Source organism: Notothenia rossii (assembly GCF_949606895.1).
Source record: "Notothenia rossii genome assembly, chromosome: 2".
Taxonomy (NCBI): domain Eukaryota; kingdom Metazoa; phylum Chordata; class Actinopteri; order Perciformes; family Nototheniidae; genus Notothenia; species Notothenia rossii.
Genome location: NC_136904.1, coordinates 17375834 through 17447659, shown reverse-complemented (window position 1 = coordinate 17447659; position 71826 = coordinate 17375834). Strand labels below are relative to the sequence as shown.

Below are 71826 nucleotides of genomic sequence, written 5' to 3'. Positions count from 1 at the left end.
AACAGATAAATACAATTGCAAAATATAAAATCCACGCTTGCACTGTTGGTGAGTTTCAGAGCCGGTGTGGATACTAATATAAAATATTCCCCTTGTGACCCCAGAGTCCCCCTGGCATCATGTGCATCCTGGACGATGTGTGTGCCACCATGCACGCGGTGGGCGAGGGAGCGGACCAGACCATGCTGCAGAAGCTCCGAATGCAGATCAACACACATGAACACTTCAACAGCTGGAACCAGGGCTTCATCATCCACCACTATGCTGGCAAGGTCAGTCTGAGCAGGAAATATATTTTCAGGGGGGGAGGGTATGTCTGTTTGTCCACTCACCCTGACAACTCACACTACTGGTTTTTGAAAAGCAACCCTCATAAAGGTTTGGACAAAAACATTGGTGAAATGTGGTGAAAGATTCTCTTACAAACTTGCAAGAGAAAAATGTTGATTCACAAAACAGAAAGATTACGGCACTCAGAATAAGGTTTAAAGAAAACTCCATGCACTTGTCTTCGCCATCGTATAACTGTAATATGTTAAGCACACAGTCCTGACAGCAAATTCTGGAAATAGAGAGTTATTAAAATGCCATTTTTATGGTGTTGTATGATCTGTCATAAATATCAGTTAAGCAGCTGGTAATTTAATCCTGAAGCCGGTGTCGTCATCTTCGACCTTCTACTTTTTTACCATCTAAGCTAACACCACCTTTTCTCTCCTCTCTTACCAATTATGTCTGTACACTCTTATGTAACATTGTCTAACACAACTTACATGTTAACCGGCCTTATTCACCCCATACATAACAGCTCACCAGGGGTTTTTCGGCATATATTTTTGATTCTGGTGGTCTGGGCCGAGGTTGTCTCGTGTCATTCTCCAGATGTGTGATGGCCTCAGCCTGGCACACATGCCGCAGGCTTAATGAGCCGTGCCATAAAGACTTGAGGGGCTCCCATGACCGGGCTCAAAACATTCCTCCAGTCTCCGGCTACAGTACAGCAGAAATAACACCGTTTAATTTATACACTTTTAAAACTGCTGCTGGTTTTATAAGGAAGCTTATCCTAGGGAGGTGTAAAGCTTGGAGCGGCAGCCCTTCATTTTCTTCTCCCATAAAATTCAAGCCGTTAATTTCAGCCAGAATATTAGTTACAATATTTTATTTCACACAGGTGTCATCTTTCATTTAGTCTGAGGGTTTAACCTTGTCTTCTTTGATGGTTTAACTCTTCAGAAATGCCTCTGTGTCTCTCCTCCAGGTGTCCTACGATGCAGAGGGTTTCTGCGAGAGGAACCGAGACGTCCTTTTTAATGACCTCATTGAACTGATGCAGAGCAGCGAAATGTAAGTAGCTCTGCTTTGCACATTGCCCCGACATGTGGTGAGGATTCATTTTGAGTGCTCCCTTCTATTGTGATGCACATGGTTATAATTCAATACATCTGAAAGAGGGTTTCGCAGAAGTGTGCTGGCCGGGTTGTGTTGTGCCCTCTGCCCTGAGTCACGTCTGGCTGTGTTCCAGATATGTGGCTTCTAGGGTCTTCCCAGTCTGGCCTCCCAAGTGCAGTCTCTCTGCGGGACTCTATAGGGGAGTCTGATCCCCCCTGTGTTTTGGTTTCTTGGGCTTTCTTTGTGTCAAAGTAGCCATCTGTGCATGTAGCCCGCATTGTCTGTGTAACCCCTGCAGGCCTCAGACGCTCGCTCCCTTTGTGTGCACATTGTGTGAGGCACGAAAGGAGGTTATATGAAATCCTATTCAGACACGTGCTGGAAAATATATATTCATGCACTTTACAACACTTGCAGGCACACAAATATATAGTACACACACACATAGATAAAAGGCTTTGGCTAAGTCACACATAAAGGAAAAAGGAAGGAAGCAGTCTTCATTCCTTAGAGCAGCAGGAGTGAGGAGAGAAGAAAGGAGTGACCAGTATTGTCAGCTGCACGGCATTAGCAGACCTCTCTTTGTACTCACAACCTTCAGATCCTTTTCTTCTGAGACAGAAGTTTAAAACCAAACAAATACCAGTGTTGCAGAAAGCCAGAAAGAGGATGGAATTCAAAAAATTACTAACATGAAAAAATCACACTGTGAGAATACTGTATTAATAAACATCAAAGGCGGCAACATACAGTAAGCACTTTGAAATAAATCAGATGTTTAGCAGCAGTGTGTGTCACTGTTAGGTCAGGCCTGACAGTCGCCACATTGAGCTTTGAGTTTTCAAAGGAAAAAAAACTGTCAGAGTTAAAAAAGCAGCCAAATATTCGGTGCCTGAATGACAGATGTGCGGATCACAAAAGGATCAGTGTCTATGATCATAACTTCACATCATCTTTCAGTTATCAGATAATCAAGGCAAGCCTTTTCAATGTGTAGCCTTTACATAAGTCGTTAAAAGTGTTGGTTTTACTGACTAACTGCCTAGAAAAACTACAAGATGTCATGGTTAATTTTTAATAGCTCTTGAGTGAAACATTGTTGTCATTCATTCTCAACAGGGAGTAGCTCTTTTCCATAATGAAGACACGTGCTTACACACAAGCATATGAGCCAATCAAAATGGATAAGAAATGCAAATAAATTCATGAATGGCAACAATGTGGCTCAGTTCATAGCTGCAGGGTTTTAAATGCACCTTTTTCTCAGGAAAAGCACATTCCTTTCTTTTACAGCTGTATATCTATAGTTCAATGAAAAATGACAAATGACCTTGTCTTCAGTTTAGAGAAACCTGAGGAGATGGAAACTTCACAAATATCCTCTACATTCTGACCAGCAGCAACACGTCATAGTGTAGTCATGATGTTATAAAACACCACAGCTGTAGTGTGAATTTAGGATAAACCAAAATGTTATTAGTTGAAATCCAAATAAACCGGGACCCTCAGGAAACACAAACTCATATTGGCCCCTTTTTGAAAAAATGTTTTTGTTTTTGTTTAAGTCCTATTTCAATCAGAATTAACCAATCATAAATTCTGCCCAGCCTCAGATAATAGCTTACATTCCTCTAAGGAGAAGTGGCCTTGGTGGGATTTGCTCCACAGAGAGGTGTTTGTACAGATGCACCACAGTTTGCGAACACACACACACACACACACACACACACACACACACACACACACACACACACACACACACACACACACACACACACACCGCTTGTTTTCCCACCCGCCCCCTTCTCAGACCTTCCCAAGTGGTTGAGGAATTTAAACTAGCGACCTTCGTTAAAGGTCCTTGGTTCTTTAATCATTAACTGCATATTTTGTTTTCGGAAAGGAGTGAAACTCAACATTACTTTCAGTTCTACAACACTTAGCTATAAGGATGATACCGACCTTCCTGTGTCAGTCCTAACTCCTCACCTTTGTCCTCTAACAGAGCCTTCATCAGAGCACGGTTTCCAGAAAACCTCAACGCTGAAAAGAAGGGTCGACCCACAACTGCAGGCAGCAAAATAAAGGTGTGTGTGTTCACCAGAGTGTGTGTGTACTGTATGTACCTGTCCCTCTTATTAATCATAATCGCTGGTGGGAAAAGCCTTTGAAAAGGTATCATGTGTATTTGGTGTCCTTCAGCAGTTATTCAAAGCACTTTATGTTTTCATGACTTTGACATCAATACGGTTATTAACTTCCTTGATCTTTGCTCTTACTCATTTCTTTTTTTTAGAAACAAGCCAATGATTTGGTGAGCACACTTATGAAATGTACTCCACACTACATCCGCTGCATCAAACCAAATGAAACCAAGAAGCCCAGAGACTGGGAAGAGAGCCGGTAAGTGAAACACTCCCCGAATCTTCACAGCGCCTAATGCATCTTACCATCCAGTGCCTGCAAGCCCTGTATTTCAATTGATAAACGCAGACCTAGGTCACTTACTATATTCTCACACATAAAGATAAACACTAGATCATTGCGATCCATTCTTCCTCCACCGGTTTGTGCTTTTTTGCTCTTTTTTGGATATTACTGACGAGGTCATGTGAGACGTGTTTCAGGCATTCCCCTCTCCTTATCCCTTTGTCTCAGTTTCCCCGCTCTTTCTTCGCTGCCTACAGGCTTTTGGGACTACATGTTCAGATGCGGGGTGCTGCGGTATTGTTCCGAGCCGATGACCTTCCTGTTGTGAGTCAGGCGCAGGGTGGCTCATTAATTAGCGCCGGAAGTGCTGTTTTCACAGGAAGTCTGAGTGGACTAAGTAGTGCTGAAGGTCTTTGTTTGAGGGAAAAGTCAGTAAAAAGCAGCTGTTTTGAATACAATGAATTCTGGTCATCCTTTCCGCTAATGGAGCGGGAGATTCATGCCGTAGACCTGGTAGAAGATGTTTGATATTCAAATTTAAGCCAGTTGTGGAAATAAAATCAAAGTCTTCTAAAGTATTTTTGTTTCTAGATTTAAATGTATTATATTTTTAAAGCTGAAGTGCAGAACTTCTTTCTCCTCCCTCTGGCAGTGAGAATAATTTTGTATCAAACTTTCCACGGTTTGGCACTTTTTGCCAAGATATCCTTGTTCGTGCTCTCACACGTTATTCTTTTACTTTAATCTTGACTCTGAAAGCACAGTTTATTTTTTATCTTCAGCATCCACACCAGAAACGTTTCATACATACTGTATTTCTTAAGATTTAACGCCATGCTGCCACTAGTTAAAAAGTGGCACCAGACATCCCAACTCGATACGCTGAATCAGCATTGTATGAACTAGTTTGGCAAGGGTGTGAATACAACGGGTGTATATATTTAAAGCACTCCACCTTTAAATGCTTTATTCTCATCCTTCATAATTACATACAACACAAACATGTCACAATGTAAAAAGTAAATAACAAAACATTATAAAATTATGTTGGAAAGCAGGCAAGGAGAAAAACTAATGGTTAACTATCTGAATGTTATAAACGTCAATACCACCTTGAGCTGGCCCAGGGTCAGTTTTGTGAATATATTGCAGGTTTAACTCCAATCAAAGTTTAAACAAAAAGTTGGTTATTGTTTTTTTTTCCATTTTTGTTTTGTTTTCATCTTATCCTAATGTCGATCCTTTTTTGTATTCAGAGCAAAGCACCAAGTGGAGTACCTGGGTCTGAAAGAAAACATCAGGGTGAGGCGTGCTGGCTACGCCTACCGCAGAGTCTTCAAAAAGTTCCTCAACAGGTAACGACTCACTGTGAGGTCACACCTTTCTGTCATTTGGTTCTTAAAAAGAGGTGTGAGTGATGTGTATTCATGCTGATATTGTCTTTATTAAACAACAAGCTATTATGTAACATATGATCCACAATTTTTCTGTCAATTTCTTTACAACATGTTCATTAATTTAGTCATGATTGTAGTCCTTATGTAACCTGCCCCACAGTGAGCTACACAGATTTGTAATGTTGTTAAAAAGGTTATCATAATGGAAAATAGCCTAAGTTTAGGAAATAGAATTCTGCAAATACATATTGTATACAACATTAACATTAAAGTTTTCAGCCACTGTAATGTAGACAACCCTCCATCTAAACCCACACTACAGCAAATGTAAAATACTTAATCTTCTTTTCTTCCTGGTCTTCAGGTACGCCATCCTGACCAAAGAGTCCTGGCCGACGTGGCAAGGAGACGAGAAACAAGGCGTCCTTCACGTCCTACGGTCTGTCAACATGGACCAGGATCAGTTCCAGCTTGGTCGCACCAAGGTCTTCATTAAGGCCCCCGAGTCGGTACGTTTTGCCTCCACTTCGGCTTCACATCCTGTTCTGTTGCTTAGTCTCTGCCCTTTTTAACACCACATCTTAGAACAAATATACAGGGAAATACACCACCCAGCAAATTACACCATCAGAATGTCTGCTGTCATGCAAAAAGGCCTTTTTGTTAGCAGGGAAAAAACAAAACAACCATTTTAAACGAAACACCATAAAAGGGCACTCTTGTCCCAAATCATGCTCGAATCCCTGATGCAGGGGAGGAGATTGAACCCGACCCTTGTACCACGTCAGCACTGAGTCAACACCGCGCTGCAACCACAGCCTGTACTTGTGTTTTAGTTTCAGAGTTTGGGGGGGATATCGTAAAGGCTTGTCTTTTTCCACCATAACTACTTTTTTCATGATTCCTATGAAAGCAGCACTTGTGCAAAGCCTGTGCTCTCACTTTGGTACACAGTGTGCACGAAGGAGCATGCACTTGCACACACACACATGTATATTGAGGAGCTAATACACAGACATCTCAGTTTTAATTCAGGCCTTACAGCTGATTCCTCAATGCCTTTACTTATTCATTGCAGCGGGGCATGCCAAAAGTTCCCCATCCCCCACGCTGCTAGACTGAGAGTCCGAGTCATTGAGGTGTGCATGTGAAACGCAAATATCACACAGGGCGGACCGCTGAAAAGAGCTGCCAGGCTTCTCAAAACAAGCCTCTCTGTCTGATAAGACACTGACACCAGCTAATTAGTTGAATGACTGAAGCGTTTTTTCTCTCTAATGGATGTAATAAGTAAAGTTTGTTTGACGCCACGCCAGATGTTGGAGAAGAGCCCCCCCCGCCGCCTCAAAGTGGTGATGGATGAGGGGGGGTGAATTAATTTAGTGAATGATTATAATGTATTTTGCCATTTACAACTCTGAGGTACCTTATTTGACATTTTACGCGTTTGTCAATTAGTGGATCATAAATTCTGGTATTTTGTTAAACATTTGATCTCCTGCTTCCCAAAATGTGTAGCAGCTTTTTCCAGTTTTGTCTCGTTAAGCATTCATACTTTTAGACAAAATAAATAATTTAAAGATTTTATTGATTGAATGGTCACATTTTATGTGCCCCTAATTAACCAGTATCAGCAGCATACAAACATTTATTATTGCCTCATAACACATTATAATTTAGTTTTAAGAACATTTATTTTCAAACCCTTTTTACATTTCCAGTATTTTTTTACATTTATGTCTTCTTTCATCATTAATCCTAATCTAGTTAAACTGCAGAATTTACCTAAGGGTGCCAATAGTAGGAGTTAGAAATATTGAACATTTACAAATAAACACATTAAAGAACACTGTATTTGCTCTCAACTACATTAGCATATAGCTTTCAATAAATGACGGTATTGTGATTATAAATGAATGGCTCAAAAATAAAACTGTTGTAAATAACCGTAATTAATTTATAATAAAAACAATCACGCAGTTGACATTTTTGATAATAATCACCTTGCGATAAACTCATCACCTAGAAACATCAACAAAATCCCTATCAGCTGTTTGATTTAGGATTTGTCACCTGGACAGCTAAATCTATTCTCAGGTGTAAATCGTTGAAGCCTCAGTAATACCTCAGTGTCATTGTCTCAGTCAAAGAGTACAACATTTAGTTTGTGGTTTGTTCCTGTCTCGCCACACTGCGCCCCGCGGCCTCGATGCCAGCCTGTTGCAGCAGTGGGCAGTATGTTAGGATGTTTAGTCTGCAGGGAGCGGGCAGAGAGAGATTGCGTGTCTAAAAGCCCGTCAGGAAATGACATAAAGTGGTGAGACGGTGGTCTGTTGGCACAGCGTCAGCTCCTGCGCGGGAAGTGGTGAAATTACTTAAGAGCCCCAAAATCAAATAATATACTTGTAGGTTACTGGTAAGAGTTTTTCAGTCAGTTTTAAAATATTTCTATAATTCCTTCTGGCCTGTAAAATAAATCCCTTCCTAATTCAAAATAAGGTCGGAAACACACATTGGATTGTACTTTGTTGTCTTCAGTTTAAAAGAGGTCTTCTGACAATGAAGAGCCATTAAAAGCTAAACGTTATCAGTGACAGCAGAGGTTTGTGTTTGTGCAGCTCTACAGAGGCAGGTATGTTCAGTATGTGCGTGCCATCATTCCTTTTATTCAGTGTGTTTGGGTTTGCCGTCATAAGTATTCTTTACCTGAGGAACTAAAAACTAAAGTCCTCTCTCTCAAGACTCACCTTAACCGTTTGCCTTCATTATTTTATCCATTACTCTTTTTTTTGTTCATTAGTGTACACAATTTTACTTTAATTTTGCTGTTTTGTGTGTCTTTTTTATTTGTTGATGTTTTTTTTGTGTGTGATTGCTCGCTTTCTTTCTTTTATTCGTTTGTGAAGCACTTTGTATAAGAGGTATTACAGAGTATAAATGATGTTTCTATTATGAATTATAATGTTGGCAGGTAATCATGTCTCTAATGTAATGTTTCCTTCTCTCTGTTTGATATACAGCTCTTTCTGCTGGAGGAGACAAGGGAGCGCAAGTTTGACGGCTACGCCAGGACCATCCAGAAAGCCTGGAGGAAGTACATGGCCCGCAAGAAGTACGTCCAGATGAGGGAAGAAGGTAAGTGGAGAAACATCTCACAGTTTTATCAGTGTCTCCAAGATCCTCTGTGTCCAAATCTCACTGTCTTTCTCTGGGTTTATCTAGCTTCTGACCTGCTGCTGAACCGGAAGGAGAGGCGGCGACACAGCCTCAACAGAAACTTTGTAGGCGACTACATCGGTATGGACGACAGGCCCGAACTCCGACAGTTCCTCGGCAAGAGAGAAAAGATCGACTTTGCAGACAAAGTCACAAAATATGACCGCCGCTTCAAGGTAGGTCCCCTTCAGTCTGCTGCTTGTTCCTGTTTATAAAACTGACCAAACATTTGTTGAGATTCTCTGTTTCTGCTTTTTTTAGGGCATTAAGAGGGACTTGATCCTGACGCCAAAGTCTGTGTACCTGATTGGAAGAGAAAAAGTGAAACAGGGTCCAGAGAAAGGACAGGTGAAGGAGGTGATGAAGAGGAGGATTGATGTGGAGAAGATCCTGGCAGTGTCTCTCAGGTACATTCCCCTGAAAACTGGGTCAAACTGGGTTGTGATATGTTAAGAATTTTTTCTCCAGTGTTAGATATCATCTCCCTGGCTACAGTTGGAAAACAGGTTCTTCAAGCTTTTCACTTTCAGAAGTATTTATGCCTTGAAGTCGTTTTAATGAATGGCTCAAGCAGGCACTAAAGAAATGTTTACTCACAAGTTCCCAATACCAAACACAATCTGTAGACATAAACAGATTTGTTGCTCATTTTAGCTACGAAAGTCAACTTTAAGCACTACATCCTCACCAATTGGGATTTATGTGTAAATATCCATCCATTCATCCACCAATTTTCCACCGCTTATCCGGAGTGGGGTCGTGGTGGAGGCAGTTCCAGCAGAGGGCCCCAAACTTCCCTTTCCCTGACTGAGACTAATATTAAATCACCTTATTGTCATACACTTTCTTGTAACTGAGCCATTTGTAATTGGATTTCTTTGAATATCTCTCCAACAGGGTTTAGATAAAAGTGAACTACATTCTCAAACTCAATCCTACTCTTACTCTGCTGTACAGTGAAACTTGCCTATGCTTTTATTGTATACCTGCTGTCTTAATGCAAACAGTCCATGTGCATTATGGGTACTGATTATCAAACCAAAACATGCTACCATTCATTTTTAAACCACTTGAGTGTTGTAACTTCATACACAGGGCACAGCATTAATACAAAAAGTTCTGAGAGCATGTTGAGAAAATGTTACAGTACAGTACATGATACCAGTAGCTCATTAGTTGTTTCCAAAACAATGGCTTCCCATCATGCAGCAGGAGGGATGCAGGGCCCCGCCATGTAATCTGTACACATTGCGCTGCAGAAAGTCATGAATCTACTTCAAAGCCACAGTCTGGATTTCCAATCACACAAGTTCCCATGTTCCTGTAAATGTCACACATGGGACATTGAAAACATGTGGGGTCTATAAACCTGCCTCTTGTGTATACGTCTGTCTGTGTGTCCCTTTGTGTGCTGACTGATCAACCACATCTCAGAGATGTTACTGCAATGCATTCACAAACATGCTCATGAAGAATGTTGACTAGTGACTACAAGGAAAAGTAACAATAAGGAATGGAGAGACCTGTGGGACCTTGTTGATGGGAACGCTGTATGACTAGTTTTAGAGGTATTTTAGAAATTGCAGAGATGTTGGTGCGAGCATGTGGCTTTTGAGTCAGTGGGGTAATGTGGACCAGGTGCTGAAATGAGCGAAAGCAGGAGCAGTAAAAAGGTCATCAGAGAAAAGCTCCTCCTCGCTGAGGGTAACAAAGTGTCCTTGTGTGGGTTACGGGCACAAGCTGTCTTCCCTCTTCAGATGTGAGACGCTTTGTGAGCTCCCTTTTGTTTCCATGCAAATGTGAAATATGAGTCTGACCCTCCATCTTAACCTCCATCAAAGCAGAACGGTTTAGGTGCTGAGTGTCTTTAAAATACTCAATCGAGGGAAGATCTCCCCCAGGTGTGTCTCCCTCTCCACTCCCAGACAAAGAAGAAAGTCAATTGTCCCTTCCTGCTCCAATGCAGTAAAGATAACAAAACAGGGATTTGTTTAACTCGTAGGGTGTATAATTGTAGTGGATGAAAACATATCGAGTATGGCTAATTAGCAGATGCTCTTTTTCAAGATGTGACGAATATTTATGTCTATGGAGGTCAGTTTTTGAGTCAAGAGCCAACATCAGCCTTCAAAAGAGGCTTGTTTTTAGCCGAGCAGGCAGATTGACAGATGTACACACAGTCACAACCGTAAACATGATCTTGTAAAATCACGAGTGATATGATCTTTTTATGTCACAGCTGATACTATGATTTTAAGTTTTGTATTTAAATAACTGTGTTCATGTTTTTCAGCAATATGCAGGATGATTTCATTGTCCTGCACGAGCAGGAGTACGACAGCCTGCTGGACTGTGTCTTCAAAACCGAGTTCATCAGCTTACTGTCGCGCAGGTTTGAGGAGAAAACCCAGAGGAAGCTACCACTCAAGTTTAATAACACGTAAGTAAATACAAGCATAGATAAAATAAATGTCAACTAAAGAGGGATTCTACAGTAGGAACTGAATGGGACACATCTTCTTTGTGTTTGTTTATTCACACCTCTTGAGTCTGAGTTTAACTTAATTATTTAGACTTTAAATCAGACTAGTGCTGAATCTTACTTGTGAATAAGTCAGTGTTTCACTTAAATCTTGAACCAGGGTTAGACTCAAAACTCAGAAAATAAACTCTGACATTCAACACCCTTTCTGGGAGGTAAAAGTATTTTTGTACAAATCTGTGGTGTGTCATCATCAATCAGTGATCCACTAGTAGTCTTTCTTTTATATATTGTATCCTGATGTGCCTCAATGTTCAGAACAAGCCTGCATCAGAAAAGAATAATCACACAAACATTTTTAAGAATTTAAATAATGTAGTCACTGAAAATTGAAGGGAGGGCAATTGTAGCTTAAACTTTTCACAACTGTATTGTTTGACCCTCAGACTGGAGATGAAGTTGAAGAAGGAGAACTGGGGCTTCCTGAGCGGGGGCGGCTCCCGGCAGGTCTTGTTTGTCGGGGGTCAAGGAGACATGCCTGTCCTGAATCCTTCCAGCAAATCTCTGCAGGTCAGCGTCGGCCCGGGACTTCCAAAGAACACACGTAAGTATTAACAGACATGAATTACCTGATCTCACTATGAGCTGTAATATCCTTTACCTGAAGTGTGGACTAAGGTCACTCAATGAACTGGAGTCACGAACCTAACATGGTCAGAAACACTAACCAAGATCTCTAACTCCAATGACTCATCCTTGGATATAAGCCCTAAAACCTCATACACTTGTGAGCAGTTGGTCTCGGCAAAGTGTTTGAGACATCCTAGTGTTTAGAATAAAAACCTAAAGAAGTATTCAACCTATATATTCAACCTTATTTTGATTAATGATTCTCATTACTCTTGGTACTATAAATCTGTAAATGTTCACATGGAAAAAGCATAACTTTACCTTTGAATTTTAAAACCATTTCAACACAGCCTTTTTTTATCTCTCGTTCTTCATTTCTTTTGTCCTCAGGCCCCACCAGGAAGACCTTCTCTCAGGTCCGCTCCAGAGCTCACCAGCACACCCCCTCGAGGGCCGCACCGGGGCCTCCAGGTACACGTTCACAATAAACAGGTCACAGGGTTTGAACATTTTCCTCTTACACCCATGTGATCTCTAAAACAATCTCTTTTTTTGTAGTTGCTCAACAGAATGGTGGCCATAAAAACAGTAACCATGCAGCCAATCAGAGGAACTCGCAGCACCACGGCCAGCGGCATCCTGCGCCCGACAACCCAACACGGCCCTTCCTGCCTAGCAACGGCAGCCAGCTGAAGGAGAGAGGAGGCAGCCAGCAGCCGCCCAACCTCGACTGTCTGAAAGTCCCCGATCAAGGAGCTGCAGGGTGAGGAATTCGCACCAACACAGTCAATTAAAACACATACAAGTACATACAGGAGTAGACGATATAAAAATCATAAAGGCAGATCACATGTCACGAACAAAGACTTGCCGGAGGAGTTATTAATTAATAATAATAATAGCTTGGATTTATATGGCGCCTTTCATGAGGCCCAAGGTCGCTTCAATTGATATCAGTCAACACTTCATACTGAATAGGTTCATCGTTATCCATTTTAGTTTTATCCTGGTAAATCGTTATTGTCTGTTTGGTGCACAGATTGTCCTCATTTCTCACTTTGCCATATTCAATAAAAGTTCACAGTTTTGTAAGGATCTGTCTGCAGGTAAATGGTTTCTTTGGAGCTGTTTTTTTAAATTATTTTAAGAAAGATTCTTCCTATTTAACAGAATCACATGTTAGTGTCTTTGTTCACATCTTACTGCCTAGAAATAGAATATCTCAGTCACCATAAAAAAATAAATAAAAGGGTGTAATTGAGGTAATAAAATCCAGTTTTTCTGCACAATAACTGAGTTGCTTAGCTCTTAGGTGTTGCAGTTTAAACGTTGGCCTGAAAAGTGTTAATGAGTCTTTTCTATTTCCATTACCATGAATTTGACAAGTATGACTCACACATTTAAGTACTGAGACCCCTTTAACAGCTGACATATGCTACTAATTATTATTATTCAACTTCATTGGACTTATGGCATTTAGTTCACACTTAAAGGCCTCTCCCATTATGTACCTACATTCCTGTTTCTGCTCTGTATAAATACATGTCTTCACACATTTAGGCAGTGTGATGCAATGTCACATGCACACACACTTTTTATATGCCAAAGGTATCTTGGATACACACTCGTACCCCTTGTTCTTATTGAAAATTGCCATAATTTGGATGATTTATTCTTTTTTAGCAATGGAGACAGACGACCAACTTCCAATGGAGGAATGTGAGTTTAAGAGTTTGCAGTGTTTGGGTGGTGGTTTAGGACGAGAGAAGCTCAGCAGCAGGACATGTTGATACTTCTCCTCTTGTACGTTTTGTCTTGTAACCGTGAAAAAGGAAAAGTTCAAACTCACTAAAGGAGCTGTAGTTTGCAACTAATATTTTTGTTTCTCTGCTGCTTCTGAATTTCATTGATGACAAATGGGTATTCTTAGCAAGTCATGTTAATATGATAGATCTTTCATTGTGCAATGAAAGATAATTCTTTTAATGAAGGAATCCCTGCTGTGCACCACTTATGATGCCCAATTTTAAATCAACGATCTCTTTTTGTTAAAGAGATGAACAACACTTTTTGATGTACTGTTCCTTAAAGGGAAGCTTAAATATTTTACTCAGTAAATGCATATATTGCATTTGTATAAACTACCTTGCCACTTCATCTATTCTGAATGGTTTGATCCAGAGTTGGTTGTACAGTTGAGTTAATTTGGCATTGAGTTGAAAACTAATTTGAAAACAGAATATACAACCATGAATTAATAAAGCCAATAAACAGAAAACACCAATTTAAACAACTCCTGACTTTGGATCAACTCTCTCTGCTCTTAAATGCTTCCTGAAACGTTTTTGTTTTGTTTTTCTTGGTTCATTGTAAAACCTAAAGTGTGTCCTCAATCACCATCTTGTGGCTGATTTGTGAACAGCAACAGCTTGTTATATTAAAGCAGGAAGTATTATCCACACTAACATATACAGTACTTGTCCAGAGAACATACAGCTAATGTCTCGTGACAATTAAATAACACCTTTGTTTTTAAGCTTGAACGCAATGTGGTTCTGACAGCCGTGCAAAAATCTAATTCGTATCTAAATGTTATACGTAACAAGATGGTGATTATGCAAACGTAGTATTTTTGAGAAGTCCTATAAGAGTGATATCTCATAAAACCAACTCACCTACAAACAGCTGCTTCTGACTGAGCTTCACAGCCTACAGCAGCACAGTCCTCTGAACGCACTGTATCTCCCTCCTGCTGATGTTGACAGTCGTGTGGTTTCCCTCTTTTCTTTCTCATGATGTCTCAGGGCCCACAGACCCTCAGCCAGCAGGCCTGCTCCAGGGGGGGGGCGACCCAAACCTGCCCCCAAACCCAAACCGCAGGTGCCCCAGTGCAAAGCTCTGTACGCCTACGACGCTCAGGACACAGACGAGCTCAGCTTCAACGCTGACGACCTCATCGACATCATCAAAGAGGGTAAGATGGCTTAAACGTTTTGTGGAGATCTCAGTCAAATGTTTAAGATTCAAGTTGTATTGTCATATGCACAAAGCTACAGTGTAGAAATGGCAATGAAATTCTTCTGAACTGAGCTCCTCCAACAATGCAACATATATAATAAAATGCAAAAAATAAAAAGTAGTGCAAAACGTCTATATACAATAGAATATGGGATGTGCACAAGAACAGAATATTAAATAAAATAATGTAAATGAAGACAAAATTAAATATGGTTGATTGCAGTGATAATTGTTAGCCATATGGAAAACTAATGTATTCATCTTTGTTGTTTAGATGCTTCCGGGTGGTGGATAGGACGACTTCGTGGAAAGCAAGGTCTTTTCCCCAACAACTACGTCACAAAGGTCTAAGAGCTGCAGGTTTACAGCTCGAGGAGGAGAGTTTGTTCCCCGCTGACCCTCTCAGAGGACGGGACGGAGCTCACGGCCAGAGAGAGAAGCACTGCGAGACTCACTGAGGAGAAAAACGTCTTCCTCTGCTGCCTTCTCAGAAATGAATGTAACTCCCGGTTACACCACCAGACCAAAAGACCCGCTTGAAATGAGGCTCTGCTTTTAAAGACAAGAAGACTGTGTGGGGTCTGTTTTCCTCCACAGTCCCTCTGAGTACTGATCAAAACTATTTATTGTATTTATAGCTTTCTGTGTTCTCCTTACTGTCATTTATATCTTGCTGAGGATTTGAGCTCCAACTATTTTTGAAGCGTTGGATTGAAGTATGCTTAATCTGTGGGACCAGGCTGTAATTTTTACTCTCAGATGAAGGTTTGATTGCAGAGAGGTGATCGTCTCGGTGGCAAAACGGAAGCTACTGCTGCTTTACTAGGAATATTTATTTTGGTGCAAAACTGTAACTACTTACAGGGAACGGCTTTTCAGAAAATCATCACACTGTGTTTTTAATGATTTTTAATTCCAAAGCAATAACACTTTTTATGTTTTTCGTTCCGTAAATTCATTTAGAAGGCCATACCCCGGGAGAACCAGCTACATCTTACATTTTTAGTTGTTTTTTCTATTACACCAGTATATTTTAGACACAGTAGACCCCTGAGCATGCGGTCTGTGGTGTATTAGCACTTTATTGGTACAGGTACTACCTTGGACACAGACATCTTCACTTGTTTCTGCCACAGCTGCAAAGTCTATGAAGGACGGGTTGCAAAGCGAGCAATAAGCAAGAATCATTTGTTTACATGAAATGATAAAAACAGGCATTTTGGATCTGATTCTGTATATGTGTTCATATTTTAGAAGTACGCCTGTTGTTGGTTAGATTTTAAATTAATTGTTTTGTATTTTCTCTGAAGGATCTTAGTATTCTGAATTTCCTCTGCTTTTGATACTCACAGGGCTGCTTTATTTACAGTTCAGCTTCACATAATGGTTATCACAAATAGGGTGAATGGATTTTTGTTTGTGCAAAAGGTTTTTTTAGGTGAAAGGAATGTGTTGACATTTTTCCGTGGCACTACAAAGAGTTCATTTTTGCTCTGCTTTACTGTTTCTGCACATCTTTGCACTGCTGTTGCATTACTTAAACATTCCTATGTATTTTTTTAATCAAATAACCACATTATGCTCTCGTCAGTAAAAAAAAACAAAAAAACAGCTGGGACTTCTGTTATAGATTTTATGCATCATGAAATATAGTTTGATCTGGGATGGTTGAAAACATCCTTGTGCAATACAAAACAGTGGATGCATCTTTTAATAAAGCATGTAATGTTGTATATTTAACTGCTTTGTTTTGTTTTATTATCAGAAATAAACATTGATCAACTGGATGTTTATGCTTATTATCATATTCTATACTCACCTGCCATCAGGACTGCAGGCCGAGGCTTTAAAATACTGAAATCTGTTGTTAAGGGTACTCACAGACCAGATCCCTCAAAACATCAGTTGTTTCGTGCCAAGCTTTTGCTAGTCTGGTTTTATTTCCACATGTATTAGATTAATTTCATTGTTAAAATAATATATATATATAATATATAATTTTGGTAAATGTCATTGTTAACGAGAAACAGTGCCAGAGTTTTCTTACATGATTGGTCAGAAAACTTTTTCAACCTTTTCAGGAATAAAGTTCTGGTGTGAAAAAAAAATCACTAAAAGTACTGAATTGTGTTTTATTTATGATTAATTTCTAATTAATTTCCTTTTTTATATTAAATGTAAAAACGACAATATCATAGACGTCACTAAACCCCCAATGAAAAATATGGCATCTTATTGACATTAAACACTTCTTAATGGAAGGCATTTTGATATTCCCAAGTGGTAAAAACAGGTAAACAGTAATCAACTGATTTGAAGGACACTGGCCTTTCATTGCTATCATTAAAATAATTTAACACCTGTGATATTTCTGATGAGAGAAGTCTGTCTGATGTTTGCACCTGTCTGCAGATCCATCTAAAGCAGTGGTTCCCAACCTGGGGGGCGCGCCCCCCTTGGGGAGGCACCAAAGATCGCAGGGGGGGCGCCAGGCCTCAGATGATTTGAGGCCAAATATCATATTTCGACTTTTTTTTAACATATAATTGTAACGCAATACATGATTGTCACTAAAAGCCTTTTCTGTACATTACAATGAAATATAAAAAATAATTGATTAATTAGTTTTAATACAAATGTGTTAAAGTTAGTAGCTATTAAAGGCATAAAAACACAGAAATGTATAATTCTTTCTTTAATAGAAATGTTTCTTCTGCCCGTAAAGTGTCCAAACCAGGCTTTTCTGGATAAGCGCACTTTTAAAACATAGTCATTGTCCATGCCGGTTTCAGTTGGATTATTTGTCACAGTTTCTCTGATCAGATCGGTCTCCTCCATTTTGTAGATTATTTACGACTTTTGAATCCACATAAACACATCGGCAAACTCCAGCTTACTTTGAGCATGTGTTTTAAACAGTTTAATCCCTTTGTGAATTGTTTCCACTTGCGCCGTCCTTTCATTTCTTCATACAGCGGGAATCCAAATGAATTAATCCTGAGTCCAATAACCATCAAAGTCACTCCAATAGTGCTCGTTAATTACGCTTTCATCGTCCTTTAACAAAATACATCACATTCATCCAGTTTGTGACAGTAGTTGTAGCATTTTTTAGGCTTTTAAACTTGAATTACTGCTGTTGCGCCTTGTGTGTGTGTGTGTGGGGGGGGGGCGCAACTTCCAACAGGAGTCATTTGGGGGGGCTCTTGGGAAAAAAGTTTGGGAACCCCTAATCTAAAGGACCAGATCATTGGATTTTAATCTGGCAAGTACAGGTAGAGAGACCTTAAAGGTCACCTATTATGCAAAATCCACTTTTTCATGTATTTTCTACATCAACATGTGTCCCCTCTGTGTAAAGAGATTCTGAAAGATTCAGGAAAAAAGATTCGCTCACTTTTTGTCCTGATCCATTTATATAAAAACCTGTCTGAAAACGAGCTGATCAGATTATGGCCACTTTATGATGTCATAACGATTTGTTGGCTTGTGTAACCATTAGCCAATCACCAACCAGGGTCCTTTATCCCTGACTTGAAGCAGAGTACTCAAAGGTTGCGTTCGGATAGTTTAAAAATCAGCTCCTAAATTCTAACCCTATCTCCTATTCCTTGACCTCTGAGTGAAACGTCACGGGGTTAAGAGATAGTGGATAGGAGAATTCAAAAGGATTTAGGAGAAGAGACTGCGGTGCTTTAGAGAATACCGACTGCACTTTCACTATCCGAAGTGTTTATGATGCGCCAGCGTACGTCATTTTGTGCGTCTGCTGCTGTGGGGAAACTATGGAAACTACAGTTTTCTATACGGCCGACTACAACATGGATGTTTAATAAGAACGAGGGACTACTGTAAACTCATCTAGAGACTCTGCACCGTGCTCTGATGCTGTTGTGTTATGCTTTATGAACGGGGACAACAGAGAAACATATTCTTCATGACCAACATTGGAATTGAAATAAAAAATGAAAGTGATACGTATGCTCGTCACCCTCTCCCTTCGGTCCACATTAATACAAATGATCCCAGTATGATTGTATGAACTATGAAAATATCTTAAAATCAATACAAATGTATTTATTATAAACGTTAGTCTTTAACACCTATCACTGTGTACATCACCATTCAAACATCTTTTAAAAGTTGAACAAACGCCAAACAGCTCAGTGAAATGTTGACTTTATTTGATAATTTCAGTAAAAAATAACGTTCATATTTCTCTTTTTGATTATAATACTGATGAACGTTCAAAACAAAGCACTTTGGCAATTTACAACATACGTTTTAAAATGCTTAATAAGCACCGTAACTTTCATGTTATAATTTCTCCGTCATAATCGTTTGTGTCCGTGAACGGCCGACTGTTGTATGACGTCAAATGCTGCGGCTGCAAGGCATTGTGGGGCAGCATTTTCTCCTCTCCTTTCGGTTAGTGAGGTCCAGTGGTTCCTAAAGGCCCAGATACACCGGCCCGAAATCGGCAGTAAATGGGAGTCGGGCCGAACATGAGCGTGGGCACGCCCTATTCGGATTGGTGTGCGCCGCACCGTCGGGTCTTTTCTGCCGACCTGACGACTTTTCTTGCCGATTCGTCGGGAACACCACCGGAAGTCGGACAAAGGGATAACACTGATTGGCTGTTCAGCTAGCGAATCAGTGCATGAGAAGCGTTAACGGAAGTGAGGGAGGTAAACAAATGATTTAAAATGGAAGATGGAACACACACGGACGGCTATTTCACCTCATCGGTTTATAGATCTCCTGTTCGTTCATGTTTTCAATGGACGAGAGTGAAAATGGAAAGAAAAACGCTATTTGTTGTTTGTTTATATCACGGAGTCTGTTCTTCTTCTCTGTCTTCCGGTTGTTCCGGTTGTTGCCTCTTTTGCGGTGTGTTCCAGTGCGCGAAGTCGGCAAATACGCAGGAGAGTCCGGCGACGCAACAGTCGGTGTCGGCGTCGGAGACTTCTCAGGTGACTGGCCGGTGTATCTGGGCCACCGCAAATCCGAGCCGAGCACGTGTGAACTGCTCATGCATGAGTGGCAATAACTCTCTTTACCAGCAGGCGGCGGTAGTGTGTATTCATCATTCAAAAGAGGCAACAACCGGAACAACCAGAAGACAGAGAAGAAGAACAGAATCCGTGATATAAACAAACAACAAATAGCGTTTTTCTTTCCATTTTCACTCTCGTCTATTGAAAACATGAACGAACAGGAGCTCTAACCAATGAGGTGAAATAGCCGTCCGTGTGTGTTCCATCTTCCATTTTAAATAATTTGTTTACCTCCCTAGCTTCCGTTAACGCTTCTCATGCACTGATTCGCTAGCTGAACAGCCAATCAGTGTTGTTCCTTTGTCCGACTTCCGGTGGTGTTCCCGACGAATCGGCAAGAAAAGGCGTCAGGTCGGCAGAAAACCCGACGGTGCGGCGAACACCAGTCCGAATAGGGCGTGCCCACGCTCATGTTTGGCCCGACTCCCATTTACTGACGATTTCGGGCCGGTGTATCTGGGCCTTTAAGCTAAAGGAGGTTATAAAGGAAGTTTGAAACCTCCTTTCCTATCATTCTAGAGAATTCGAACAGCATTTATCATGGCTGCCACTGAGGGACTTCCGGGTCATTTCACTCCGTTAGGAAGGTTCCTAAGCTAAATGGACCATTCGACTGCAGCCAAAGTATATTTTGTGCTTCATCTCCATCTTGTGGGTGCAGCAGTTACAGCTCTTTAAACTCCAGCTTTCATTTCCTCAGTCAGACTCCTAAGATCATTCTTCTCTTTGAACATCAGGGGCCTCATGTATAAAGCCGTGCGTAGGATTGACGTGGGAAGGTTGCTTACGTAGTAGAAATCCGAAAATAGGTCCATACATTTTCAGCCACTTTCCGATTCACCAAACATTGCGTACCGGCGAGGAAAGTGCGTATGGCACTTCCTACGCCGGTTTCTCTTTATAAATCACAACCGACTCGAAATGCGGTGCAGCTTTTGCGGGCTTCACGTAACGCCCATATTTGCCTCTAAATAGTCAAAGAAACGCCCTTTCATTCATTTATTTTGACTGACTGCATGGAGAAGATCGCAGGAAATGACAACAGAACAGCTAAAAAAAACATCTCAAACCGTGTCAGATTTTGTTTATTTTGGGGAGGTCGAGATAAATCATATTGTTTGGTGGATGCAGTTTGAACCAGAGTAGCAGCATGGAGGTCGGATCGTCACCAAAATAAATAAATAAGTGGTCCGAAAAAGATTAATGACAAAAAAAATACACATAGCCTTCCTCAGGCAGTGTGTTTGTACCGGGGACAGGAGACGCCCCACCCCCCTTGATGAGAAACTGTAAGAAATGATCGGGGAATCCCTCCGGAGTTGAGTCATGACGACTGGATCTGAATTATGTTTTTGCATTTGGTGGTTTGTGTCCCAGCTGTCGATCAGCTGTGCGCAGTGCACTGCAGCCTGTGCATCTCACCTCCCCCCCCGCAGCAACTCTATATCCACCAGTTAAAGGAAATACAACTAATGTGTTGTATTAGCAGTACAATTTACCACATATGGTGCTCTTGGTTTCCATACCTCCTGTGTTTTACGAGCGACTTATCAAGTCTTGGCAAACGGCATAAAACACGATTAAACATGTATTAAACATATAAAACCATGCTCGTATCTACAACCTATAGAAATGCAAAACGGCGTCAGTTTAGACGTAATTATGTCCTCCTGCTTACCGCATCATTTATGAGAAAACATTTCATAACATTAACACAACATATTCGAGGTGGTTTTAAATAACATATCCGTATTTATTTATTTCTCCAAGTTATGTTTTTGTGTGCACTGAGGAGTCTCAAACAGGCGTTTGTTAAATCATTTTAAGATTGGCTTTAATCAATGTTTGAAAATGAATTCTTCATATATGGTAAATGAGAGGTAACATTTTATTTATGGTATTATTTCCACATATTTCTCTCCATTCTTCCTTCTGCCAACGGTGTCGCAGTTTTCTCGTCTCTCCCGTTTTTGTGCTTAGTGCGTACGCATGGGTTAGAGTTTGCGTGGAGGACCGCACGTTTTCCCGTCAAGTTAGTATTTTATAAATTGCAAACATTGCGTAGAAACTGGCGTACGCCATTTTTTGAGCGTATATCCCTTTATAAATGAGGCCCCAGAGCTGGACTGTGGATGTGTATCGGCATTTCAACTTAGAACGACCTTATTGGGCCCATTTATGATTCAGTCCTTGAACTATACGTCTATTGCCAGTGATAAGAGTGCTTCAGATTAAATGAAACAATTGAACTGTTGTCTTTGACCTTAATTAGATTGTATACGATCAATCAGTTTTGTTGTAGCTACATATTTGATTTTTATCAGCCATACTGTAAATCACAAGAGGAAAACAGATTAGCCGTTTTAAGGCCTACAAATGTATAGATATTTAAAGGGGGATTGTATTAATTGTGTAGAGGGTATAAGTGACATCCCCAATCAATTAGCAAAACAAACAGAAGTTCAATAGAGGCACCATGTTATTTATTGTAAGTGATTCTATTTTTAATATAGATGTTGGATTACCCTATGATTGACACGAGATTCACAGCCTCCAGAATAAATGGAAGGAGTTGCAAGATGATCGACCCCAAAAGCATTTCAAAACAAAGAAAGGTTCCTAATAGTTGTGCTTTTTTAAATAATTAATTATGGATACAATAAAAATCTTCTTCAGGACTGTGAGGAACATTTGTTGACATTGCTTTGTTAATTTATATGTGACCCAATTACTAATCTAAGGCCTGGATGGTGAAGATGTTACATAATACATATCAATTTACATTTAGACCTGAGACTTCATTGAATTGTTTAGAATAAGTCAATTAACATGTAAGGATTGACCTTAGTGATGAAAACGTTGACCAAAAGAGCAATTTACCAACTTTTTATGTCTGTTTTTGTGCATTTACATATTACATATCAATAATCATTTCAAACTGAAGCAAAATATATACAAGTAATGACATCGTGTAATCTACAAATAATACAAAAAGAGAATATAGGATATAAAATAGTTTTCTATGTCAACAAGATGTTGTCTACCCAGACTGTGAATGTGTTTGAAAGGGACAGAATCTGAGCATTTACAGTACGTTCTTGAGAAGATGTGTAAAAGATGTGACTCTTTTAAACTCAATATTACATTTGAACAGTGTTATCCTTTCATGAAAGACCCAACATTAACTCAAACATCTGATTTTCAAAGAGGACATAAAGGAAAAGACCAAATTAAGAGTTATCCAAGTTTATTAATATTATCTTTTAAAACTAATATAAATCCCACAGAATATGATCCTGGTGCCTTTAAGTCAACGAATGCATGGATACCTGCTTTACTGCATTTCAACACTCCGTTCAAAATATCGTTTTTTACCTTTTTTAATATTCATCAGAGTGGAAATACATGGCCTCAGTGCACGTCATATTCACAACTACTCTCCTTCCTTTTTCTCTCTTGTGCAAGTCTATGCGAGTGAGTTAGTCAACAGTATTAGTGTGTTTTTCTTTCAGCAGCAGCCAAAATGGGCACCGCTGCTCAACTACACAGAGACAAAAGGGAGGGTGGATAAAACGGTTTTGAAGTGTGAGAACAAACAGTAAATATTTATCCCGAATTGAGCTGTGTATTTCTCACACACACACACACACACACACACACACACACACACACACGCACGCACGCACGCACACAGGAACTCAATGCCACTGCCAGTATGAAATTGACAAAATGATCCCAGGTTGCAGGCTCATGTGAAATGTCTTGCACACATTTAGACCTGAGATCATCTTACAGAAACCTTACTAACCATCACAGGCCTGTCTGCGGGGCCGAAATATGAAGAAAAAACTCAGAGCAGGACCCAACACTCGCTCAGTTTATGAAGAACAGTCGAGAGAGGCAGGTGACATTTTCCTTTTCCTCTAAAATACGTCAGGCGGTGATAACGGTGTCTTTAGTCAAATGAAGTGCTGGAGGGAGGTGTGATCGTAGCAAAGCATGTGCATATTCTGGGAGGTGAGGTGAACATTGAAGTTTATTTCCACTCTAGAAATACTGGGTGTGCACTAATACAGCAGCTGATCTGTTAACATATTTCCCTAGTTAGGAATGTCTTGATTTACTTAAAAAACATCTTTCACTAACAATCCACATCTTCTAAACATAAACTAATCAATACAATGATTGGTAAAATGAATCCTGCAATGTTTGTTTTTTTTAAACTGGATGGTGACATTGTATTCTAGTAAAGCAAGGCATTAGGTTTACAGAAATGCAACTTTACTAGAGCAGCTATCCTCACCTGCGAGTTGTTAGGCCGTGTTAAGCCCACGTTATATGTGCAAAGAAATGCATTGCAAGGAAACATGCAGAGAAACAAAACAAAGAATGACACTTGAGGAAACAATCAAAAGCTACATAAAAGCTTTATAAATACAATAAAATCTTAAACCCTTAATGGAGAAGTCTAGCTGTTGTAGTAATATGTGGTAGCTGGCACTCTAGGCTCAATGCTTTTTCGTCAGGTGTTTTTTTTTTTTCTGGTAGAAGAGCTGCGCAGGTAATTCATGCCATCTTTGGTTGACTGCAGGACTGAAGAGAAAAATTAATATGATCTCAAAATAAATTTTCAACAAAAGGGTTTGTTAGAAAAACAGCATCAACTCTCAGCAGACAGCTGCGCCTCAATGTCCACTCTGCAGATGGGGCACTTCTTATTGGTGAGGAGCCACTGATCCACACACAGCTGGTGGAAGAGGTGCATACATGGTAGGCGTCTGGGGGGGGGGGGACACACACACAGAGGCAAACATTAAAATCCAACTAACAAATACAGTCTGTGTAGCCTTAGCTTATTCCTGTGTGTCCAGAAACGTTTGCAGAAATGAAGGAATAGCATCGCTCCGCTTGGGTTAAAACATGTGCTGAATGTACCAAGGACTGTTTGTCGAAATAAACTGGCTTTTTGTAAAATCGCAAACATTATCCTTAAAAATATTTTCCTTTGAAAACCTTTAAAATGTACACATAAAACTGGAATATTCTTTATTCTTCACATACTGCTGCCCTCTGCTCTTTATTCTGTCTTTGCACTTTTAGTAAGAAGAAATTATAACACAAAGAGAAGTTGAGCAATTATGATACCATTTATAATTCAAACAAAGGATGAATTATATCAGAAATGTGTGAACCTAATATCATTTTTTGCTGAAAGTTGATTAATTGATTAAAGGAATTTTAAATCCAAAATAATGTTTTACCTAAAAAAATAATACTTATGAAAACTGTAGGTTTGGAAATGTGTACCTACAATCCTTCAAATGCTATTTTTGATGACTCATCAATTTAGTAGAACAGTTGTTTTTTTTAAGATGCAAAATGCAAAAAATCCTCTAAAACCAACAGAGGGCAGAAAATCCTTGAGAGAAAAAACCTGAGCGAGTGCCAAAAATCAGCTCCATGAGGCCGGTAATTTTAGGGCACTCTGGGGTTTTCTGTTTATTACTATACCTTTGGGTCTAAAAACCATTTCTCGAGAGATTGTGGCTGAATGGAACAACTACACCTGCCATCCCACATGTCACGCCTCTAAAAGCGTAATTAAACACTCAAAACCATGAAAAAGAAAATGGCACAAACACCCAGGAGGGAGCTGTTTACCTGACGTCCTCCCCCTCCTCCAGTATTGACAAACAGATGGTGCATTTTTCTTCTGTGTCTTCTTCATCTGCCCCTTCTTCTTCGTCTTGCTTAATAAGCAGCTTTCTCTGTTTGGGGGAGACATTTGGAAAGTTGACTTTTGATGTTCAGCATCGATAAGGAAAGCTGTCTCAGCAGAATCATCACATATCATTAATAATCCTATTATTCCAGTCTCTTTTTCACATATAAAACGGCTCAACTTAAACACTGTGTAAAATGACAAGTACATTTTAAGTTTGTATATAAGTAAACTATTGTCTATTATGGGTAACTGTTTAGAACAAAAATGTCAAACAAACCATTGCCTTTGGGGACAGAGAGAATGGTCATTTTGTCCTGAAAACAGAAATATCTATCTATGCTAAACAAATTAAACAATACCCAAATCAAAGTTAATCTAGAGCCGAATTCCCTGGCCCTCCCAAGACTCAAGCTAACATCTACAGCACATGTGAGCAGAGACATGTTTCCAAATTGAATTGTTTATTTTTTCTCACCGATTCTGGGGTTGCGAGCATATTTTTCCCAATAGATGCCCAGGCTTCAGGGGTTAACTCTGGGTCAATGTCTCTCTCCAACACCTTCTGTATTGGGTGGCAGGGGTGTTAGATCGATTGTTCAGATACATTTGAAAATCTCTAAGGAAAAATGTTTCCTCAACAATGTCTTCACAGCGGCAATCTAGAAACACAGACCACCGCACACTCTGTCCCAGAATAAACTGTAACAGACACATGCATGACTATTCACAGTATCGACAGAATCCAATAAACAACACACACTCTGATCAGCGCTCACCTTTTTGTACTTGTGTGGGTAAGTGCACCTCTCTATGGTTCCCTGAGAGGCTCCTCGGTTCACAGTCCCCAATCTCTCCTCTAAATGCAGCAGGTCCTGAAGGACGCAGCATAAACACAATGTTTTAGAATGATGAAGAAAGTTTTCTTGGCTCTGTAACGGATACAATTCCTCTTACTGTGCACAAAAGAGCAGAAAAGCTGAATAATCCGTTCAGATTTAGCGGTTGAACCCTGTGACTCTGAGTTAGATTTGTCTGGGGTTCAGTCTCTTGCTGAAGGAAACATCATATCACTGACAAGATGATCAAACATCGATCTGCTGTGCCTGAGTTTCAGCTGACTCGAATCGAGTTAAATGACATTAAAACTTTAGCAATTGATGAAGAACAGCTTAGTGGACCTAGAGTTACAATATTTTTTGTCAAGACATTAAAGCCCCTGTCACACTGTCCCGAAATTGACACCCGATGGACACACGAATATGGAATTGTGAATTTCACACGAAGATGGCCCCGAACCATACACGAAGGCAACATTTACATTACATTTAAGACATACAAACACAAACAATTATGTTAAAGTATTATGACACTGTACTGATATTTTCCGACTTTGTTCTTTACTTTCTCCGTCTTTATGTAGAAGATATTAAGTTTTCTCCGTCATGTTGTTTCCATAGCAACAACTTCCTCGCCTTCAAAATAATATATTATATCCTTTTTAGTTTCACAGAATACAAATTGGGTTATTTACATAATATGTTTACATGATTTTGTTGTGCAATAAAACAACCAGATGGACACACGATAAAGGAAATGTTTAAATTCGGCTCTGATCGTAGCAACATCGGGACATTCGTGAGGGCATCTTAAGCCATCTTTGGCATGCCAAAGATTTTGCCACCGCTCCCGAAGTTGCTGCCGGTGCCTGATAAATTCCACCGGCGGTCATTTTGCCTTACGAAGGGCAAAATGGACACACGAAGTCAACATGAAAATGAACCTTCACAAGGTCCTTCGGCAATGCTTTGTGATGCCAAAGATGTTGCCACCGCTCACGAAGTTGCTGCCGGAGCCTGAGAAACTCCACCGGCTGTCATACGATGGATTAAGATGCCCTCACGAATGGCCTGATGTTGTTACGATCAGAGCCAAATTTGAACATTTCCTTAATGGTGTGTCCATCGGGTGTCAATTTCGGGACAGTTTGACAGGGGCTTAAACCTTTTCTCAGAATGTACTCAAACTATGGTATTTTATCCCACTTTTCCAGATATGTCTGTCTATTTTAAATAAAAACAGAATAAAGTGTATACTGTTATGATGTGTCCTCATTTAAACATTATTCTGATCAGTCTTGCAATTATTTGTAATTTAATATTGGCGATGGCAGTGATTAATTGAACAATAACAAATGTACTCTTTATTGTCCGAGTTGTGTCGGGACTGAGAAAAACGAAATAAGCCACTGTGAAATAAACAGTCCTCACCTCATAGGTTCTTCCAAAGCCAGTCATTCTAGATGAGATGTAACGAATGTGCGGGTAGGTCACTTCAGATATGCCAGTGTGCTGCGAGGGACGAAAAGAAAACCATTTGATGTTTCACTTTGTTTTGTTCAAGATGACAAAGAATAATCTCAGCATGTTCCTCTCATCAATTAAGGCTTTAAGTCTTTTTGAATCAGAAGGCTTCTATAGATGTTTTCCATTCGATATTTTGTAGAACTTATTATCATTTCATATCCTGCTGTGTGTTCATGATGGCTGAGTCATGTGACTTTGAGCTATGCTGTATTTATGTGCATGTGCATGTTTTAACCGGCATCTTCTCACAGAATACAGTTAAACCTACAATTTTTAAATAATGGAACCACTTGTGCCCACAACCTTGATATAGTATACACTTTAAGTTTGTATGGCATTAGTGTTTCCAAGCAGACAAAGTGCAACATTAGCATTTATTCATTTATATTACAGCTTGTCGCTAACTGTCTCTCTGCAGTTTGGTGTCCAGCTCTAAGAGTACACAAGAGCAGTTGTTGGCCTAAAAACAGTTCTAAAAATGAAGTTGAGGTTCTCAAGATTATTTATTTGGAAGCAAAAATAAAGAGGCCTTCTATCACATGGCACATCTGTAACCATGAAGGTCGAAGATGTATAGCAATTAAAAACTAATGAACTCTGGCCCAGAACGTTCATCAAAATTCACTTGCATATCTTTTGGTTCTACTTGTATAGCCACTAATTCTGAGCATTCCGGCTTTGATTAAGTTTGAATAGACTCAAATCATTTGGAAAACCTAAATGTATCTGCTCTTTCATTGATGCTGCAGACGAGAACTGTGCTGAAAGACAACTAATGTTCAGATGTTTGACGGTGACCAAGTGAAAAGAAAGAAAATCAGGAAACTGTCGTCTGCACAGGATCTGTCTCAAGGCCTGTGGATTTGTTGAGTGTGCACTTGAAATGCCTGATGAGCTGCTATTAATTGCTAATGCATTATTCATGTGGTTCACCAAACCATCCTTGAAATAACTGATGTTATAAATAAGGGTCCAACACTATTAATCTAAGCCAGACTTCATTTAAAAGTGATTCTTTCTTATTTATGCTAATGTATGCATGTGTGCTGAGGGTATCTCCCTCACCATGAAGGGGATGGGGAAGTGGTGCAGTCTGGGGGGAGGGTGGTAGTGCGGCAGGTGGGAGTGCAGGTGCCCTGAAGGGTAGGGGGCCACAGTCACTCCAGCCTCGATGCCAAGCTCCCTGTGGATAAACACATGATAAGTGATCAGTCAACATTACATCTGAAAAGATTGTATACAGAGCGACTCAGTATCCAGCTATGGTTTGTGATCGAGACATATTACATCTGGAGGGACTTTCTTTTTATAATGAAGACAGGAGAGGTGTGTCTGATAAGATGTGGGACCTCAAAAGGCTCTCAGAGTAATGACTAATGTGTGGTGTTGAGTGTAAACCCTTTGCTGTGTATATTTCTTCAAAATTATTTTATAATATGCATGTACACCTTTTTTTAAATAAATTAAATAAACATTGTGGTTATTTTTTATTATCCAGGATATGCGTTGTACATTTAGTTTGTTCTGATTACAGCTATGCTCTCAAAAAAAACAAAAAAACAATGTTATTAAAAAACAAAAAATGTACGTTTATCTGGAGTCTGTATTCAAAATGTGGAATAGTTGATAAACATTCAACTAAAACCATCTGCTAACCCTCCCGGCCTCGGACACTGACCATGCTGTTCTCTGCTCCGGCTGGCGGGGGTGGGAAGACATAGTTTGAGGAACATGGATGTGGTGTCCATGGCCGTAGTTGGGGTGCATCCTGTGAGGGTGGGGGGGCGGGCGCTCGTGTGCTCGTCTGCGGGGAAAGGAAGGTACAGGGTTTAATATATATGACCAGGAAGAGTCAATCCTGGGGGTGGGAGGGCTATAGCGGTACTCACGTAGGGTGCTGCATCATTCTGCGCCTCTGGACCTCCATCCTCTGCAGCATCTCGTGCTGATGGAGCCGCTGCACCGAGGCCCCCAGCGCCGGCATGTGGTGGGGCAGGGCCTGGTGGTCCGCAGGCAGGTGCTGGGCCAGGGGGGCACTGGAACTAGAGAGGTGGTGGGTGGAAAGAGGAGGGGGAGGGGCAGGGGGCACAGCGTGGCCTGAAGGGTGGGATGGCAGTGGCGGATGAAAGGTGACAGTGTGGGGAATGACATAATCCCCTTGTGTAGGGGCCTGCGGTGTGAGTTGTGGGTTCCCATGGGAATGAGGGCAGGCGGAGGGGGGCTGATGATGCAGCGAGCGTGCTAGAGAGCCATCTGGGTGTGAGGAAAGAGAGAGGGAAAGCATGAAGTAAAACACTTTTAGAACAACACATCAGATATCCTCTTTTTTGTTATTGTAGCAAATGCCATGGAAAGATCAGATCTAACAATGCGCGAGTCTTGAGCAACGTTTTTATCCAAATGCAACGCAACTTCAGACCTTATTTGGTGGAAATTGGCAGAAGAAAAGGCATCTTGCTCTTATAGGGAAAGCAACTTTTTCACCTCAGTAAAGTATAAAACCTTGTGTGACATTGTTTCTGTTGTTAGCCCCACGTCCATTTGTTCTTACTGAAGCCTACATATTTTCAAAACTAGTCACAGGATATAAACTAGGTGCATACGGCATTGACTTTGGTAAACTACGGTTGCCGAGTTCCATTAACCAGTTTAACCCCCATAACAACCAACATCAATTGACGAGGTAACGTGTGCAGACAAAAAGGTTCATTGATGGGAAGGTCAGGGTTTTGCTATACAGGAAATACACAAGGCTTATGGGATCAGTCATAATAAAATGTAGAATGTAACCAAAGTTATCCTTTATAACAATGACAAAAACGTCAAATGTGGGGGAAACGGTTCTCCGTCTGTAATTTGCACCAGCAGACAAACATCCCAGCTCATCGTGTCGAAGCTGATTATTCTGTAGCATTTCATATTGTTTCTGTTGATGAAGACTATCTCTGTTCTCTGGACACACTAAACGTTCCCCACTGAGTCATCCAAAACATAAATATTCATATATTCTTTTGTTTTAGATCTCCTTGGTGCAGACTTCCTTTACTGCTTGTCCAGGCAGAGGTTCAATGAGGAGAAAGGGAAGGCCTGAGAGAGGTGAGCGTGGGCACCAGCAGCAGGGACTAACTCTTTACTACATCCCCACCAGAGAGCCTTTTCACACCGCTTCACTTTCCATATTGAGCTATTCTGAGTAGAACGAGCAATTAACTACTTCTGCCTGGTACAGTTCCCACAGCACTTGGCACATTAACCACCAGGCTCTGTTAATTACTATTAGAATTAGGTTTTAGAAGGGGAACTGTCTGCCAATTTTCACAAATGCTATGGCACCACAGAAGAGCTCAGTTTACAGATGCAATAGCTTAAACCGTGAAAGTCCAACAGAAATCAAGTTGCATTTAATTTGCTTGCTACACCACATGCTCTGTGAATCCACGTTCCTGTACTCTCCTTTGAGTAATTAATCATATGTATTTTTATTAAATGGTGGCGCTTCCTAGGTCGGAATTAATAGGAGACCTTGGATGCGGTCGTACAGACTTATTGGAGAGTCAGTTACATTTCGTGTATGCTAAGGAGAGGTGCTTTAATGCTTCCTTTCTTATATTCTTTACCAAGGAAATGAGGAAATTCCATCTCAAGATTTCTTGCCGCAGCAATAGTTAAATTTAGATACAATTCAGCCTTTAACAACAACAACTGCCCGCTTTGGACAATTTGGATAATCTAACAACATCCTTCTCAGGAGGTGTGATTTTAATATGAACCCTTCCTTTAATGTCTAGCATTGTGTTTGACACTGTGTTTAAACATCTGTCGTAGCGCAATCATGCACTGCAGTCGGGATCTATTAGCACAGTGGCTGTCATTTCTTAAGTCCCTAAGAAATGTCCTTCACATCTTTCTTTGACCTCATGACGTTTTCTTTCAACATCAAGGAAAAGCATGTTTAGTAAAAGATCAGGGTTCATACACTTTTTCACCAATGATTTTCAATGACTTCTCCAGGACCTTTACCTAATTTTCCATGACCAAAACAATTACTCTTTCTCAGCGGTACCACTAAAAATGGTTTATTTTAACATGGAACAGGAAAATAAGGTCTGAAACATGTTGTCTAAAACAAATCAAATAGTAGGCTTAATAGCTTCTACACACTAAAGCAACTAAAATCTCTCACCAGCAAAATACCTCGTCAGTTAAATGCCATTTTATGTTTTGTTGCTATACGATACAGTATTTATTATCATTATAGTATTACTATTTTGGCGATTAGATAAAATATAAATTATATTTGATGCAACTTTAGTTACATTTCCATGACTTTTCCAAAACGTTGGGAAAAATATTGTTTTCCATAACTTTTCCAGGACCTGGAATTAGCATTTTGAATTTCCATGACCGTAAGAACCCTGAAAGATATTGATTGTAATTTCAACTACTCGTCTGGTGCCCTATTTCAATTTAGCCAACCAGATGTTTCATAGACGAGTATGGCAGCATGATCTCAAAGGCAGAGCAGATGGTTACACTGAGCCAGACGCCATTTATCAACACTTTTTGTTGATTGTTAACAGCATGTTTTAGAACAAAAAGAGCAGACTAAATGTGATTTCAGTGATTATAAAAGACACAAACTGATGGTGAATGTGTGGTTTCCTGAACTGCATGAGGGTGCTTCACTCACAGGGGTGCATGTAATGTCTGCAGGGCTGGGGCTGTGTCGGAGGCTGGGGCTGCGCCACCATGGGGGGGCCGAACGAGTCCACCGCAGCGGGCTGGCTGGACCCAGGTGCAGCCTGTGAAACGAAAGCAGGAGGCCGTGAGGTGGAGCCCGGGCAGCAAGGGTCAAAGGCCGAGGTGCTGCCATGGAAACTAGCCCCGTTGTTCCCACCGGTCCGAACACTGCTGTTGCTCAGGTCCACCGGCAGATTTTGCTGTGGAGGCAAGGAAGAGATTTGATATTAAGACGAGGGGCATGCTTCACCTGAGGAATACTAAATGATTCATATACAATTCAAGTCAAGTCACAACTGACATGGACACCACAGCGGGACATTGGGTTGTGTTTCTCAAAAATGTAACCGGTTTTAAGTCTTTGCTTTTGTGCTGCAGTGGCCGGTTTCACATGGGAATCATAAAAAAAGCGTGTTCATATCATATAGTAAAGAGACAGATCAGAGAAACACTAGAGTTATGCTTAACCTTGCCTGAAAATTACAATAAAAAAAGTGAATGCAGGATTTGATATGTTTTACAAGACATAAGGGCAAGAATTCATAGGGGAAAGGAGCCGTTTTGAGCTCTGCTACTAAAAACTGCTTTTTTTTAACGTCATAAGTCAAACGCGTCATATTACGTCACATGGGGGAGCAACTTTCTCGCAACTCCTTCTCTGCCCAATACGCGGTAGTAGTTTGTAGTTGGTTTGAGCGGTTGTGTTTTAGTGAGCTGGTATTTTTTCGGTAATTTTACATTGCATTTCACCATTTGTAATCATGGTGAGCTGGAGTTTGTGCAGGTTGCACAAGCTCCAGCCTGTCAGGACATCGAGTCCACAGTTTCCCTAACAGGAAAAGGACCGGAACTAGCTTTCGTTCCTGGGTGCGTTGTGCGAGGTGCATTCACCTCCCTGCAGCACATACTCTCCACAGCTGAAGCCTATCAAACAAAACCTTTATCAGGAAACCGTATTACATCTCTTTCCCCCGCTTCGCTGCTTTCTCTCCCCTTCGGTTCACGGCACCGTAGACGTAGTGTGGAGTTACATTAGGTAACGCTGTGGTGGCTGTACTGCTCCAGCCGTCTCCTTTGTGTTTGTTTGTTTGTTTCCCCCTGTCTGTGTTGTTTGTGTGGGCGTGGTGGCTGTCACTCCTGGCTCCCAGCTCAACCTCCACTCACCTGCTGCAATCAGCTGTGCACCCTCCCCGACTACACACCTGCTTTCCATCAAGCCATTTACAACGGCATATCAACGGAGGCTCCACAACCTTTCTCCGCCAGATCGTTGTAAAACCACAGTGATATAACTTCAAGGCTACTGAGCATTATAGCTATTTTCTCATACCTGGATGTTTTAGCGTCTAACGTGTTTTCTTCTTGTGCTCCAGGATCATTCTCCGACCGCCGTGTTGCCGCCACCAGCCGCCACGTCCTCGCCACTCCAGCCGGATTCTACTCCCCGCACCTCGTCCACTAATAAACCCCTTTTTCAACACTCTGCCGTGTCCTGCGTTTGGGTCCTCTCAGATACCGTAACAAACGCGAGATACGGCTGATACTTGCGCATTAGTTTCTGTTATGGATCAGTATCAACAGCCCTGCCAGTAACGTTACTATATTATCAATACTACTTTAGTTATAGCCTGATATATGATTGCTAACTTTACAATGTTGCGATGTGACCGACGTTAGCTAACATTAACTGTAGCTAACGCCGGTCACTCGCCAAGACAGCTGCCCTGTTCTCCACTGGTTCTCCTCACACCACAGCTCCATTTCTCGCCGATCGTTATTTCTTCTAATCCTTGGCTGCTCCTGGTCTCTTGGACGCCTAGCAGGCTCATAATTATATGGTTGTGGTCCGTCATATGCATTCGAATATTTATTTTCAACCTCTTCTGTGTCAAAACTAGCATTGTGATCCATGTTTATTACTACGTTAGACCGGCCGCTCTCCCCCATGTGACGTCACACGCGGGAAGTAAACATTTCTTACAAAAACGACGTCAGATGTCACTGTAGTGTATATTTATGTATATTTTTTGGAAAAACTAGTGTATACATCATTTTCCTACACATTTATTCACTGGTGTGTCTAACCTGCAAGTTGCTCTTTAAACATTTCTCCCACTTTCTCCGCAACAAATAATAAAGGCCTTAGGACAGACCTTTTTTCATGAAAGCAGATTTGGAGTAGTCTGAAGTTATGTTAAAGAACAATATAAGGCTAAACTTGACTGCATTGTTGAGTGTCTTAAAAACAATTGCAGCTGGTTAGGAGCTGCTAATAGTGTCTTTTTTTGTTATCAATAAATAAATAACATGGCGAAGAAAACCCAATTCAAGAACAGCAAACAGCACTTAGAGCAACAAATCAAAAAACAATTGTGCCATTGTGTTACTAATAGCAGTGTGGGCATACCTGGTCGTGGTAGTGGGCCGGGTTGCCGGTGCCGCCGCTGCCAACTCCAGCACAGGACGCGGGCAGAGCACTGGGCCGCTCCACGGGACAGCTGGGCTCCTGAAAGGGCAGGGTCCCGGGGGGCTGTGGAGCGGGGTGGTGGACATGGTGGATGAAGTGGTGAGCGTTGCTGTGGTTGTGAACGTGGCCCCCGGTCTGCTGAGAGGACGCCGCCTGCAGGCAGCTTGAGTGGGAGTGGCTCAGTGACAGGTGACCGGGGGAGGGGCCTCCACACGGGGAGTGCTGCTGACAGCAGGACGGGAGCCGAGGCATGGCTGCGCCGGCGTTCTCTCCTGCTGTACCAGACAAACCTGTTCTGCTGTCATCTGAAGGGAGGAAGACATACAGTATGAGTAGGGAAAATATAGGATGGAACAGCAGGAGAGCATTTTAATATTGCAAATATTAATATTATGTTAGTGTGGAAAGCTTAATCCATGGAGAAATATACACATCTGATTTTGAAAATCTAGTACCTTCAAACGTGCCACAAAGAAAAAAACGACACTTTTTTTAACATTATGTGTCTCAGTTTATTTCTGGCCGTAGTGTACCGGTATATAAAAGGCATCAGCTAACAGAAAGTAAACATGGATGGAAAGTGATTTTTGTTTTGAATATGAAAGCAGTTTAACTTGGCTACTTTAATGATTTAAAATTTTAGAAGGACAGTTGCCCACAAAATAAAATAAGATTATATTATTCCTCTTACCTGCAGTGCTATTTATCAATCTAGATTGTTTAGTGTGAGTTGCAGAGGGTTGGAAATATCATCCTTAGAGAAGTCTACCATCTTGTCTGCTTGTGTTCTGAAAATATATGGTTACTCTAATTTTTTCTTAATTATTTTCCCTTCATTTTATTTGGTAGAGAACGTTTGCAACAGGAAAGGAAGGGGAGAGAGGGGACGACATGCAGCAGAATGCCGTGGGCAGATTCATTCTGAACTGTTTTCCTCCTACCAAACTACACCTGCCAATACGATCGGGGCGCAGAAGAAAGCGTGCATCTCTGACATAATACACTCGGCAACTTACACCAAAATCTAGATGGATAAATAGCTCCAATACTACAGGTAAGATGATTCGTAGTTTTTCAGATATATCAGCAGCTTGAAGGAAATATGTTTGGACCCAAGCTGTCTCAGAGCATAAGATTTAAAATGAAGTAGTTTAAAGCTTCTGGTCCTGTCTTACCCTCAGTGGCTGTGCGGCTGGAGCCACTCAGCCTCTGGGTGTGCATACTTTCAGGTATTGAGCCCGAGCAGCTAGTGGAAGGGCCCGGTGCATCATTGAGCTCTGAGGTAGAGGCATGATGAGAAGATGATGAAGAGGACGACCTGACGGTTTGAGGGTGAATGCTGCCAGAGGTTGTTGGCACAACTGTGAGATCTGTGGGGAGAAAAAGTCAGGTGCTGGCTCAGAAAAATATTCTTCTCAGAGGGACAACTACAGGTTTGAATCTGCATTTAAAAAAGGACAGAAAAAGAGAATGCAGCTCTTGGAAAAAATGTTAGAAGGCTACCTTTCTTGAGTTACTAAACCAAAAAAAGTTATTGTAAATATTTAGGTCTGAACTCACTAAAAGAGGAGGGGTCTGTATCTGACTCTGTACGTTTTTAAAATGGGTCAAATGTATTTCGTGCTCAATTCATTTGAGAACATTTACACAAAACTCATACACAAAAACATGTAGATGAACCATTTGTTTTTAGTAGATTAAAAGAGACAGTTTTCACAATTCATTTGATAACTTCAAATTTGAGACTTGATCTAATAAAGTGATGCTCTTATTAGACCCTCCAGAAAAACACGGGCAAAAATCCTTGTTACGCGATTAAACATGCAGGGTTTTTATGTGATTTTATGCGGTGAAATTGCGAAATGTCGCGAAATATGCTAAATATTTTTGGGGAAATATTGGGCTGTCTTATTTATTCTCTCTCACACACAACCTGCCACTAACGTTAAACCCCTTTCCTATTCAATTAAACACACTCAATGTTTATTTATTTTAAAAGTAATTGGGCTACACACACACACACACACACACACACACACACACACACACACACACACACACACACACACACACACACACACACACACACACACACACACACACACACACACACACACACACACACACACACACACAATTCTGTTTTCATTTACTCGTTCGTTATCTGACCAGCTTCAATCTTGTAGGCTACTCACTTCGTTTCTTGTAGCCCTTGAAAGGGTTTTGGAGGTTGATGCCTCGGTGAACGTGAGTTGTTTGGCTTTCTTGTCCGCAGCAGCAGAAAGCATTTTCAAATGTTTGAATGAATCAAAGTGGGTCGTCACCGTCGACTTTCTCTTATGCTCCAACACACAGTTGCACGGGGTGCAGAATAGTTTCCCCCCACTTTCGTGAAAGACATTGGGGTACTGCTTTGCCCGGTCTTTAGCAGAAATGTTCGTCGGTAAATGAGATGGATCAGATCTTTTCATCTTGGTGTTTTCTCTCTCTTGTGAGTTCCACACGTTCACTCTACGGTGTTGTTTACCTTCTGTGATGCGCGAGCTGATGACGTCACGTCATCATCACTACTTCACGCCAAGACGAGTTAACTTTTTTTTTTTTTTACTTTGTGTGGAAAAATGCGGGGATTATGCGGCCTTTTGATAAATATGCGCCTTTTTAAAAATCTGCGCCATTTTGCTGATTATGCTGGAAATTATGTGATCGCAGAATCTTGTTTTTCTGGAGGGTCTATCTTATGGCCTGTAGCCTGTGTGAACTTCACACAGGCTGGTTCGGTTTATCAGTGGAAGACAACAGAAGATGCCTATTAGTATTCCAGTGTGTGCACTACATCTGCTTTTCATATTCACAAATTAATTTCCCTCCAACTCATTGGAAATGCAAATGCTCTAATACCCAGCGTCATGGGCGTGGGCTGATAAAGAAAGTCCCACAAACACCTATAGTTCTGAAGCAGCTCCCTTTTACAAAAAGTTAAATGTGTTAACATGAATGGTTAATATTGAAGAACAACAATCTCTTTATTGTTATGACTAAGTGGATAATGTATGCACATCTGTGTTTAGCTATCTAAGCATCCATTAAAACGTACAAAAGAGGAATGTCTAAGACCTTCACATAGCAACATATCATGGTGTCACTGCTGGCAGGTGGTTTGATCAGAAAAAGTAAAAGAAGATGTTCCCTGAGTTTATTTCTTACCATCTTCATCCACAGTGAGGTCCACCACCTCCCCAGCATTCTGGCGCAGTGGTTGGATGACAGTGGAGAGTCGGTGACGTCCGCGTGGCTCCTGGAGACGATTCTGGGAGCAACTGCTAGACCAAATCCTGCTAAGACCCCCCACTGAGCGAGACCTGTAGACACACAGACAAAAAAAACTATTACATCCAACTTCAATAGAAAGTAGTCTCACAGCCGCAGCCAGACTTTGGTCATCTCTGTGACATTTACCTTTTGCGAAGGAAATAAAATAGTCGCACTGTCTTGGCAAATTGAGGATTGACGTTTTTCTCAGGTCAAACGTCCTTATATGGAGCATACTAACATTTACAATGACTGTTATGTATACAGCATATTGAATGGGGTTTTCCAATTCATATATGTATGTTATGCCCATATTACTCGGCCTTAATGAGCATTATTTTAACATGTATACCTCTCATTCAGAATAGATTTTATAGATTCGATTTTTGGAAATGCGTACATTTTTGCATTGTGGACATTTTCATAAATGCGGATGTACAAAGTAAAAAGGGGTCCAGCACCGCTAGAAACAAATCTATATTGACCTGAATATTAAATGTAACTGGCCATGTAAACAGCTTAGTATGAATGTTGTCTTTTCCAGAATAAGGGCAAAACTGGGAATATTTTGTTCATGTTACAAAGCCACTGTCTTCAATCTATTTGAGTATGTCAGAATATTTCCAGCGCACTTGCGGAGAGTGCCCGTCTTCTGATGTGAGTGTTGTTCTGTTGCAGGTTATTTCATTTTGGGAGCAAACAGAGATATTTCCTCATAGGATTATTTTTAGAGCACTTGTTTAGTGCATAGGATTCTATTTGTAGAAAGATAACAGTCACAAACCAAGCAGTCCATTATAAGACAGCCTTTAAAAAAAAATTAGATTAGCTTACATTTAATAATGTTTATGCATCTATATGAGAGTAATTAATGTATCATCATTGATCATGTAAACAAAACGGTGTTTGTGGTCTATGTATCCCACAGATTTGTTCTGTTATGTATGAAAGTATAAGAATGGCAGGACTTTGTAGACCCAGTACACACTTAGTAGCGCACACAAGTTGACTCAAAAACATCAGAGCACAAGCAAACACACACTTTTTTTATATTTAAGAAACTACAGCTAGCTGTTTCCTCTGTACTGCCATCATGGAGCTGGACAGCTACAACCACCCCCCCCCCTTCCATCTAAATCTCACAATGTTTTCCACCAACCTTCCTTTTTCCTATATCTCGCTTGAATGCTCTGTACCTCTCCTGCCCTGCCTTCGGCCCTTCCTCTTTTCTTCCTTTTAATTTTCTCTCTCAAAGGCTCTGTCGCTCTACCCTTTGCTCTCAGAGACTGTAGGAAAAGGCCAGGGAATAGCTGCATTTCCCCCCACAGTGCCGTAAAGCGCTGGGGTCAGAGGGAGGAGGGGTGAGCCCGGGGGACAACAGACTAGAGGCTATATGGGAGTGCCGTAAAGCCGGATACCATGGAGCTTTGTGGCTAGGGGATTGAGCTGCTGTTCCCTGAGAGTGTTTAAAAAAAACTGAACAGGAGCTGAGGGAAAAGGCTGTACGATGAGAGCCAAAAACATTGCCTTGTTAACCACAAATGTATCATAGCTACGGAGCTATTGGTTTGTCAAATTAAACCATTAACTAGCTTGGTGACTCTTATTGATTCAATCATAGACGCATACAACATTATAAAGGGATTCAACATATCGTTAATTGCCTTTGGTTGCAAGATTTCTGCAGAGAAAAAATCAGACAAGTCAGGTGAACTGGAAAACGTTTCGATTGACACAAAGAGACAGTTTTTAACCAGCAGAGAGTGGGGGACTATTTGCGATTAAAGAAACAATTGGACAAAATGTTAACCCTGTATGTATGTATGTATATAAAAGTTACGCATTTCATTTTTGAAAAGCACTTTGAATTGCCTTGTGTTGAAAGGTGCTATATAAATAAATTTGAAAAATGAAAACCCTAGCAATACTTCATTCTTTCTGTCAGGCATCTATCAAGCGAAGCGACTAACTCACATTTTTGTTTTTATGATTTCATATTTTAAATGTATTTCATTAAATGGAATACTGGAACATACATGTCTTGGTTGTGTATAATCAAATGTAAGCACATGAGTTCAAAGATTGTATAAACAAATTGTTAATGCATAAATAATAGTATGCAAGGTTATTGACTGGTTAAATTATTGATCTATTCCTCTTTATGCTGAATTAGTTTGGCTTTGATCACATTCCTCAGATGTGTGTTAAGGCAGGAAATGCCTTTCTCCCTGCTGTTGGTGATAAGGGGGATTCCCATCAGCTCACACTGTCTGCTTCCAATTCAATTTCCTGTGAGACATGTTGCACAATGCAAGTGGAATAGACGGGAAAGCTTATTAACTTTCATATCTCACAAATCGCTAAAGCAAACTTGTGCATACATACACACAGTGTGTCTGTGACTACCAACTAAAACACACAGCAAGGAGGGCGGTGTGCAGAGAGGGGCACATGGTGGGTGTGTTGGTGTATAATTGGCCAGGCTCCTCCGCTCTGGTTGATCCCAGGGAGCCACACTGGCCATTAGGGAGGGGAGCCTAATTAAGTAGACCTGGGATTATTTTGTAAATATCTGTTTACCACTAGGATCTCCTGGGGGTAAGATGGGGAGAGGGGAGGAGGCAAGATGAAAACAGTACATTGTAAACATGAACACTATGGGAATGGGGGGCTGAGGTTGTGCCAAGGTGATGTGAGCACGAGCCCCAGGGAAGAAGGGGGGGGCTGAGATCTGCAGTAATATACAGTAAACTAATGGGTTAACATTGAAAAGGAATGAGGTCATTCAAGGCATGATTCAACGCTGTTAGAGGGGTAAACAATTTGTTGATGAAACACACTTTGCAATGTTTAAACAAATCACGTTTGTCTTCACAATTAGGGATATAATGACATCACTTTTTAACTCGGCACTGAGGAGAGAACCAGCCGATGCAATGAGAACCAACTCATGCTTGTCCCTTTATCTAAAATAAGGAAAATGTATTATTTAATTACAGACTGCATTGCAAAGCCTTTAGACGTTGCTTTACCACATACTTATCAATTAGCAACACGAGATCTTACAAAGTACACTTTTAGTTGGCTACATGTACAAATAGCACTTACATGTCTATACTTTATAATGTAAGATAACCATTTAGACTAGAGAATATAAGCAAGATATATAAAGTCTAAATAAAGGCATCGGTTGTAAAAGATCCAAAGAAAATCTGACCAAACTAGTACAAAGTTGTGTTTACGGCTTTGATTGCTAGCATACGTTTTAAGTAACATTTGGGCAAGTGGACTTTAATCTGCAAGATGAACGTCTAGTAAAGCTCCAAATGTTAGTGGGAGAGGTTATTATTTTAGGTTTATAGGACATGTTTGTGGCTCAGTCAATAAATGCAGGGGACTTTCAAATCCGTTTGTTTGTAGCCATCTCAAATGCAGGCACAACTTGACTTTTTCAAATATGAATAGGATTTCCACATTCAAAAATGTTGGGGATTGCTACGCATGTCCTGATCTGATATACAGAATCAGGGCAGCATCTGATAGAGGCATTTTTATTTTTTCTATCCATATCCTCTACATAATCCTTGTTTGTTGTAACATACTGCTATCTGGGTAAAACTGCTGCCAAACACTCCCAACAATGCACTGTTAAAACACTGGAATGTTCTCCTAAAGCACTGCGAGCGAGCTGTGGAGCGACACCAACAAACATACAGTTCAAATTAAACATGTCAATACTGACAGCATGTCACTGAGCAATGTGAAAGAGCAGGTTTGGGTTACAAAATGTTGCTTTGCCCCAATTCGTGACATTTTGCACAAAATACCTAACTTGATAAACTGTATTTGAACTTCCACATTTTGTACAAGCAGAAGAGAGAATACTGTCCTAACCCTGACTTTATCATGTTAGACACGGACACAAAGAAAATATGGCCAGACTTTAAACACAATACTAAAGATTCAACTTTATGTTAATTATGGAGGATGGAGTTGAACCTAATCATGAAGTTGTATCTCTCTTTAACGTTTTAACAGAAGTCAAACATTATCAACCCCATGAAGGTTGATACAAATAGAATATCTTGGTAGACTTGGTATTTCCACAGAACACACATTATTACACTACCAAATAAAGCCAGGGCCCAACTACACTATGTGTTTTTTGTGTATGTGTGTCCTGCGTCCATACTGAACAAAACTGCACACAAACACACATTCACAAATCGGACCACTGGCGGTGTCAACAAAGCTTTCATTGCTCATTCTGTTGGCCTTTGGTTCCCCGCCCTCCTGCTCCCCTGCCGCCCATCCCCCCCTTCAGAGAAGCTCATCGCTGCATTCTCCAGCGAGCCAGGACATCTTTGACAGTCAGGAAAACAGGAAGATTAGACAAGCCATAGCATTCCCAGCTTGGTGAAATCACTCCTGGGAACTATTTTCAGATATTACTGATGCATTGACGGAAAGTATGGAAGAAGGATAGATACTGTGTTGGAACAAGATTACAAAGGGATATAGATAGAGGGTAGCACAGGGGCAGAGGTTTGCGAATTGAGCTGCTTAATCGCCTACATGACGAATTAGAGGAGTATTATTAGGGAGAATTGAGACAGGAAGGCATATTATAGAAATGGAGAAATACGATTTTTTTAATGTGGTGAGGAAAATGTCTTGGGCTGCCGGGAATCACAGTGGGAGCTATCTATCTAAAGTATTGCTCTCGCACTGTAGATATTTAGCAGATCTAAAAAAAACAGAGCCATATTCCAATTACACCTATTAATACTTAACATATTTCTTAAAGCATAATCAACTACCCTATTTAGCCATGCCCTTTCAAAAGGATCAGACTAGTTTGGTGTGCTATGAGATGATATAGTGGACATGATACAGATTAATTGGGTTTACAGTTTGTTCTGGTATATAATGTGTTTTAGGTTTACTTACAGGAACTGATTGATGGACTCAAAATGTAGCTTTTGGTCAGAGATATCACAGTGGGCAAGAGCTTGTCAGACATTTTCCTCTTAAACAGCTCAATATACAACATTTATCTGTGCATACATCGCTGCCATTAGCAGTTAAATATCACTGTTTGCATCTACAATCATTGTTGAGATTTGTTGACTGAAAATGATTACCTGCCTCATTCTACTTTCTGACCTTTACAAACTGTGTTATAGAAATGAATTGAAACCAGTTAACATTTTCTAGCAAATGGGCTAGAGCGATCGAAAACATATTCTATCTCAAAATAAAAATATAACATTTAGTGTTTCACTATGGCACTTGCTCTTAACAACACAGTCAGTGTTAATAACAAGTAATATAATATGAAGGGCAAAAGGTTTGGTTGCAAATGACCCTTCAGCGTGCTCAAACTGAAAACTATTCCCTTGCCACTCAAGCTGCCCACTCATGCCACTGACTTATTATGAACCTTTGTTCTCAAAAGCAGCCAGCTTTATGTATGGCATTTCTAGAATCAAGCAACATGGGCAAAGAGCAGGTCCCTTCAGCCTGATGTGGTTTTGTTTCTATAAACAACGAGGCATGCAGGCCGCCTATTCTATTTGGGCAATGCAAGCTATGGAATGAGCAAAACACTGGAGTACATTGCAACCCACCCACCCTCTGCTGTTTAATCATAACAAAACCATACAGAATTTAAACGTTAACAATCAGCAAACTGTATTTACTCCCTTTTTACTTCTATTATACATGCAAACACTAACAGATACTGTAGTTACAGTCCTAATCAAGTGAAACGGCATTTCTGCGAGCAATTGAGTGTCCATACATGTATGGCTATTAATAAACAAGAATGTTTATAGTGACAAAACCCAAATGGTTGTTTTCTATAGTCATCTTGAATAAATAATAAATACAATTTATTACAATTAAGAGAGGTTTCAGAGTGAAACCATAAATAAAATGTCCATCCAAGCTTATCGTCCAATTGTTTCTTTTCCAAACAACCAGAATATTGCTTCATTCACTGTTCCCTGTCTGTTGCTTCATGTGCACTATCACAAGTGCGACACACGCTCAAGACGCCCTAATCCAATACACTGGTGCTTCATGATAGGATGAGTAAAAATAAAAAGACAAGGCATACTATTGACTAACATACAAGTTCAAGTAAAGAACCCAGCCAAAGGCAAACATTAGGAATAAAACACAACATGTTATTGTTATTAAAAAAGCAAAAAGACAAAGACTAGCCTAGTATTCAACACATAAAAGGGAAAGGGGGTTCTTCACGCTTTAAGAAAGTGGAACACCACCACATGATCAGTCATGCAAATAAAACTGAGAAGCTTGTCCTGAGCTCCAGGTGTCAAAAGTCCAGATAACTCACAATAACAAATGCTCTCTCATTTGGCAAGAATATTTGTGGTGTATCTCAGGGTGCAATATTAGGTCTTAAACCAAACTATAACCATCAGCATATACACACATTTTTGTAACTTTATTTTGATGGGGAAAATTCGACATTTTGTTCAAACATGAAAATATTCTATATTTATTATCCATCTAAAAAGTGGTGTCCTCCTGCCTGCTAACACCTTTCGACAAAGCAAAGGGAGGGACCACACGCTGTTTACAGAAAACTAAATCAGAAGAATAAGACTGCCATGAACGGCGCATCTCTAAAACAAACCACTATGAATAAACTTCATACCCCTTGTTGTACGGGGCAGTTAAGCTACTGTAATGTAAAATGAACATAAGCATTTCATGTTGAAAAAGCTGAAGTGCCTACCTGAAACCATCTCCGACTGTGACAATTTCCACTTCACTGTCTGTTGAGGTGACGTTGATCTCCTCGCTCGCAGGGACAGCAGGAGTTGGAGCAGGAGTTGCCTCGATCACAACCACATCCTCATCCAGGGCACCTGCACACCAGTTGAATTAGTTTAGACATACACAAAACAATCTGACAAAAGCAGAGAACGCTTACAACTACAATACAATCGAAAGAAAATACATACTTGAAATAATAACTTCTAGCTTGACTGCTTAGGTTTATTTATAAGGAATTACATTTATATTTCACACTTTACTGGGTTACTTTTGTAAGCCTGGTTCGGCCTTTCTGGTCTTTTGAAAAAGCAAGTTGTGTAGGTAGCCAGATAGTATTTCTCCAGTTTCATCATGCCAACAGCAGTATCATCGGGCTTAGCAGTTTACCGGGAGAAATGTAGGTCATCAGTGCTCAACTCTGTTTGCGTTGGGATTGGCTTTTTCCCTTTCCACGTTCCTAAATCTGCGCTGTGATTGGTTGCCTGTGCACTAGATCTCACTTTATCTCTGCCTGAACTAAATACCGTGTGAGCCCCCTCAGGTGAGCTCACACGGGTAGGTGGTTTCGAAAGGGATCAAAACGAACACAGATGAGGGTGGTACTCATAAATGGCAGTTATTAGAGTATCGTATAACATTATTACAAATTTCATAAAATGAGCACAACAACTTTTATCATTACACAAATGTTGTTCGTAAAGTATGCCGTAACAAAGTTACAAGTCCCCTTCTAAATTCTAAAGAGTTAAATCTAAATAACCTTTTTCTGTCACCTTTATTGTTTTCCAATCTTTATAAACACATTTGTATTCAATATAGTACTTTCACTAAATGTAATTGCTACATAACTTGTGTAGTTGTGTTAGTGATTAACAAAGTCAAACAATGTTATGCTGCAGAAAAAGAAAACTGTACTGTTGGGCACAACACTTAGTGCCTGGCCATAATTCTCTAGTGTGATTTATATTCCAAATGTCCCCTGAGAACTGCTGCTTAGCACCCTCTGCAAGACGTGGTGCCTGGCACTGAGGTGAAGCCTTCACATGGTTACACAAACAACAACATCCTACTTTTCTTACAACTTGTAGATAATTGTAATGTGTGCAGGGTTTATTAGGTCAAATAAATACCTTATAACATAACTCAGGATCAAAAATGTCAAAAACATGGGACAACTTTCTGTAGTCCAACAAGCCATTTGCTGATATTTACAGGACCGACTCCTTTAACTGCTATTGATGATGTCAAAAGCATGCACAATGGGATTTATATTTGATTTTAAAACAACAGTGCAGGTGTGAATGGCATATAAAGTCAACTTTTCATATAATTAATGAACTTGTCCTTGTGTTAGAGGTAGAATTAACCTGGGCTACATCACACACCTGCTCCAGCCTTCAGAAGGCAGGTTTCATCACTTGCCTCCTCACTTTCGCCTACTGTAAACAAATGCCTGGTTTTCCCTGCGAGACCTGCTGTATCTATGCAAAGGCTGTCACTAAACAGAGCCTGAGTTTCCTCCCAGCCCCCCCCCCCCCCATAGAGGCACAACAACTAACTTCCCATTCTCCCATAGGATCACAGCAGCAGAAGAATTGCTGAGGCTAAACGGCTAGTTCAAAATATACGAGAGCAGAAAGTTTAGATTTAGGAGGCGTATAAACCTGTTGTTCTGACAGGTACAGAGGGCTGCAGTTTCCATTACAGCCTGCCAGGTGTGGGACTATGAACAGCAGAGGGGAGTAGCAACTCCTACATCAGCTGTGCCCAAACCATAACAAGACACACAGACCATATTCTTATGCATGTTGCAACGATACCTTGTTTATGCAAAACTGAATTTAAAGGCTTTAATACTTCTTTTTTTTTTTACATTTACCTCCTAGTATTTTAATGTGGGACTCACTCGAGCAGCAATAGGATGCCATGTGGAAGGCATGAGCCATTTGTGATGTTTTCACTACAGCCGAACACAGGTGAGTTCTCTGTTTACTCCCTATTCTCTGGTTGAGAGGTAGGGTGACATCACCAGGTGCAGAATAAAAAACCTGTAGACTCTTGATCTTGCTTTAGTAAACAGACAATAAGTGAGATCGCTTACCATTATCACACTTCTGCTATAGACAATTTATTTCACATAATAACAGTGAAGGGAACTGGAAATCTTTGGTTGACAAGCTTAACACTTTCTGAAAGCAACACCACTAACAATGTACAACACTAACAACCTATTTTGTAAGGCCAGCTCATTTTGAAAGTTGTATAATGTGTTGACTTTTTAATTTCTGTGTTTCTGTTCTGCTTTTCAGTGCATAATATGAACTCCTATTGCATCAATTTACAGCATTCAAAATGTTAATTCATGCTGGAGTGTGCATCACTTCTGCAACGTTAGAGTTTCTGGTGCCTGTGAGCATAAGGAGACACACTTTTCATGATATTGATAACTCTTCAGCCCTCTTATCTAACATCAGTTACAAACGGCCCTATCCTACTGTGTTAGCCATTCAAAGCTTATTTTATGGATTGTTTATCAATAAAATACATTTACCTTCTCCAAGTGAGCCTTAAAAATACACACAATGACTGACCCTGAATGCATAGTCACTCTGTAGTCCGTGGTGCTATGGTGATCACACTGCAATCCAACAGTATTATGCTTCCTGAGCCTTCCCTTTGGTTTACAATGCTTTCAACAATATAATACAGCCTACTTGAAACCAATCTGTAAAATGCTGTAAAACAATATTAAACAGCGATGAAACACATTCATAAAACTGTAGTAGAGTGATGGTTTGTAATTACCTGTGGCTACAGTAGCACTGTTGGGCTGGCTGCTGGTGCTGCTGACATCTACATACAGCTCATCTTCTGCTTCCGTAGACGAGGGGGAGGAAGAGTTACTACTCAGCTCCTCGCTGGAACTACTGGTGCTGTGGAGTAGAGCATACTTCCTTCGTGCAATCACTTCGCGTTTCTTTTTCTGCAGTAGTAGTCGTTCCTTTTGCTTCTGAGTCCGCTGACCCCCTCCAGGAGGTGTTTTCAAAAAGCGCTTCCTATGGAGAGGCCGCCGGCTGCTCAGACACGGCCGCTTCAGCAGCACTGGCTCAGCTTCAGACCGCACCCACTTATGAGAGCGATTCCCCCGAGTTCGACCCAGAACAGGGCGCAGGCCAACTCCAGCGGCTCCGCCTGTCGTCAGAGCAGGAGCCTTGTGTTGGCCCCCTGTTGCTCCAGCTTCCCCCCCCTCCTCCTCTGAGCTAAGAGTGTCCGAGTCCCCGAATCGCAGGCTCGAGGAAGGGGAAGAAGCACAGTCACTAAAGGAGGAATCGTGATTATGTTCGTCCTCACTGGGGTGCTGTAAAAGTTCTACCCTGGGACGCTGCGGGGCCAGTGAACTCTCACTGATGTGGCCCTCCTTCAGCGAGCAGTCTGAGGGCCCTGCCTGTTGGCCTTTTCTTTTTCTGCGCCCAGGTAGGGTCCGTTCTGAGTCTCTGTGTGTGCCTGTGTCCCTCAGGGGCCGATGCCTGGACTCACACAGGGTTTCAAATTCGCTGCCTGCCTTTCCGATCACCTCCATGTTGTCAGGGAAGCTTTTGGCTGCCTCCATGGGCTCTGGGTTCACCAGCGGCTCCTTCAGATGCTCCTGTCTGCTGGGGGCCTCAGTTGGCACCTCACTCTTCATGGTGGCAGGTGCGTCCTTAAAGGGTAAACAGAAAGGGCTCTCGCATCAGCTCTTAGGCACCTATCCGCTGCATCTCACAAAACCTGGAAAAAAAGAAGGGAAAAGAGTTACAGGTGCACAATCCGTTGTGCTGCATGATTGCCGAATGAAAAAACATGTCAATGACTAAAAACGTTCAAATGATCCAAAGAGGACAACCAATTTCCCAAGAATTAAAAGCAAAACATCACAATTAGTTATGAGTTTGACAGTGAAATTAACTATTCTCATTCATCCACCAATGCAATGCTAAAATACACTGTTAAGTATACATCATACGTAAGCCAGTCAGCAATGGCCTGTTCAAATATCAGTGATAAATCATGGTGCCTTGTCAAGATCAACTTTGACTCCATATGTTAAATAGGTCAATCCAATGTGATTAGTTTGGTTTGAGGATACGACTAGTTGCTGCTTAAATGCATAATGTATGACCACGTTAAATGTATGGATTCCATCCATGAGATCACTATTAAAAAAATGGAACCTTTATTAAATGTAACAACGTTAGGCTCTGCAGGATTGACGACACAGCTTGTTGGACAAATTATAATACCTAGATTTACCACGGAAATCTTAAAAGGTTTCAAAATAAACAGCAAAAGTTAGTTAGTAAAAGAGAGGCACATTTCAGTAACACTAATAGATGAAAAGAAATGTAGCATCAAACTTTACATTGTTTTCTAGATCACTTAATATATTCATAATACAGATCATATGATAATTGTTATTCTCAGTATGTTGTCCTTGGATAGTTGTTTGACATCAGTCTTTTATTAATAACTTACTTACATCAAAGCACATCAGAATATCTTCAAACTAAATATTACTCCAGGTTATTTTCTGGCATTTTACTGATCGCACAGCACACAGTCCAAAAAGCAATACTACAATACTTCAGTGTTCCATGTAGGAAACATGTTAATTCACTCAGTCATTATGTTTGTTAGTACAAATTAAGACCGCAGGACCCAAGGTTGTTGATTAAAGATAGAAAATAAATACCCTCAGGCTGAGACAAACGTAATGGCTGAGTCAATACTGATGTGTTTGCTTTATTCTTGATTCAACGGAACAGTTCAAACAGACTTAATACAAATATGATCCCAAGGGGGGATATCCACCATTAATCTGATCTCATGTTTACGTCTTGACTTTGGGACAGTTCGTTAAAAATGTTGATCACTAAAAAGTAACTCCCGAAAAAAGAGACTCTTAAGGCATGTTACAGTGGCGGAATTTTCACAGCAGTGTAAGGTCTCCCGGAGCAACGGCAAATTCCAGCATTGCTGAAATCTAGGCTTCTTCGAAATACAAGAAAGCGTACGTGTCTCTGTTAAGACTCTTCGATTTTCAGATGGCTCATGTCGTGACCTACTACACCCTCTGCAAGTCAACGGCGATGTTGGCATTGACAAGGAACATGATTCTGAGAAACAAGGTTTACAAATTGACTCAAGATCAAAAGTCCCCATGCCCTCAGCTGTCAATACACCTGAAGGCTAATTTGAATGCAATGGATGCAATTTAATGATATGCCCATAGATATGTATTCTAATATCCCCCTAAATGGTTGGATCACAAGCAGGATATTGTGATATTGCTGCATGTTGGAAAACAATTCAAGTATATCAAATCAAGTGAAATTAAGAGGCTTATTTACTTTTACCGATCAAAAGAATCAGTTTGGACATCCTAATTTCGTATTTTTAGCAAAAACACACTGCGTTTGAATAATTTAAGAACAGTTTGAAGAAAATGACATGATTAATATGCACTATACGCATGTAGGGATATCACCCACAGTGACAAGCCAACCACACTTCTTGATATGATGTAATCAGAAAACAAATTCACGAAGCTACTTTTACTTTCACAAAGGTATCTAGGAACATATTGTACTGACCCTGTCTATGTGTCTATCTGGAAGAACAACTGATCTAGCAAAACCAATGCTGTGCTAGTCCCATCAACATTGTTTCCTAAGACTACACTACTACCAATATTAAGACGTTTGGATTTCTTGCATCTATCAAGATTGCCATTTAATGTTACCTTCATTGAAATCAAGCTTCTAATAAACAAAGCCTTACAAACATGGTAAAACATAGCCTAAACATTCAACTACTGCATTTAAGTCATTGTATTCCATAGTGGAGCAGTTGTTCACAATTCCCTTTCCATCCCTCTGGCACAGTAAAAATGTAACACAACAACATTCCTGGTTGTGTTGCTGCAGGGTTTTTGTATAGGACTGGATTAGATGGTAAATGTGTTATTGGTATTCCTGTGGTTGCACTGCATTAACTAGTATGTGATGTGGCTTGAACATATACTAAGTAATGTAATTGCATTAATCATTCACAACTGATTTCATAGTAACATGTTAGTTGTCACTTGACCTGAAGCTGCAACCTTTGTGAAAAATAGCTAGTGAGGTTTATGATGCCTGACAAAGGCCACAGTGATTTCTGCTTTTATATACAACTCAGTTAATAAGTGAGAGTCCTTCAGATGCCACAGAGGAAGCTGCGCAATGACATGCATGAATTCAGGGGCCTCAGAGGACAGCCCTGAAGGGAAAAAAAACCCATGCACCAAGGCTGAATAATGCACATTTCTAATAAAAAAATAAATGGTACTCAAAACTATAAGTAAGAGATACTGCAGATACTATCAATTATAGCATTCGCAGCTACTTTTATCATAAAACATATGGTGTAACAGAAATGGCAACAGCAAACCAATTCAAGATGTACGACTGAGACAGGACTGCTGAGCTGCTGCTAACAATTCTCTCTGTGCTTTCTGTCTCCTAAACGACTAGCAACCATTCTGGCTAGGCAAGCACAAATAAAAAGAGCATCATAGATGTATTTAGCTTGACAGTATGCAGCCTGAAACTGAGGCTAAGCAGTTTCTACAACGCTAAACAATTACAATAAGCTCGGCTGCTGTCTGTGTGTATCCCACAAACGCTGCTGAAGTCACTAGGGCCAGATAAACTCGAGTTAATGGAGAACCATTTAAAGATGCATATCTATGGTTATCAACTTATATTGAGATAATTAAGATAAAGACACGAGAGAAATGAAAAAAGATAGCTAGCCACCTAGCCTGACACATATTAGTTACTCCAGACAGAAGACAACAAAGACAGCACGTACCTGGGTCTAAGTCCTTTTCTCAAAATATGTCACCGTCCTTTTTGTAACATGAGAGGTGATATCCTGTGGGGAATAATGACAAGAGTTGTACACGAGCATTTATCCAAATGTTAACCCTAAATGCAACTAGACAGGCCTGCATAGAAATCGCGATCCGAGGAGGAGAGTGGCTGGGATTGTGAAACTGACAACACAGTCCCGAGCTGAGACGAGAAGCAACATCGAAGGCAATGGGCCCTGGATGGCTACAAGCTAAGCTAACGTAAAGGCTAGTTCCACTTCACTCAGCAAATACCCGATCATACTAAGCCATTTAGCCTCACAAAGCAATCATATCGAATTCAAAAAGGTAGACCAACCTGTCTATTGTGTTTCTATTTGACTGAGTAGAAATGTCGCACTATAAGCCCTCGACGAAGTTGCCATTCCTGCCTTTCGATGCATCCACTCTTGTTTACCCAGCAGGTCGTCTGTTCGCCTGATACATACAACACAGCTGTTCCCCTCTCTGCCGAAAGGGAGCGCCAGATCGCGGCCAGCCGTCAGCGACTTTACGACACTTTGCAACAGCTCCACTAAATCCTTTTCATTTTTCAACGCAGAATGTGTAAATAACAATTCACGTGCCCCGTTTCAATTCGAAAAAGTGCCTCAAAAGTGCTGTATAATTATAGACATCTTTGCTTTGTTTACGATTTCATTGAAGGCTACAGATGATACATAATTGTTTTTGCATTCTTTACTCTCCCTAAATCCTCGATTCCAAATACTCGAGCGCCCACTAGCGGATAAAGGTTGGACGTGTGCAGAAGGGCTAATTTAATATGTCTATCATATCATCAAATTAGGATTATTCACGTGGTAAATTTTACATCACTTCAATGTTAAAACTGGTAAAAACTGAAGCTAATTCTTTATTTCCCCATATTCTGCTGGGTAGATTAATGGTTAAATAATATTATTCATCTGAATATGGAAAGTAGTAGCCTAACTAATGGTCCCAGATGCAGTAGAGTAAAAAGTAGAATAAAGGTTTACAAAATGTAGATCGAAATAAGTATAAATAAGTATAATGGACAAATAGGCCTACCTTACAAATTGTACTTAGTGTAAAATACGAAAAGTACAGGAGAATATATTCTAATTTACAGCCTCGTAAATAAATGGCACATAAATGCCGTTTTTGCTCAGTGTACTCCTATATCATAGCCCTAAGTAATAATATACATCAGTGAATAATATGAAGCTGTGAGCAGTTCAATAAGATAATTTAATTTGAATATTTCACCTGAAGAGGTTCATTGTGCTCTTGTCTTGATATGTGATATTTTCTACAAATGTCTCAGTAAGTCAGTGTGTGCTGACTTTTAGTTATGTAATTAATATGTTTGTTTTTTTTTCTATAACCATCTGAGCCTGCCTGGTGTGGCAAGTTTAGATAACAGAAGACAGCCTAGATTTATATTTTGAAACAATAAAATTACATGAATATGTTCTGTGATTCAACGACTGGGTACATGTGTGCACTATGAATTGTGGCCTGAAGATAGGTAAACATCTGCATGTCACTTGAACTGGGTTTTCAGTAAAGATTATAAATCGTACATTTCAAGGACTAATGTTTTGATTTTTTGCATTCTTAATTATCTCCCAGGAAACCATGCCATGTAATATTATATTTTTTAACAGCGTCGGAAATGTTCTTGCCAAACCCTTTAACGCCATTTCAGAATCAGAATCAGAATTCCTTTATTAGAACAAATGTACATCGATACAGCAAAGAGACACAATGAAAACCGTTAGTAAAGTGACATGCAGACATAGCCTATTAACCTATTAAAAATAATTTCAAGGATAAAAAGGTAGGTATTTATTTAAAAAAATTGTAGAACGTTATGAATTAGCTGCAGGATGACGGTAGTAAATACTATGATTACTAGTTTACAAGAACATGTGTATATTGACTAGTATTATATTACAGGTGTTGGGTAGTGCTATGTATCAAGCAACACAGCGAAACAACTCGACACAAGTAAAAAAAAAAAAATGTGTAGCCTATAATTAATTGCCTTTTATCTGTTGTGTTAATTAAACATGTTATGGATGTGTTTTAGTTTATTAATGCAGTGGTTCCCCCAACACAGTAGGTGGCGTAGCAGTTTTTTATCGCGTCCAAACCTCTATGGTCCAAATAAATACAACCAAGAAGAAGCTGCGAGGAAACAAACCTACTGCGCAGGCGCACGGTACGATTCAGTAATCTTGAGGTAAAATGGCGACGGGTGCCATTTCCACCGAGTCCAAGAAAATATCAGAATTAAGAGTTGTTGATCTTAAATCCGAGCTGAAAAGAAGGAATTTGGACACTACTGGTATAAAGAGTGTTCTTCTTGCGAGACTGAGACAGGTAATGAAAAAAAAGCTGATTTATGCTTTGAATGGTCGACCGAGCTAGGGAATGCGATGCATGGTTGCTAAGGCTAACGTTAGCAACTATGACCGATATCATTCTAACGATCGTTTGTTGATGTGTTTTAACTACACCCTGGATAAACAAAATAAATCAACACCTCTCTAAAAGAAAAGGTGAAATTATGTTCTCGAGTGAATGGTTAAATACAGAAAAATAATAATTGTTATGATGCATGGCAAATCTAAGGGTGCACAACAGACATGAATGGCACGCCTGTTCTTCCAACGACGTCAAAATGAGTTTATAACTAATCCTCTTTTTTTGGCACATTAACATATTGCACAGCTTTTTTAATCAGATGTAACTTGATTGTTGACCAGCCCTAGGGAGGACCACGCACAAACTCGTTAAATGCGTTTTTACAAGAGGTTCAGCAGAAGTGTTTTCGGTTCTTAATTTGATCACGTTGGACTAGCATTTTGTAACCTCGAGGGTATTAATGCACACGTCTTCCCTGTTTTTTTTATGTTTAGGTGAGAAGAAGTAATCTCTAAACTCACTGCGTTAGGGATTCAGAGTTATTACATGTTGGTCTTAATGTTAAAACGAAGTCCAAGTCTGACATAAACTCTAGACTTGCCTTTCTAATATCATAGATTAACAATACGTAGATTCAGCTGAGCAGATGTTATGGACAGCATGTTGCTCAAAGTGTTTTGATAAGATTATAGTTTAAGATTAAGAAATGGTAATGTGGTTATGCAATAGTTTTTAAGGTAAGCGCTCGATTGATTGTAAATCGTTCTGGATTCGATTAAAACCATTTTTAGTTCAGTCAGACATATCAGACTTTAAAAATAGCTTTAATTTCACAATTATGCAAATATACCATATTCAGTGTCTAAAAATTAAAACCTCACATTTTTACCTCAAAGTTGTTTCCCAGCAAAAGAGAAACCAAGAATACAATGTTGAGAGTTAGAAGGCATACAATTGTTTTTACATCTGCCTAGACCCTGGGATGGTGTTTTTTAAAAGAGAGAAAAGAAGCCCCAATAAGTGCTATCATCTACAGCCTTGAGCACAATTTGCATACTACTAGTAGATTCTATAAGATAGCACAATTTGGTGTGATTACTGACAGGCAGGGTTTCAACATCGTCTTACACAGTATAACACTACTCTCTTGGTCGTAAGACTGATGTGATGAATGAAGAAAAGAGGCAAACATGAGGTCTCAGACTACTAACTGTTTTTTATCAATCTTTTTTTCAAGGCTCTTGAAGATGAAGATTGTGACACCGAGAATATTGAGATCCCGCTTACAGCTGACCCACCAACTCGCAAAGATGGGAAAGTTAAAGGTAATTTTATTTTTGACTAATAGTTGAGACAGGATGCAGGCCCGGTTCTACGGGGGTGCATTGCACCCTCATTTGAAAAGTGAAAAATATTACATATATAATAATACTAATAGTAGTAATAAGAAGAAGGATATAGTTGGAATAAAATAAATTGTAATTGTGATTAAATAAATTGTCTGTTGCATTTATTTGGTCAATTTAAACGGTAAGTAACGTTATTATGTCAGGTGCGCGTGACCTGTGTGGCTGCGCGTTCATCATCTGCAAGGTGCTTACACAGCAGTCAATGATGGACATCAGAACATGGTTAAAACAACCAGCCCTTATCGCCAGCAGTAACACTGCATCTACTGCAGGTAATAACAGTTCAGATAATGGGGACATTACGTTACCCGCGGCCACTGTCATGGACACTAACGCCCGACTCGCCCACGGAGGCAGCTCATGGTTCAAAACAGTGATTGGCTGGAATATTCATGTAAAAAAGATGCCATCTTCTGCTATGCATGTAGACATTTCGGTTCAAGTAAGTCAGATGCCTTCACCACAACTGGCTACAACCATTGGCGCCATGCTCTTGTACGTGATAAGGGACTGGGAAGGCATGAATCAAGCAAAGAGCACATAGATCCATAGATCTCTTAATGTTGCTCTCAAAGTGCACCAGATTGATGCTTTTAACTTCAATATTTAAAAAAAAATCTTCCCGAGGGGGCATGCCCCCGGACCCCCCTAGAGTAGGTGAGGACCCCCATAGAGGGTGTTAGGTCCACTCCCCACTTATAAAAATAGCACTTTACCACTGCACCCTCTCTAATCTCAGATGCACCCTCAGTCATTTTGTCCTGGAACCAGGCCTGACAGGATGGCTAGAGTCAATAGTTTTATCGTTTTTTAAATGTAGATTTGTAATGTTTTTGTTTTTTTCACCATTCAGGGAAAAGGGTGGATTCTGATGCAGACACCACAGGGGAGGAAGATGTGTTATCAAAGGTGACTTTTGCATACAATTCTGCTGCATAAATGTTAACCAACCCCTGTAGCACTTGTGTGTTTGCTCTCTCTTCCCCTATACTAATACTGATGCTAAAAAAGATAACTTAAAAAATAAACTCTCAAAGTGACGATCATTTCAATTGTATCGTATGATACCTTGTCTGATTACCTTATTAGGAGCTAGTTTGGCAGTGTGCGATTAATTGTGCTCTGAAATGGTTAACTTGGTTCCCACACTGGCAATTCAGCCCTTTTTTATTAATTCATACTGGCTGAATCCTCTGCCATATTATTCTGTAAAGTTGTAGGGAAAAACATATGCAGTGTGTAATACTCATCATCACTTTGTTTCTTAGCTGAAAGTGTTCTAGCTTGTGAGATTGGAATGATGCTTTAAGGATTCATAAAACAGTAGCATGTCCTTTTCTGTTAAAAACAACAATGAAATATTGCATTTATTTCTTTACACTTGGTTTGCTCTGCAAATTACCATAAAATATTTGTCAGCTCAACTCTGCTTTTTTTCTTCTTCTAGGAAACTGAAGATTATGAATCAGAAAAAGGTAAGCACACTGGTGTCCAATGCTAACATTAGGTTGTTTCTTATTCACAGCTAAGTATGATGACTCAAGGATATGCTTAATGAAGACCAACTAGTAGCCTTAAGTTAGTTAGGCAATTTCATTGGACTACTTAAACTTTATTAAACAAAACTTCTGGGTCCTTCCATGGATTTTCATTGCCTCTGGTGTTAAACTTTCCACAAAAAAGAGTGAATGATCACAAACAAGCTCACATTTTATTATGTCTAATGAATTGGAAGATGAAAAGAACTGGCGGATGGTTACACTTTCCAGATTACTTTGATGGACATTTTTGGACAAATGCACTCGGCAGGTCCGAATACCTCCACCACAGGATTCAAACACCTTGATGCAGGTTTTGTGAGGCGATGCAGCCTGTGAAAGGTCTGGGATTTGTGTAGTTCAAGGACCGCAAGACTTTGTAAAACATGCGGACACCCCGAGACAGAAAGCAGCTGAAAGATCATGAGACTTCATGCATCAAAATTGCACATATTCATGCAAGCTGTCTGCATACCGGACAGTTGGTGTGCAGTGAAGAGATGTGACGCACAGCGTGGACTGAAAGGACAGACTGTACTGTAATGGACACATGACAGACGGTTGGATTTGATGACAAATTATTCTTTATCAGTGTTCTTAAACCGACTGATAAGGCTTTGATGACATGATTATTGAAGACATATTGGAAGATATTTAAGTTTCCTAAAACTGTCAACGGACTGATAAGCTGGGGATGATTTCTTCATAATGAAAAAAAATGGAGGTTGAACTGAAGAGATGTTCCGCTTCATTTGAACTTGGAGAATTGCCACACATCATAGGAATCATCTGGAATTGCTACTGGATGAATAATGAATCAAGTACTTAACATCTGTCAACAAATGAAGATCACTGCATCAGCCCCTGGATCAGCGAAGAGTGTGTGTTGTGTCTTCCTGTGGTGTCTACGCCCTTGATGACCATTAACACTAAATGTGCTTTCTATTCTACTTTTTAGGTCAAGCTACATGCAACATGTCAATGTTAAAGTTGTGTTTTGCCATGTTTATCCTTGTTAAATCCCTCAGATGTAACTGATACAGATGATGGTACTCGTGAAAATTCTAAGCCTGAACCCCGTGAGGACAGCCTCGCTCAGCCAGAGGCTGATCCCGAGTCAGAGGAGGCGGTGGCGGCCGAGTCTGATTCAGAACCTGAGCCAGAGGTGGATGCAGATGCTGAGCCAGAGGTGGATGCAGATGCTGAGCCAGAGGTGGATGCAGATGCTGAGCCAGAGGTGGACGCAGATGCTGAGCCAGAGGTGGACGCAGATGCTGAGCCAGAGGTGGACGCCGTGCCAAAGGTAGATGCAGATGATGAGCCAGAGGTAGATGCAGATGATGAGCCAGAGGTAGATGCAGATGATGAGCCAGAGGTGGACGAGGACGCCGACCCAGACATGGATGAGGAGGCTGAGCCAGAGTTGGACACCGAGCCAGAGGTGGAGACGGAACCAGAGGTAGAGCCCGAGCCGGCTCAGATGAATGCTGTTGCCAAGAATTCCTCTAAAGAACCTGAGGACGATCACATGTCCGTCCCAAACCCAAATGATGATGCCATCACCCTAGATGTCGATGGTGATGATCTCCTGGATACAGGTAAACATATGAAACTTCCAGATCCAGAGGCCGAGACGGGCAATGATGAGCCAGAGGCCTCTGCTGAGACGGGCCCAGACGATGACATGAAGGCGGAAGAGAGCGATGGCCACAAAGATGGTAAGAAAGATGATGGATCCAGGGGTGAGCCCACGAAGAAAGACAGCAGAGAGGCCCAGAAGAAAGCCGAGACGGGAGACAAAGAAAAGGATTCTGGGAAGAAAGGCCCCTCCACTACTGGGGCATCAGGTCAAGCAAAGAGGTTTGTCTTTCTATGTCAGTTCTTTGATACTACTACCAAGTCCAGCTCACTAAGAACGCAACATTGTGGGTAGCCTCAAGATTTCTTTTGCCATAAGGGAAATGTTCACAGATGTACCTAATCCTGCCATATACTACTTTGATTTGTTTTTCTGAAGTTGGTTACATGTTTTACATTAACCAGGAGCTGAGAAAACACCTCTTATTTTGTTACTTTGAGCTTTTCCCGCTGGTTTAAAGTCATTTCCAGTTTCTACACCAGGCATTGTAAAAGAGCATTAGTCCCCGTGATGGCAGTGTTTTTTTTTTCCTTTTTGGTCAAATGATTCGCTGTGAAGTTGAACAAACTCCGAAGATTTCATTGGTCCGGGGATTAAATTGGCTGTCAACCTGACCCCTCTCACCACTGGAAAAGCAATGAAGCCTTTGAAACATTCGTTCAGATCCACGCCTTGCCCACAGGATTTTTTTTTTCACGAGAAGCACAACATGTGGTGTTTTATTCCACTAGATGTATGCTTGTCACCTAACACCTTTTCTTTACCTTTACTAATTGTATCTGCTTGTTGTTGCAACCTTTGCTTTATAGCTCTTCAAGAGACAGAGATGGAAAAGATGAAAAGGGTAAGCATTGTGTCCAAATATTAAATCCCAGGAACACTTTTTTAATTTTATCCAACTTAAAACAATATTTTTCATTCCCTATGCCTCCTGTATGTGATTTGACAATCATCTGTATCCAGGAGTCGACGGCAGCTCTTCTCGCAACCTATGGGTGAGCGGCCTGTCGTCAAACACCAAAGCAGCTGATCTTAAGAACCTGTTTGGCAAATATGGGAAGGTAAATGACGTGTTTACGTTTTTCTTGGAATTCTCTTGGAACGTTATGTTCAATGTTGGAGAAAAATGTTTAATGAAATGTGTTACCAACAGGTTTTAAGTGCTAAGGTGGTGACAAACGCTCGCAGTCCCGGTTCAAAATGTTATGGCTTGGTAACGATGTCCTCCAGCACAGAGGTGACCCGGTGCGTCTCCCACCTCGACTCCACAGAGCTCCATGGACAGCAGATATATGTTGAAAGGGTACGTTAGTTAGCACAAGGAGTCAACATTGTTCAACCTTGATTGATCTAATGCAACACTTTTCTCTCATTGAGAACCCGTGGACTTGTTCCATTTATATTTCACTGCTGTTTTTACAGGCCAAAAATGATCCATTCAAAAAAGAAGGCTCAAAGAAGGAAGCGGAGGACAAAGCATGTTCCAGCAAGTCCAGTGAGAAGCGCAGTTCCACAGGCACCAAACTGACGAACAAGTAGGTGACAGAAAAAGTCAAAGTGAATCCTTTGTTGATTGAAATCACATTTAACCATTTGTTCTCCTTACGTGCAGAGTACAGCCTCCTTACAAAAAAGAAGACAAGAAATTGGATAAACAACCTGAAAAGGACAAAGATTTATCAAAGAAAATGGATGCCAGAAGTGGAAAATCTGACTCTGTTTCATCCAACTCGGGGCAAGATTCTTTCAAGAAAGATGACAGAAAGCATGGGCGTAGGTTTTATTCCCCTTTCTCTCTCATTTAAAGATTATGATTGGAGTCATTCAATAAATATAATTCTGTTCTTTCTGATTGATTTTTTTTCCAGGGGCAAAAAGCCCAGGCAAGATGCCATTCGTACATCATCCCAATAGAGATTCTAACTTTGGCAGAATGAGACCTTTCAGAGGGGGAAGGTATTTTGAAAGGGTAAGACTTTTAGTTGCTTCATCCATTTTGCAAAGCATATTTTAAATGTACTATCAAAGGATGTTAAATAATATTCTGTTGATTGATACGATTATTTGTTGCGTGTTTTTACAGCCCTTTGTCAATATGAATGTTCAAAGGCGACCAAAATGGTTGATTCCTCCGGAAGAGGTATAAAACTGCACATGTAGCTTAGTATTCACTTTTACCATGATTTATCTTTTTTGAGCTCTTTAAAAAAACATATGTATTTTCTCCCCTTCCAGCTGGAGATGATTAGAGACAAACCGCGTCCTTTTTTTAACAAGGGGGAAGAAAAAGACATCCTACCTTTTGAGAAGATGAAGGAGCAGAGGATGCGTGAACGGGGAGTTCGTGTGGAGCGAGCCCGCAGAGCCGTGGAGTTGCGCAGGTAGCTGCCATGGCGCATAATTCATACACATTTAGGAGGTTTACAATGGATTGTCTTTAAAGTTCTAAGTCGATGGATGCTTTTGGGTTTTAGGCGGCGGGAAATTGCTGAACAAGAACGCAGGGAGCGTGATCGTGTCCGTCTGTTGCGGGAGCGTGAAGAACGAGAGAACCTGCTCCGGGAGCGCCAGAGACTAGAATTGGAGAGACAAAAACTGGAAAGGGAGCGCTTGGAGAGGGAGAGGCTGGAGAGAGAAAGAATCCGTATTGAGCAGGTAGAGAGAGAATAGACATAACCACCTTCTTTCCCCGGATGAATCTTGGGTCTTCTCTCAACTGTATATCTCAGGAATAAATTATTTTAATAACAACTATTTTAGTACAGAATGCAGCAGTAGAAAAAGGGACAAACTATTTTTAGAATGTTGTTTAAGCCCCCAGAGTGATACATACCACTTGTAATTGTTCAATAATTTCTGCTTCCCTTAGTAAGTGCTTTTTAATATGACCTATTTCAGGAACGACGTAAAGAGGCAGAGCGCATGGCACGTGAACGTGAGGAGCTGAGGAGGCAGCAGGAGCATCTCCGTTATGAGCAAGAAAAGAGGAACAACCTCAAGAGGGGTCGCGAGGTGGAACACGGGTATAACAATTATATATTGTACCTCAGCAGTTATAATTATGACCAAAGTTGTTGGACTTTAGTGGAGACTCGTTAGGAAGTGGTTTAGAACTTGAATTTTTAGCCTAATGTTTGTTGCTTAGAAATAGTAGTTCTTCCTATTCCTGCAGCTTCCCTTAGGTGCATGTGCTATGTCAAAGCTCTCAATAGTGAATCTAATATTTACTTTGTTCAACACATTGATGCAAATTAGTCCCTTTTCGGTGCCTCCTGCTTTTTTAACGCTGATTTGGGTGACTTGTGTAATTCGCGGAGAACCGAAGAGTTTTCGTTTTGGGGGGGGGGGGGGTCCGTCCGTCAGTCCGACTAACGGACAACTTTTCACTTCAAAAAAGAAGAAGAAATCTAGACCGCAAAATAATTAAACAAGCGAGTGCCTGTTTTTCCTGGCCAAGGGCAGGTTCCTTGAACACAACACGAGCGTAACGTGTCTTCACGTGGTATATGTCTCGTCGGAAAGGAGTGTAGACTAGAGTGCTGACGGAGAGCACCGGAACGCCGCTCCAGCTCATCAAATATTGCAGTACCCATAAGGAGCCGTACACACCGCAGTGTTTGCGTGGCTGTCTTTAGTTTTAAGCGCAGTGGCGATCTGTTGTTATTAGCATCTGGTTAGCTAGCTATGCTAACGAATTTAAAGAGCTTTTCTACAACCAGGTGGAAGAGAGCTCTCTCCTGAGAGGCTCAAATAACATCAGCTCAGTGAGGTTAAGGCACACCTTGATATGATCATTATAGTTATTAATGAGACATTAGAGTCTAAATGAAAAACAGGTATAAAATACAATATGACAGTAACAAAAAAGTTGTTAAAAATAACAAGAATAGAGTTTGAAAGGGGAGTGATTTGTAAAATATCCAAAAAGAAGAATCTGCTTACAGTTCTGTTTCATATGGGTGTTGAGATGTATCCATAGATCTCTTCAGGTTGCTCTCAAAGTTCACCAGATTGATGCTTTTAACTTCAATATTTAAAAAAAAAATCTTCCTGGGGGAGCATGCCCCCGGACCCCACTAGAGGAGGTAAAGTCCCCCCCATTTAAATCATGTTCACATGGATATGATACTTAATACATTTGCACACATCTTGTGTCCATATCTTTCTGCCACAACCATGCACGTGCGTGCCTGCGCGAGTCATGGTAAAATATCTGGGTTAAGAGGTAGCTTTTTCTTTGCACAGCATGAAAGAAAGGCCAAATGAATGGGCTGTGATTTTAGTTTTTTTAAGCAGTTCAATAATTTGTAGGGCCTTCGGAGGATGTTGTAAAAATTGAAAGGGAAAAGGTTCCCCACCCCTGCTGTAAATAATTATAAAACCCCTTGATTTATAACTTAACATCTCTGTCTCTATTGATCTGAGTATATTATAAAGAATAGCCAGTTAATTGAAGCATTATAGCGCAGGCCTTTGTCAGATGGTATATTACGCTGTTTTTTTTCTGCTTCAAATAGTTCTCTCTTTTTTCACCATACGTGTGTTTGCATCCCTGTCAACAGTACATCAAAGTATATATTTTTAAGCCTGCATGTTCAATAATACCAATTATTTTCAAAGTTTGGTTACATGAGTCATTAATTTCTTCAAATATGAAACATTTCCAAGCTGTCAATCTTCAAAAGCATCAAAACAATGAATTATGTTTTAATATTTCAGCCGGAGAGACGATTCGTATTGGAATGGCAACAAGAAAATGCAGTCCGAGTCCGATGTCCGTTTAAACCAGGGCTCAAACTACAACCGGCAGCAGAACCGCTTCTCCAACTTCACTCCGCGAGAGAGGGGGCGCTTTCCAGAGGCCGCTGCTGAGACGTCCAACACCTATGACAGGTACAAGAGTTAAAAGTATTGGAATTGTAGTTGACAGGTACAAGAGTTAAAAGTATTGGAGTTGTAGTTAACTGTAAAACTCCAGTGCAAATGTATTCAGTTAATAATTTGATTTTTATAGCGCTTTTCCTAATGCGCAAAGATGCTTTACATAAATCAGAACAGAAACAGTACAAAGAAAACAAAAAATATAAACATTAGTTCTAATCCAGGTGCAAGTAAAGTGGGGGGTGATTTTGAACAGAGTTTGAAAGCGTGAGTTTTGAGAGATCTTTTTTGAAGGATTCAAGAGTGTTGGACTTTCGGATGTGACTGGGAAGGAAGTTCCAGAGGGAGGGGGAGGCTGCAGCGAAAGCTCGGTCACCCCAGGTCCGGAGCTTTGATGGGCTGCAGTCGGTTAGCTTCAGCAGAACTGAGGCAATGGGTAGGGGTGTGTGGTTGGATTTGGTCAATGAGGTAGGGGGGGGCAAGGTTGTTGATGGTTTTTGTAGGTGAAAAGTAATATTTTGAAGTCAATCCGGTGTTTGATGGGGAGCCAGTGGAGGATAGGGGTGATGTGGTCGGAGCGTCGGGTGGAGGTGAGCATACGGGCAGCTAGGCCTGTCGCGATAATCAATAAATTGACTTATCGTACGATAAATAAAAATGGACTCGATAACTTTTCTGAGCTCGATAAATTGCCGTTTACATAAAGATGTGAACAGCATTTTAGCCTGGATAGACCCTCCAGAAAAACGCGGGCAAAAATCCTTGATTATGCGGGCTAAATTCCTTGATTATGCGGGCTAAAATCCTTGATTATGCGATTAAACATGCGGGGTTTTATGTGATTTTATGCGGTGAAATTGCGGGAAGTTAGGAAATATGTGGAAATATGCTAAATATGCGGGGGAAAAGAATAACAATTTTTTAAAATATATGGGCTGTCTTATTTATTCTCTCTCACACACAACCTGCCACTAACGTTAAACCCCTTTACTATTCAATTAAACACATTCAATGTTTATTTATTGTAAAAGCAATTGGGCTATTTTAATCTCACACACACACCACCCCCCCCCCACACACACACACACACTTCTCCGCCTCATTCTGTTTTCATTTACTCGTTCGTTATCTGACCAGCTTTAATCTTGTAGGCTACTCACTTCGTTTCTTGTAGCCCTCGAAAGGGTTTTGGAGGTTGATCCCTCGGTGAACGGGAGTTGAATGGCTTTCTTGTCCGCAGCAGAAAGCATTTTCGAATGTTTGAATGAACCAAAGTGGGTCGCCACCGTCGATTTTCTCTTATGCTGCAACACACAGTTGCACGGGGTGCAGAATAGTTTCCCCCCACTTTTTGCCCGGTCTTTAGTAGAAATGTTTGTTGGTAAATGAGCTCTATACAGTGTTTACATTCTGTGATGCGCAAGCTGATGACGTCACGCCAAGACGAGTTAACTTTTTTTTCTTCTCAACTTTGTGTGGAAAAACGCGGGGATTATGCGGCCTTTTGATACATTTGCGGCTTTTTTAAAATCTGCGCCATTTTGCTGATTATGCGGTAAATTCTTCGATCGCAGAATCTTGTTTTTCTGGAGGGTCTACCTGGAGCGCTGTGGCTGCCAGACGCGCTGTGAGGGGCGGGGCTGACACACAGCCAGGTCAGGACACTCCGCGTGCACGTGCAGCAGCGTAGCAGCCAAAATAATAATATAGCGACAAGCGGGAGACAACGTGTGACTTACTCGCGGGGAATTTAAAGTGAAATGGAATTGGTTACAAAACCTAACGACACATCTCGATTCTCCGGTGTGGCAGTATTTTGGATTCAAACCAAATCAACGAGGCGAACTTACGGACTTGAATGAGCCAGGCGGTGTGTCGCATTGGTTTTAAAAAAGGTAGCGACAAAAGCAGGCAATACCAGGCATTTTAAACCACCTAAAACACAACCACTCCATTCCGTTTTTCCAGCTGGGAGCAAACACGACAGCTGGAGATGGAGAGCCCCCGCCCGACAATGCAAACATGTTGGTGTTCCTTGCTCGAAAACTTTGACAGATTTGGATATGGCCTGTTGGGGCATCTGGGTCTTTGACAGTGGACTGTACACTTGACTGTTGTTTTAAGGAGTTTTTTTTTGCTTGTGAGATAATGTGTGCTCATATTTATTTATTTATTTATTTATTTATTTATTTATTTATTTACTTATTTATATATATATATATATATATATATGAGAGAGAGCTCTGTTTTCCAGCCTGACTCTATTTAATTTATTGTTTTGGTTACGTGTGATTTAATTAATTTATTATAATTAAATTTTAAATTTGTTTTATTTATTAATTTATATATTTTAATATTATTTCCCATTTCATTTGCAAAGTTGAATGTTCAATAAAAAGTTATGTTTGAAAGGATGTACTTGAATTATTATTATATATTATCATTATGTCTAAAATGGTCTTAAAACGGTGCCGACAATATTATCGTTTATCGCAATAATTTCCAGAAAAATGTATCGTCCAACACAATTAATTATCGTGACAGGCCTACGGGCAGCTGAGTTTTGGATATATTGCAGTTTATTGAGGATGTATGCAGGTGAACCAAAGAGGATGCTGTTGCAGTAATCCAGTCGGGATGTAATGAGGGCATGGATCAGATGAGGGAGGTCTAATGCGGGCAATGTTCTAGGGGAAGAAGGCGGTTTTTGTGATCTGGTTGATGTGAGGGAGGAAAGTGAGAGCGGGGTCGAGGATGATGCCAAGGTTACGGATTTGTCACAATTTAGTTTCAGAAAGTTGCTTTGCATCCATGTTTTGATGTCAGTGAGGTAGTTGGAAGTGGGTGGTTGCAGAAATAGTTTTTGTTGAGAGGTAGAGTTGGGTGTCGTCGGCGTAACAGTGGAACCAGAGTTGGTGTTGAATGAGGTTCTGTCCAAGTGGGAGGATGTAAATGATGAAAAGCATTGGACCAAGTACAGAGCCCTGGGGGACGCCGTGAGTTACGGCCCCTACACACGGCGGCGTGCGTTGAGGCGTCAACGCTTCTGCCCATTCACTTCGAATGGGGTGACGTCACGCTTCGCCGAACTGCATTGTGGGAGCAAAGCTTAGTTTTGCTCGCTTCAAAAGTAGAGCAATGTTCTACTTTTGAAGCTTCGACGGAAGCGTCAGCCAATCGAATCATATGCCAGTACAAGCTTTAGCCAATCAAACCGCTGCTTGTGTGTCCGGGGCGGGAAATTCAGGTGATTGGTTGTTGGTCTAGCTTCAGACATGCCCGCCGGCAAGCGTTAACGCACGCCGCCGTGTGTAGGGGCCGTAACAGAAGCGGTGGGGGATTTGCAGTTGTTGATGGAAATTAATTGTCTTCTGCCAGAGAGATATGATTTGAGCCAGGAGAGGGCACTGCCGGTTATGCCAATTAAGGACTGAAGGCGGGTGATGAGGATGGAGTGGTTAATGGTGTTTCAAAGCAGGGGGGGATGAGGCCAGTGCACAGAGAGGAGTTAATGACTGCGGTGATAAGAGGAATGAGTTGTGGGAGACACGATTTGAGAAATTAGTCAAATTGCAGCATTAGATTTATACAAAGTAGAAACTTGAAAACACTACTACATAAACAACACTACGTTGAAATGTTACATTTTGATATGCATGTTGGTGGTGTGTTTGGACCTTTTTGTAGTATTACATTTTTGTTGAATAATCCCATTATCTTTTGTTTGCAAGACGTAACCGGTTTGAAGGGGAGCCAGAACCAAAGAAGAGTCGCCCTACTCCCCACAGAGAGAGCTCAGGCTTTGAGCGCTACCCCAAGAGCTTTGAAACAGTCCGCAGAACCGAGCCCCCTCCTCCTCCACGCAACGAGCTCCGTGACACCGACCGGCGGGAAGAGAGGCGACCTGTGCCCATGAGGGAGGAGAGGAGACCTGTGCCCATGAGGGAAGAGAGGCGACCTGTTCCCATGCGGGAGGAGAGGAGACCTGTGCCCATGCACGACCGCCCAATGGGAGCCAGGGCTGCGATGCCTGGCATGTCTCACAACCGATCGCCCCGGGATGGAGGGCATGGGTGGAAGAGTGATGGTGGCATTAACTCCAATAAGGGAGATATACGGTAAAACATATTTGCGATTTTATGAAAAAGAAGGATCATTAGTTGTCTGTTTTTACCCTTCCACACACCAGATCAATCAAAGCTAATTATTTTTTCTTCAATGTCTCTTTTGCATTAATGCTGGGTTGAACAGAGTACCGATGCGTATGCGCCCAGAGCGACCAGGCAGAGAGGGTCCAGGCACCGTCCTCAGAGGAGGCTCCACAGCCAGCCGGGGGAGGAGCAGCTTCACTGACCGAGATGGAGGCAGACCAATGGGGATGAGCGAACAGGTCAGCTTACATTCTGACTGAGTTTTGTGTTTTAGGGTAAAAGCAGTTTGAATACATACCAGTCACATTCACATGACACATTTTGACATTTAAATGACTGAAGTTAAATAAAAAATCCTCAACCACCTACAGAAGTATACCAATCGGCGCTTTCACACCGGAGTACTTTTCCCAGGAATAGTTCCGATAGTCCCTGGGATTTTGCATTAACACCAAAAAGATCTGGAACTAGAACTTATTTTTGCGAACCTTTTTCTCCCAAGGAAAGTCCCTGCTAGAGAGCAGGGACTTTCCTGGTGAAGTTGCTATTGGCCTGCCAGTAAACCCAAAGAAGAAGAAGAAGTGACGTCAGCGGCTTCCTTTGCCTAATCCTCCCTCAGGGACTTATTCCGGTGTGAACGCGATCTACTAGATCAGGGGTCAGCAACCTTTTTGATATGAAGTGCCATTTAAATAAAAAAAAAATTAAAAATCCACATTTAAGATCACTATGCGACTATGTTGACACTATTGCCACGGTTGTGGCATGACCACCCAAACAGAAAGATATAGACACAAGATGTGTGCAAATGTATTTAGTATCCTATCCATGTGAACATGATTTAAGTGGGGGGGTGGACCTCACATCATGTAGGGGGGCCCGGGGGCATGCTCCCCCGGGAAGATTTATTTTATTATATGTCAGGAGAGAGCTCACTTCCACCTGGTTGTAGAAAAAGCTCCTTATATTCGTTAGAATAGCTAGCTAACCAGATGCAATAATCCCTGGTACCTCGCTCTCACACAAAATACGCTTGTGCCACACACAGCCGAGCATGAGTGACACTCAAAGACCCAGAAGTAGTTGTACTGTAATATATATTATTTTCGATGGCGTTATTGTATGACAGATGAACAGATTGCCACTGGGTTTATTAAAGACACTGCCACGCAAAAACTGAGGCATGTCTACGGCTCCTTGTACTGCCATTTTTGAAGTGCTTGAGCGGCGTTCCGGTGCGCTCCGGCAGCACTACACCACGTGATGACACGTTACGCTCGTGTTGTGTTCAAGGAACCTGTCCTTGGCCAGGAAAAACAGGCAGTCCGTTGTTTAATTCTGTTGCGGTCTAGATTTCTTGAATATTTTTCCTTCTGCGCTGCATTGCGTGCATGGCTTCCTTCTGCAGGTAACGGGGAGACGTGCTCTGGCGGCGGTCTGGTTCAGGATCCGAAAATACAATTTAAATATTTTGCACACTTATTCCACTTATTCCTAGTGTGCCACTGGTTAAGGTACCGCCTGCCAAAGGTGGCACGCGTGCCTAGGGTTCCCGACCCCTGTACTAGATAGTTCCGGAACTAAAGATTTCCGGGGAACTAAGTTCCGGGAACTATTCCTGGGAAAAGTACTTGGTGTGAAAGTGCCTATTATGTAGTAATGAAACATTAGTTCAGTCTTGCAGTTCTTCCCTGCTATTTTGAGTCATGTCTTACTATTCCTGGAGTACACAAAGACATTTCCAGTTTGAATCTGTAGCTTGCGTACATTTAACAATTCATAGAACTCTGGTGTCCTGACTTCCTATCTCTCCTGTCTATTGCAGCCGTTCAGCTCCGGGCGGCAGGTGGTGGTGGAGCGTCACAGCAGGGATCAGGGGCTGAGGAAGGAGTGGCACAGCGGCTCCAGCTCGCAGGGCGGAGGCTACGCTGATACTCGCAGAATGGGAGACAGCCGTGGCAGCTTAATGTCCCCTACCAGGTATAACAACCGTACAAACATGTGATGATAAAACCGAATACTATGGTCCCGTCTCTCAGCCGTCTTACCTCTAACTCTGGTTTCTCTTTGTGCAGTCACTCTTCTTCCGGAATGAACCGGATTGTACAGATCACAAACAACTCCATTCCCAGTGGTGGCAACGTGGGCGGCTTCAAACCCTTCAAAGGAACGCAGCGGCAGTTCTAACGGCAACCAAATCCTACCATTTTAAAGCACCTGAAAATCTGAAGACTTTTCTGAACTTTTGTCTTTTTTTTTTTTTTTTAGAATATCAACTGATTTAGGTGGCACATTTATAGCCTCGAGGTTGATAACACTATTTGATTTTGTATAGACAAGTGTTTACCTCTGTCAAAGGTTCTGCAGTTACTGTTTAACACCCCTGTGCATATGTTTTACTCTTTACTTACATTTAGGAAGATATTGTACAGCCCTGTCTTTGTAAGTTTTCAAGTGATGTTACCAACTTCTCCTCTGAGTGTTGTATGTATATTTTCATTTGCCTAGTGTTACACTCAGTTCTCTTGTGTAATACCTCATATGTGAGTGTAAAATAGAGCTCATGAAGTATCAGGGAGCACTCAATTGGATGTTGAAAGTAATTTTTTGTTTTTTGAAAAGTCATCCCTGGTGAAGACGTTTTGTAAAGAGTAGTTGGATTAAACAAAACATGTCAACTGTAAACCGGCCTACATTGTAGCAAAACACCTCCCATAGGTCATGTGTTGAATAACATGCATATATAACATATGTGTCTCAAATAAACTGTGGGGCTTTCAATGTGTGCCAGAGTCCCTGAAAGTACTATAACTACCTGACTATATTTTCTCACAATTCAGCACATTGGATTACACCTCGCAGTCAAATGTCTCAAGCCTGTATAGGATTTTGGGACTTTGTATATTGTACATTTGTACATGACCTAACCATCTGATAAAAGCAGGAAGTACTTTGATGGAAGCTTGCAGAAAGTCGGAGTCTGAAAACTGGCTCACAGCTTGAACAGAAAGTTCCAGAGCATGAATCTGCAACCAGAACAATTATAACACTTTAGTCAGTGAGCATAAACCTCCAAATTGGTTACTTTGTTAACTTAGATATATCTTTTATTTATAACTGTTTATTAAGAGTGCTTGTCCTACTGTTTATTCATATCATTGAATCAACACCTCCAGGTCTGCACAGCATGCAGTTGGTTTGTCGCTCACTCTTTACCTACACACCTGTCAGAAGTGATGGATGAACCAACACATAACTGATACGAAGAATGACTTTCTTGATGATTGTCATTAGTATTATATTATATGTAGTAGTATTGTAGTCAATGTAGTATAGTAGATTACGCTGACATCACTTCGTCTTCTTCCTCTTTGGGTTTACTGGCAGGCCGCAAAACCACTTCACGGCGAGTACAAAAAAAACGAGAACTACAATATAAAGCCCACCCGCTGTACACAGTGTTTTCAACTTGACGACTTTGTCGTTAATTTCGGCGGCTTTCCAAACCCTCCGGCTACTTATTTGTCAAAAGCGACTAACGACTAATCTAACGACTTGTAATGGTGTTATTAGGGACTTTTCTGGTGTTTGGAGATCACGTATTGTTCAGCAGTTAACGAGCCGCGGGTGTTGCCGTGAGCCCCTCTGCCCCCTACCCTGCCCTCACATAGTACTCACAGGCGCTAGTTGCCTCCCGCAGCAGCTCAGCTGCAGTCAGAGCAGAGAGGAGACAGCCACACCCTCCCGTATGGAGACTGTAAATGAATTGCGCATGCGCCAAGCCGTCCTGGTTTTGAGCGGGATTTAAATGTGAAATGTAAATGTA

General features: G+C 40.9%; 3 protein-coding genes across 6 annotated transcripts in view; 2 read left to right on the top strand and 1 right to left on the bottom strand.

Moving 5' to 3' along the window:
* myo1ea (myosin IEa) overlaps positions 1–16352 on the top strand; it is a 46996-nt gene extending 30644 nt beyond the window's left edge. Inside the window, exons 14-29 of one of the 2 annotated variants that reach the window (XM_079667287.1) lie at positions 105–272; positions 1262–1347; positions 3398–3479; positions 3689–3795; positions 5079–5177; positions 5584–5728; positions 8240–8354; positions 8442–8611; positions 8697–8842; positions 10729–10875; positions 11364–11521; positions 11938–12018; positions 12106–12310; positions 13231–13266; positions 14352–14521; positions 14840–16352. In XM_079667287.1, the coding sequence (XP_079523413.1) occupies positions 105–272; positions 1262–1347; positions 3398–3479; positions 3689–3795; positions 5079–5177; positions 5584–5728; positions 8240–8354; positions 8442–8611; positions 8697–8842; positions 10729–10875; positions 11364–11521; positions 11938–12018; positions 12106–12310; positions 13231–13266; positions 14352–14521; positions 14840–14916 (1992 nt within the window). In that variant the 3' untranslated portion in view covers positions 14917–16352. The remainder of the gene's footprint in view (positions 1–104; positions 273–1261; positions 1348–3397; positions 3480–3688; positions 3796–5078; positions 5178–5583; positions 5729–8239; positions 8355–8441; positions 8612–8696; positions 8843–10728; positions 10876–11363; positions 11522–11937; positions 12019–12105; positions 12311–13230; positions 13267–14351; positions 14522–14839) is intronic. The other variant, XM_079667288.1, reaches the window with a different exon arrangement.
* A 6141-nt stretch (positions 16353–22493) lies between these two features.
* rnf111 (ring finger protein 111) lies at positions 22494–52454 on the bottom strand. Of its 3 annotated transcripts, none has more exons than XM_079664949.1 (16): positions 52290–52454; positions 51931–51993; positions 47845–48807; positions 44999–45131; positions 38125–38279; positions 36093–36287; positions 34858–35222; positions 32401–32650; positions 29600–29963; positions 29389–29514; positions 28776–28893; positions 27615–27695; positions 26124–26219; positions 25823–25906; positions 25284–25390; positions 22494–24400 (listed from the first exon to the last, which is right to left on the bottom strand). In XM_079664949.1, the coding sequence occupies exons 3-16, from the start codon at positions 48722–48724 to the stop codon at positions 24283–24285; spliced, it is 3072 nt and encodes a 1023-aa protein (XP_079521075.1). In that variant the 5' UTR covers positions 48725–48807; positions 51931–51993; positions 52290–52454; the 3' UTR covers positions 22494–24282. The 3 variants fall into 3 exon arrangements, with proteins under 3 accessions (XP_079521075.1, XP_079521073.1, XP_079521074.1); XM_079664947.1 differs by having other exon boundaries at positions 25823–25909; positions 52290–52451; XM_079664948.1 differs by lacking the exon at positions 51931–51993 and having other exon boundaries at positions 25823–25909; positions 52290–52451.
* A 1712-nt stretch (positions 52455–54166) lies between these two features.
* sltm (SAFB-like, transcription modulator) lies at positions 54167–70811 on the top strand. The gene is made up of 20 exons (XM_079663499.1): positions 54167–54337; positions 55620–55707; positions 56645–56700; positions 57239–57266; positions 58358–59189; positions 59778–59812; positions 59932–60029; positions 60122–60271; positions 60391–60503; positions 60581–60741; positions 60837–60937; positions 61052–61108; positions 61204–61349; positions 61443–61623; positions 61867–61991; positions 63688–63861; positions 67581–67967; positions 68101–68239; positions 69826–69980; positions 70076–70811. The coding sequence occupies exons 1-20, from the start codon at positions 54203–54205 to the stop codon at positions 70185–70187; spliced, it is 3273 nt and encodes a 1090-aa protein (XP_079519625.1). The 5' UTR covers positions 54167–54202; the 3' UTR covers positions 70188–70811.
* The last annotated feature ends 1015 nt before the right edge of the window (positions 70812–71826 follow it).

Coding starts and splice junctions, on each gene's coding strand:
- rnf111 (XM_079664947.1), bottom strand. CDS start 48,724: ATGAAGAGTGAGGTGCCAACTGAGGCCCCCAGCAGACAGGAGCATCTG. Junction 35,223..36,092: donor CAGCCGCACAGCCACTGAGG/GTAAGACAGGAC, acceptor TCCTCCCTTCAG/ATGACAGCAGAACAGGTTTG. Junction 28,894..29,388: donor CCGGAGCAGAGAACAGCATG/GTCAGTGTCCGA, acceptor GTTTATCCACAG/GGAGCTTGGCATCGAGGCTG.
- sltm (XM_079663499.1), top strand. CDS start 54,203: ATGGCGACGGGTGCCATTTCCACCGAGTCCAAGAAAATATCAGAATTA. Junction 67,968..68,100: donor TCCAATAAGGGAGATATACG/GTAAAACATATT, acceptor TGGGTTGAACAG/AGTACCGATGCGTATGCGCC. Junction 69,981..70,075: donor AGCTTAATGTCCCCTACCAG/GTATAACAACCG, acceptor CTCTTTGTGCAG/TCACTCTTCTTCCGGAATGA.